This window comes from Salmo salar, chromosome ssa16, assembly GCF_905237065.1.
Source record: "Salmo salar chromosome ssa16, Ssal_v3.1, whole genome shotgun sequence".
Lineage (NCBI taxonomy): Eukaryota > Metazoa > Chordata > Actinopteri > Salmoniformes > Salmonidae > Salmo > Salmo salar.
Window position 1 is genome coordinate 43,806,026 of NC_059457.1, and position 71,877 is coordinate 43,877,902.

Below are 71,877 nucleotides of genomic sequence, written 5' to 3' on the forward strand. Positions count from 1 at the left end.
AGAAAGTAGCAGCAGGCTAAAAAGAGGGGTTGTGGGGGGGGGTCACACAATGCAAATAGTCCGGGTAGCCATTTGATTATCTGTTCAGGAGTCTTATGTCTTGGGGGTAAAAACTGTTGAGAAGCCTTTTTGTCCTAGACTTGGCACTCCGGTACCGCTTGCCATGCGGTAGTAGAGAGAACAGTCTATGACTGGGGTGGCTGGGGTCTTTGACAATTTTTAGGGCCTTCCTCTGACAACGCCTGGTGTAGAGGTCCTGGATGGCAGGCAGCTTAGCCCCAGTGACGTACTGGGCCGTACGCACTACCCTCTGTAGTGCCTTTCGGTCAGAGGCCGAGCAGTTGCCGTACCAGGCAGTGATGCAACCAGTCAGGATGCTCTCGATGTTGCAGCTGTAGAACCTTTTGAGGATCTCAGGACCCATGCCAAATCTTTTTAGTTACCTGAGGGAGAATAGGCTTTGTCGTGCCCTCTTCACGACTGTCTTGGTGTGTTTGGACCATTCTAGTTTGTTGATGTGGACACCAAGGAACTTGAAGCTCTCAACCTGCTCCACTACAGCCCCGTTGATGAAAATGGGGGCGTGCTCGGTCCTCCTTTTCCTGTAGTCCACAATAATCTCCTTAGTCTTGGTTACGTTGAGGGATAGGTTGACCGCCCGGCCAGGTCTGTGACTTCCTCCCTATAGGCTGTCTCGTCGCTGTCGGTGTTCAGGCCTACCACTGTTGTGTCGTCTGCAAACTTAATGATGGTAGTGGAGTCGTGCCTGGCCATGCAGTCGTGGGTGAACAGGGAGTACAGGAGGGGACTGAGCACGCACCCCTGGGGAGCTCCAGTGTTGAGGATCAGCGTGGCAGATGTGTTGCTACCTACCCTCACCACCTGGGGGCGGCCCGTCAGGAAGTCCAGGATCCAGTTGCAGAGGGAGGTGTTTAGTCCCAGGATCCTTAGCTTAGTGATGAGCTTTGAGGGTACTATGGTGTTGAACACTGATCTGTAGTCAATGAATAGCATTCTCACGTAAGTGTTCCTTTTGTCCAGGTGGGAAAGGGCAGTGTGGAGTGCAATAGAGATTGCATCATCTGTGGATCTGTTTGGGCGGTATGCAAATTGGCAGATGTGTTGCTACCTACCCTCACCACCTGGGGGCGGCCCGTCAGGAAGTCCAGGATCCAGTTGCAGAGGGAGGTGTTTAGTCCCAGGATCCTTAGCTTAGTGATGAGCTTTGTTGGTACTATGGTGTTGAACGCTGATCTGTAGTCAATGAATAGCATTCTCACGTAAGTGTTCCTTTTGTCCAGGTGGGAAAGGGCAGTGTGGAGTGCAATAGAGATTGCATCATCTGTGGATCTGTTTGGGCGGTATGCAAATTGGAGTGGGTCTAGGGTTTCTGGGATAATGGTGTTGATGTGAGCCATGTCCAGCCTTTCAAAGCACTTCATGGCTAGAGACGTGAGCGCTACGGGTCGGAAGTCATTTAGGCAGGTTACCTTAGTGTTCTTGGGCTCAGGGGCTATGGTAGTCTGCTTGAAACATGTTGGTATTACAGACTCAGACAGGGAGAGGTTGAAAATGTCAGTAAAAAAACTTGCCAGTTGGTCAGCACATGTTCGGAGTACACGTCCTGGTAATCCGTCTGGACCTGCAGCCTTGTGAATGTTGACCTGTTTAAAGGTCTTACATCGGCTCCGGGGAGCGTGATCACACAGTTGTCCGGAACAACTGATGCTCTCATGCATGTTCCAGTGTTACTTGCCTCGAAGCAAGCATAGAAGTAATTTAGCTTGTCTGGTAGACTACAAATAGAAATACATCAACATAGACCATAACTTAAAACCCGGAAATAATAAATCAAACGCCCTCCTAACTAACACACCACCCTGAACCACATAAAACAAATACCCTCTGCCACGTCCTGACCAAACTAAAATGACAATTAACCCTTATACTGGCCAGGACGTGACAGTACCCCCCCCCCTTAAAGGTGCTAACCCCGGAAGCACCTTAAGAAAAACAACCCCAAACAACAACAAAACAAAAATTCCCCCCTACTAAAGGGAGGGAAGGGAGGGTGGCTGCCGTCAACGACGGCACTGTGCTACACCCCCCCTCCCCAACCCACCTATATCTGGAGGTGGCTCCGGTTCTGGCCGTTCCAGGCAGTCGGGCCACTCTGGCAGACCCGGGGGGCAGTCGGGCCACTCTGGCAGCTCGGGGCAGTCTGGCAGCTCGGGGCAGTCTGGCAGCTCGGGGCAGTCGGGCCACTCCGGCAGCTCGGCGCAGTCTGGCCACTCCGGCAGCTCGGGGCAGTCTGGCCACTCCGGCAACTCGGGGCAGTCGGCCACTCCGGCAGCTCGGGGCAGTCTGGCCACTCCGGCAGTTCCGGGCAGTCTGGCCACTCCGGCAGTTCCGGGCAGTCTGGCCACTCCGGCAGTTCCGGGCAGTCTGGCCACTCCGGCAGTTCCGGGCAGTCTGGCCACTCTGGCGGTTCCGGGCAGTCTGGCCACTCTGGCGGCTCCTGACTAGCGGGCGGCTCTGGCGGCTCCTGACTGGCGGGTGGCTCTGGCGACTCCTGACTGGCGGGCAGCTCTGGTGACGTACGACTGGCGGGCAGCTCTGGTGACTGTTGACTGGCGGGCAGCTCTGGTGACTGTTGACTGGCGGGCAGCTCTGGTGACTGTTGACTGGCGGGCAGCTCTGGTGACTGTTGACTGGCGGGCAGCTCTGGTGACTGTTGACTGGCGGGCAGCTCTGGTGACTGTTGACTGGCGGGCAGCTCTGGTGATTGTTGGCTGGCGGGCAGCTCTGGTGATTGTTGGCTGGCGGGCAGCTCTGGTGACTGTTGACTGGCGGGCAGCTCTGGCGACTTTAGACTGGCGAGGCTGGGTTTACGCACTAGATGCCTGATGCGTGGTGCTGGTACTGGATATGTCAGCTTTGAAACACACACCTTAGGGCTAGTGCGTGGAGCGGGAACAGGACGTACTGGACTGGGCTGACGCACTATAATCCTGGTGCGTGGTGCTGGTACTGGAAATGCCAGGTTGGGAACACGCACCTCTAGGCTAGTGCGTGGAGCTGGAACAGGATATATAGGACCATGGAGGCTTACTGGCGGTCTTGAGCTTAAACCTGGCATCGCCCTTTCTGGCTGAATGCCTACTACCCCCTGGTAAATGCGGGGCGCTGGTATAGCGCGTACTGGCCTAAAAACACTTGGCCTCGCCATAACACCCATTACCCCGAAGCATAAGACCTGTCCATTAACTGGCCTCCGAGAAACAGTCCGGGGATTTGGCCTGGGGCTCCAAACTTGCCCCGCCAAACTACCCATATGCCCCCCCCAAAAAAATTATTGGGGTTGCCTCTCGGGTTTAATCGCCAGTCGTGTTCCTCGGTAGCATTCCCGGTCTTTGCTCCATTTCTCCCGTTTATCCAATCCAAATTCCCTCTGCTCCTTCCTCTGCTGCTTGGTCCTTTGGTGGTGGGAGATTCTGTCACGGCTGTCGTTGGTAATGGAGGACCAAAACGCAGCAGGTATGTGTAAGCTCATCTTGACGTTTATTAACTCAGAATGAACGTACAAAAATAACAAACAAGAGAACGAACGATCAACAGACAGTCTGGCAAGGCACAAGGCTAAACACAGAACAATCTCCCACAAATACACAGACAAACACACCCAACTAATATAGGACTTCCAATCAAAGGCAACACCACACAGCTGCCTTCAATTGGAAGTCCACCCCAATTAACTCAACATAGAAATAGATCAACCAGACTAGACATAGAAATACATCAACATAGACCATAACTTAAAACCCGGAAATAATAAATCAAACGCCCTCCTAACTAACACACCACCCTGAACCACATAAAACAAATACCCTCTGCCACGTCCTGACCAAACTAAAATGACAATTAACCCTTATACTGGCCAGGACGTGACAGGTAGGCTCGTGTCACTAGGCAGCTCTCGGCTATGCTTCACTTTGTAATCTGTAATAGTTTGCAAGCCCTGCCAAGTCCGACGAGCGTAAAATCTCTGAAACAGGACAGTGTTGAGGCACAGATCTGGGGAAGGGTACTAAAAAAAGAACACAATGGCCTCCATCATTCTTCAATGGAAGATGTTTGGCACCACCAAGACTCTTCCTAGAGCTAGCCGCCAGGCCAAACTGAGCAATCGGTGGGGGGAGGTGACCAAGAACCTGATGGTCACTCTGACAGAGCTCCTGAGTTCCTCTTTGGAGATGGGAGAACCATCCAGAAGGACAACCATCTCTGCAGTACTCCACCAATCAGGCCTTTATGGTAGAGTGGCCAGACGGAACACATTACAGCCTGCTCGGGGTTGACCAAAAGGCATCTAAAGGACTCTCAGACCATGAGAAACAAGATTCTCTGGTCTGATGAAACCAAGATTGAACTCTTTGGCCTGAATGCCAAGCGTCACGTCTGGAGGAAACCTGGCACCATCCCTACAGTGAAGCACGGTGGTGGCAGCATCATGCTGTGGGGATGTTGTTCAGTTGCAGGGACTGAGAGACTATTCAGGAACAGTGGCAACCCTTCATTCAGAGCCCCAGTTTTTTATTTTTAATAAATTAGTACAAATGTCTAAACCTGTTTTTGCTTTCTCATTATGGGATATTGTGTGTAGATTGATGAGGGAAAAAAACGATTTAATCAATTTTAGAATAAGGCTGTAACAAAATGTTGAAAAAGTCAAGGGGTCTGAATACTTATTTGTACCCCACACATACAATTATACAGTTGAAGTCTGAAGTTTACATACACCTTAACCAAATACATTTAAACTCAGTTTTTCACAATTCCTGACATTTAATCCTAGCAACAATTCCCTGTCTTAGGTCAGTTAGGGTCACCACTTTATTTTAAGAATGTGAAATGTCAGAATAATAGTAGAGAGAATGATTTATTTCAGCTTTTATTTCTTTCATCACATTCCCAGTGGGTCAGAAGTTTACATACACTCAATTACTATTTGGTAGCATTGACTTTAAATTGTTTAACTTGGGTCAAACGTTTCGGGTAGCCTTCCACAATCTTCCCACAATAAGTTAAGTGAATTTTGGCTTATTCCCCCTGACAGAGCTGGTGTAACTGAGTCAGGTTTGTAGGGCTCCTTGCTCGCACACACTTTTTCAGTTCTGCCCACAAATGTTCTAGGGCTTTGTGATGGCCACTCCAATACCTTGACTTTGTTGTCCTTAGGCCATTTTTCCACAACTTTGGAAGGATGCTTGGGGTCATTTTTCAGGGTTACATGGTAAAAAATAAACCAACATTGAATATCCCTTTGAGCATGGTGAAGTTATTAATTACACTTTGGAAGTTGTATCAATACATCCAGTCATTACAAAGATACAGGCGTCCTTCCTAACTTAGTTGCCGGAGAGGAAGGAAACCGTTCATGGATTTCACCATGAGGCCAATGTTGACTTTATAACAGCAACAGAGTTTAATGGCTGTGATAGGAGAAAACTGAGGATGGATCAACAACATTGTAGTTACGCCACAATACTAACCTAAATGACAGAGTGAAAAGAAGGAAGCCTGTACAGAATAAAAATATTCCAAAACATGCATCCTGTTTGCAATAAGGCAATGAAGTAAAACTGCAAAAAATGTGGCAAAGAAATAACATTATGTCCTGAATACATAGTGTTAAGTTCAAGGAAAATCCAACAAAACAAATCACTGCGTACCACTCTTCATATTTTCAAGCATGGTGGTGGCTGCATCATGTTATGGGTATGCTTGTCATTGGCAAGGAATAGGGAGTTTTTTTAATAAAAGGAATGGAATAGAGCTAAGCACAGGCAAAATCCTAGAGGAAAATCTGGTTCAGTCTGCTTTCCAACAGACACTGGGAGACAAATTCACCTTTCAGCAGGACAATAACCTAAAACACAAGGCCAAATATACACAGACTTACCAAGACGACATTGAATGTTCCTGAGTGGCCTAGTTACAGTTTTAACTTAAATCTACTTGAAAATCTATTGCAAGACTTGAAAATGGCTGTCTAGCAATGATCAACAACCAACTTGACAGAGCATGAAGAATTGTAAAAATAATCTGCAAATATTGCACAATCCAGATGTGCAAATCTCATAGAGACTTACGCAGAAATACTTGCAGCTGTAATCACTGCCAAAGGTGTTTCTAACATGTATTGACTTAGGGGTCTGAATACTTATCTAAATGAGATATTTGTGTTTTAATTTTAAATAAATTAGCAAACATTTCTAAAAACATGTTTTCACTTTGTCATTATGGGATATTGTGTATAGATGGGTGAAATAAAAACATATATATAATCAATTTTGAATTCAGGAATAAGTCAAGGGGTATGAATACTTTCTGAAGGCTTTGGATGTCTCTTAGAGAAAATAATGACTGGAGTGATCTAGTAGAGATAACATTAGGGATAATTGGGTGTCTGGTATTAGGCCTAGGTGGTATATAGATGAGAGAAATTATTATCTACGGTCGATAGTAGCCATCTGATTTTCAGGGTTAAATTGGTATCATGGGCCCTACAGCAGGGTGCAACATTACAGAATGTTCGGTGAGATACTGTATGTACTCGGTAGAACAGATATGAAGCTTTCATGTTGTAGAGTTGGAAATTGGGTCAACTCAATTCATGTTATTTTTATCTGCAGCATTCTGAACGTTGGAATATGAATCTCTTGTATAGAGCTTTTTTCAGGGTTACATGGAAGTTTGGAATCCATCTGGGGACGAGCCTCTCCATACAGTTGTGCCTCAGCCGAGCCTTTCGCCAAATGCAATTCTTGAGGTGGAGTAACTCTGCAAGATCACAGTCGAACCAGGGGCTGAACTTGTTTTTAATTCTCATTTTCTTTATGGGGGCGTATTTGTCAACAATACTACTGAAAATATTTAAAAAATAAGGTCCAAGCGTCTTCAACAGAGGGGATCAAGCTGATTCTATACCATTTTAGAGGCCAGTTCATGAAGGAAGGCTTGCTCATTAAAGTTTTTTAGCAAGCGTCTATGACAAATCAGGACAGGTTGTTTCACTGAGCAGCCATTATGAACACAGGCTGTAAAACAGTGATCACCAGACTGATACCTCTCAGGATTATTTGTGAGGATAGCATCGAGGAGAGTAGCCTTTTCTGAATCTTTGGAGTCATACCTTGTGGGATTGGTAATAATCTGAGAAAGATTTAGGGAGATTGCTTTAGGACTTGGTCAGGTGGTTTAAGCATGTCCCAGTTTAGGTCACCTAGCAGGACAAATTCAGACTTAGTGTAAGGGGCCAGGAGAGAGCTTAAGGCAGGTAGGGTACAGGCCGGTGCTGATGGAGGACAATAGCACCCAGCAACAGTCAACATACAGCTATTTGAAAGTTTAATGCTTAAAACCAGCAAATCAAATTGTTTGGGGACAGACTTGGTGGAGACACCGAGCACTGAAGGTGATCCTTGGTAAAGATTGCCACTACACCACCTTTGGAAGATCTGTCTTGCCGAAAAAGGTTATAACCAGAAAGGTTAACATCCGTATTCAAAACACTCTTCCTTAGCCACGTCTCAGTAATGACCAACACGTCTGGATTGGAGCTGTGAAGCCACACTTTCAATTGATCCATTTTAGGTAATAAGCTTCTAGTGTTAACGTGCAGAAAACCCAGGATTTTATGAGAGCAGTATGGGGTCGTGTGGGCAAGCAGTTTGCTGATGTCAAATTTGTGAACAGAGCGCCCCATGGTGGTGTTGGGGTTAGGTTATGGGCAGGCATAAGCTACGGACAACGAACACAATTGCATTTTATCGATGGAAATTTGAATACACAGAGATACTGGGACGAGATCCTGAGGTCCATTGTTATGCCATTCATTCGCCACGATCACCTCATGTTTCAGCATGATAATGCACGGCCCCATGTCTCAAGGACGGCTGGCACTCACTACATATCTGTCGCCAAACTCACTGGCTCCAGGTAATCTATAAGTCTCTGCTAGGTAAAGCCCCACCTTCTCTCAGCTCACTGGTCACCATAGCAATACCCACCCGTAGCACGCGCTCCAGCAGGTACTGTATATTGCACTGGTCATCCCCAAAGCCAACACTTCTTTTGGCCGCTTTTCCTTCCAGTTCTCTGCTGCCAATGACTGGAACGAATTGAAAAAATCTCTGAAGCTGGGGTCTTATAGGGGTCTCTCTAACTTTAAGGATTAGCTGTCAGAGCAGCTTACCGATCACTGTACCTGTACACAGCCAATCTGTAAATAGCACACCCAACTACCTCATCCCCATATTATTACTTACCCTCTTGCTCTTTTGCACCCCAGTATCTCTACTTGCACATCATCATCTGCACATCTATCACTCCAGTATTAATGCTAAATTGTAATTATTTTAATCTTTATGGCCTATTTATTGCCTACCTACCTACTCTTCTACGTTTGCACTCACTGTACATAGATGTTTCTATTTTTCTTTTGTGTTATTGACTGTATGTTTGTTTATGTGTAACTCTGTGTTGTTGTTTTTGTCGCACTGCTTTGCTTTATCTTGGCCAGGTCGCAGTTGTAAATGAGAACTTATTCTCAACTGGCCTACCTGGTTAAATAAAGGTGAAATAAAATAAAATAAAAAAAAATTATTTGTACACAATTCCTGGAAGCTCAAAATGTCCCAGTTCTTCAATGGCCTGCATATTCAACAAACACCCATTGAGCATGTTTGGGATGCTCTGGATTGATGTGTACGACAGAGTGTTCCAGTTCCCGCCAATAGCCAGCAATTTCTCACCGCCATTGAAGAGGAGTGGGACAACATTCCACAGGCCACAATCAACAGCCTGATCAGCTCTATGCGAAGGAGATCTGTCCTGCTGCATGAGGCAAATGGTGGTCACACCAAATATTGACTGTTTTTCTGATCCACGCCCCTACCTTTTTTTTAAGGTATCTGTGACCAACAGATGCATATCTGTATTCCCAGTCATGTGAAATCCAAAGATTAGGGTCTAATGACTGATTTCCTTATATGAACTGTAGAAATTGTTGCATGTTGTGTTTATATTTTTGTTCAGTGTAGTAAATACACAATTTGTCCAGATCAATGTGTCTTATGTGGCGAGTAAGGAGGCTAGCCTGACCTGGCTGCTTGCTGCACTAATGACCCAGCAGGCCCTGATGCTGTGTGTGTGTGTGTGTGTGTGTGTGTGTGTGTGTGTGTGTGTGTGTGTGTGTGTGTGTGTGTGTGTGTGTGTGTGTGTGTGTGTGTGTGTGTGTGTGTGTGTATGTGTGTGTGTGTGTGTGTGTGACTGCGAGCAGGTTCACTTGGGGGTCCACTGCTACCAACTAAAGACGGAAGGACATCGAACGTGGCCTGACCACGACATCAATCATTGAGAGAAAGAGAGAGAGAGAGAGAGAGAGAGAGAGAGAGAGAGAGAGAGAGAGAGAGAGAGAGAGAGACTGTACTGCATCCCCTTTGTAAATTGCAAAGCCTCTTCATTAAGTGAACCGAGGTCCTCTGGCTCGGAATGATGACACTTAAACACCATCTCCATTCCCCACTGCTCTGTGACGCATTTCCCTGTGTCTGCATTGAGCGTGGGTGTCAGCGCAGATATGAGGCTTTTCACGCTGGCAGGCAGGCAGAGTGATGCAGTGGATGACACCACCAGACATGACATTTGGAAACATTTCTGGGTCCTGCTCACACAGGCAGAGGTACAATGTGCCGCCATTGCTCCTGTGTCTAAACTCATGTAGGAGGGCCAGTGTTATGTGAATGATAGAGTGCTGTGTTATGCTGAGTTTCTGATACATTTCTTAGTCATTTATGAGCGTGAGACTCCATCTGCTCGCTCCTGTTGTGACGCTGATCTTGCCAGGGACAAATTTGCACAGAAGTTACAGGAGAGATCGGTAGGTGTTCTCAAAAGGTATAGCCTACTGTTCATTCTTTGCTGATTGACTATACAGAGATAGTAGTAAAACAAAACTCCCATTTATAATATCTGTATAATAAGGAGCATGGAGCTAAACCATGACTGTGGGGAATGTGTTGCAGGCACAGGCAGTGTATAGTAAAGGATGGAATGCTGGTACACTCTTAGAAAAAATGGTCTCAAAAGGCTTCTTTGGCTTTCCCCATAAGACAACCCTTTTGGGTTCCATGCAGAATGGTTTTGTCTAGAAGGGATACAGCTTTAGTCAAAATTGACTTTTCGTAGCAAGTTTAGAACTTACGCAGCAAGGAGAATTAACGTAGCAGGTTAGGAGAACTAGGTTAAGGTTAGGAAAAGTGTTAGGGTTAGGGTTGATGCCGAATTTGACAAAAGCTGTATCCCATCTAGACATCACCATGTGGAAGCTTCAGTGGCAATTACCTGATTAGTGAGAGAAGCTTTAAAAATGGATGTGCTGCACAGATGTGTGTTTGTGGTCCCAAACAAAGTCCTTTAAGTGTAAAGCTTTTTTTTTATTTAACTAGGCAAGTCAGTTAAGAACAAATTCTTATTTACAATGACGGCCTACTGGGCCTACAGTGGGTTAACTGCCTTGTTCAGGGGTAGAACGATTACTGGCCCAACGCTCTAACCACGCTCTAACCACTAGGCTACCTGCCACCCCCAAAAAAAGCTACAACAGAGTATCCACATAAAGCCCCTTACAATATGAATTGGAGAGAGAGAGAGGTGCTTGGCTTGGTGCCAGTACTCATTTAGCTACTGTGTATATGTGTATATTTAGGTGCAGGAGCTCCACTGTACTTTTTAACTAGCATTCTATAAGAGGAACAGGAACTCAAACAGTAGCACTTTTGAGGTGCCAGTACTCTGCTCAGGTGAGCTCCTGCCCAAGTCAAGCACTGAGAAAGAGAGAAGGGAGAGTGAGAGAGGGCATGCATGAAGGCAGACAGACACTATGTGTCCTTTTAAATTATGCTGGGGGAAGAAACCGTCTTTCTCTCACACCCACTCACATGCTGCAACATACACACATGCACTAAACAAAAGGCTACACACACCCCTCCCCTGCACGTTTCTGCTTTCACGTATTTGTGCAGTAGACGCATCATTGACAGCCCCCAGTTCCTTATGATGAAATACCAGGGTTGGCAATAGACAGGTTATCAATTGTTAATGTTGTCTGTCATCTATCTAGCCAAGGCGAGACGCAAGACCACAATATCCGAGGCAACCTTTTGAACCGGCGTTTCTCGCTAAATCGTCAGCTTTGCCCAAGTCAAAAGCCCCCCGAGGTCGGGGAAATCGTGCGTTTTCACTCCCCACCAAAGCTGCACCCGCGCTACTAAACAATTTCTTCGGGATCGCTCGGTGAGAAACGTGAGCAGAAAGAAGAATGTGAAATGGACTGAGTTGCTGTGAGAAACATTGAAGGTATTTCCACTCGGGGGAACGACGGCAGAGAAGATATTGGATTTTATTAGGAATTTTCCCATTTATCAAATTAAGGTGAGAAAACTCTGTATACTATTCATTCCATGAAACGTGCATTGTCAGTGTTTTTTATAGACGCGATGCAGTCGATTTGACAGTAAATGACTGAGGGAGCTACTGTGCGCAATTCGAGTACAGTAGTAGTTTTATATGAACAGTTTTACAATCACACCTATTCCTTGTGATATCTGTCATCAATCGACTTTTGCTGATTTTCTATTTGTTATTTGCATGTATACATTAGCCTAATAGATATATCCTAGGTGAGTTTTTGACTTTATTATTCTCTTACACGGATGTTATGCTTTACATTTCTTCATGGATTTAAAAAAAAAATTAATATTGTGATATGCATAGCCTAAGCTTTAATTGTTGCTCTCTCTCTTTGAGTGTATGTGAATCAATCATCATCCATGATCATGCTATTTTCAACCATGTGTTGTTATAGACCTAACTAGTGATTCATATATAATGCGATTCCTATATTGATTTGAGGTATCCTAGGCTATTGCCTATATTCATATACCAGGCAGCACGTTTTGTCGTTGTGCCATAAACCGTCCGTTATGTTTTGGATGGCTGACAATTTGCATACATTAAAAGATAAAAATCAATGCCGCAGTTTTATCTCTGGATTTTCTCAATTGATAGCTTGCACCATGACACGCATAGGAGCTAATGTCTGCACACATACATTTGGAACCATTTTTATTGTTGCACCAACTATATGTTAATGTCTTCCTGTGTTTTCCTGCCTGTCTGTCTGTCTGTCTGTCTGTCTGTACCTACTGATCTATGAAGTTAATAATCAATTAGGCAGTATCACTGTAGTACTTAATTAGTGTATTTTGGACCATTGAGCTTGCTTAAACCTCTTTATCAGTCTAATCCTGCCTTTTATTAAACCAAGTGTCAAATTGCAGAGTAACATTGTACCTCAACACACTGGTATGTTGTAGGTGCACTCTTAGAAAAAAGGGTTCCAAACAGGTTCTTCGGCTGTCCCCATAGGATAACTCTTTTTGGTTCCAGGTAGAACCATTTTTTGGTTCCAGGTAGAACCCTTTTGGGTTCCATGTAGAACCATCGGTGGAAAGGTTCTACATGGAACCCAAAAGGGTTCTACCTGGACCCAAAAAGGGTCATTCTAAGGGTTCTCCTTTGGGGACAGCCAAAGAACCCTTTCAGGTTCTAGATAGCACCTTTTTTTCTAAGTGTGTGGTGGAACATCACAGGGGCCAAGCTCCTACCCCACAAGCATTTCGCTACACCCGCAATAACATCTGCTAAACATGTGTATGTGACAAATTAAATTTGATTTGCTTCCAGTTCGAGCTATAAGACTGCTAAATAGTTAGTTAAATAGTTAACCAATAGCTACCCGGAATATCTGCATTGACCCTTTTTGGACTAATCTCATTTGACCCATCACATATGCAGCTGTTAACTATCCCGTTGCCTAGTCACTTTATCCCTACCTATATGTACATATCTACCTCAATTACCTTGTGCCCCTGCACATCGACTCGGTACTGGTAGTCTGTGTATATAGCCAGGTTATTGTTACTCATCGAGAATTTATTCCTTGTGTTATTTTTTTATTTTTTATTCCTCGTGTTATTATTAGTATATCTTTTTTTTTTAAACTATTTTTCTTTCTTTTCTCTCTGAATTGCTGGGAAGAGCCCGTAAATAAGCATTTCACTGTTGGTTTACACCTGTTGTTTACGAAACATGTGACAAATAAAAGTTGATTTGAACTGTCCCCAAAACATATGTTTAACAATACTTTAAAATCAAAACATAATTTACATTCTTCCCTGTCTGCCTAATAAGGTGTTGGAAACCCTGATTTCGGTCTCCAAAAGGCGTCCCCACCATTGTGTAGAAAGTGTTGTTTTTCTCTTGAGCAAGGCCAGCATTGCCCACAGCACTCCACACAGACATTGTGGAGGACATGTGAAAATGACTCGCTTTTTGTCCTAGACTGAGGGACCATCTTGACTCCCACTTGAGTGCAACAATAGACCCAGTGAGGATGGCCATTTTCTAATCCACCCTGTTTAATTAAAAGGCTCCCCATTCAAACCCTCTCGCTGGCTGTCAAGCTGGTTTTCTGACCACAGACCAACACAGACCTCAGCTTGTTTAAGACACCCCCTCCCTTTCCATTCTCCCCAACCCTTTCAACACACTCAACCATTTTTATTGCTGCACTAACTACACTATACAAACAAAAGTACAGCTCTTTCGGAAAGTATTCAGACCCCTTGACTTTTTCCACATTTTGTTACGTTACAACCTTAATATAAACTGGATTAAATAGTTATTTTTCCTCATCAATCTACACAAAATACCCAATAATGACAAAGCAAAAACAGGTTTTTAGAAATGCTTGCTAATTTGTTAAAAATAAAAACTTAAATAATACATTTACATAAGTATTCAGACCCTTTACTCAGTGCTTTGTTGAAGCACCTCTGGCAGCAATTACAGCATCGAGTCTTCTTGGCTATGACGCTACAAGCTTGGCACACATGTATTTGGGGAGTTCCTCCCATTCTTCTCTGCAGATCCTCTCAAGCTCTGTCAGGTTGGATGGGGAGCGTTGCTGCACAGCTATTTTCAGGTCTCTCCAGAGATGTTCGATCAGGGTCAAGTCCGGGCTCTGACTGGGCCACTCAAGTACATTCAGAGACTTGTCCCAAAGCCACTCCTGCGTTGTCTTGGCTGTGTGCTTAGGGTCATGGTCCTGTTGGAAGGTGAACCTTCGCCCCAGTCTGAGCGTTCTGGAGCAGGTTTTCATCAAGGATCGCTCTGTACTTTTCTCTGTTCATCTTTGCCTTGATCCTGACTAGTCTCCCAATCCCAGCAAAACATCCCCACAGCATGATGCTGCCACCACCATGTTTCACCGTAGGGATGGTGCCAGGTTTCATCCAGACGTGACGCATTTAGGCCAAACAGTTCGATCTTGGTTTCGTCAGACCTGAGAATCTTGTTTCTCATGGTCTGAGTCTTTAGGTGCCTTTTGGCAAACTCCAAGCAGTCTGTGATGTGCCTTTTACCCATTAGTGGCTTCCGTCTGGCCACTCTACCATAAAAACCTGATTGGTGGAGTGCTGCAGAAATTGTTGTCGTTCTGGAAGGTTCTTCCATTTCCACAGGGAAACTCTAAAGCTCTGTCAGAGTGACCATCGGGTTCTTGGTCACCTCCCTAACCAAGGCCCTTCTTTCCCCGATTGCTCAGTTTGGCCAGCTCTAGGAAGAGTCTTGGTGGTTCCAAACTTCTTCCATTTAAAAATGATGGAGGCCACTGTGTTCTTGGGGACCTTCAATGCTGCAGAAATTGTTTGGTACCCTTCCCTAAATCTGTGCCTCGACACAATCCTGTCTTGGAGCTCTACAGACAGTTCCTTCAACTTCATGGCTTGGTTTTTGCTCTGACATGCACTGCCAACTGTGGGACCTTATATAGACAGGTGTGTGCCTTTCCAAATCATGTCCAATCAATTGAATTTACCACAGGTGGACTCCAATCAAGTTGTAGAAACATCTCAAGGTATTTCTGTTTTGTATTTTTAATGCATTTGCAAAGATTTATAAACTTCTTTTTGTTTTGTCATCATGGGGTATCTTCTTTACACTCTCTTTGGATAATTCATTCCAATCATTTTAAAGTTAACAGCAGGTATTTTGCATGTAAGTTTAAGTATTTTGATATCTTCACAAATCTAGATGGCTGAGGATTTAAAAAAATGGAATCCATGTTTGAATAAGGCTGTAACGTAACAAAATGTGGAAAAAGTCAAAGGTTCTGAATATTTTCCAAGGGCACTGTATATGGACACCCCTTCAAATGAGTGGATTCAGCTATTTCAGCCACACCCATTGCTGACATGTATAAAAAATTGAGCACACCGCCATGCAATCTCCATAGACAAACATTGGCAGTAGATTGGCCTTACTGAAGAGCTTAGTGATTTAACGTGGCACCATCATAGGATGCCACCTTTCCAACAAGTCAGTTAGTCAAATTTCTGCTCTGCTAGAGCTGCCCATGTCAACTGTAAGTGCTGTTATTGTGACGTGGAAACATCTAGGAGCAACAACAGCTCAGCCGCGAAGTGGTAATCCACACAAGCTCACTGAACGGGACCATCGTGTGCTGAAGTGCGTAGCGCGTAAAAATCATCTGTCCTCGGTTGCAACACTCACTACCGAGTTCCAAACTGCCTCTGGAAGCAACATCAGTACAATAATTATTAGTCGGGAGCTTCATGAAATGGGTTTCCATGGCCGAGTAGCCGCACACAAGCCTAAGATCACCATGTGCACTGCCAAGCTTTGGCTGGAGTGGTGTAAAGCTCACCGCTATTGGACTCCGGAGCAGTGGAAATGTGTTCTCTGGAGTGATGAATCACGATTCACAATCTGGCAGTCCGACGGACAAATCTGGGCTTGGCGGATGCCAGGAGAACACTATCTGCTCTAATGCACAGTGCCAACTTTGAAGTTTGGTGGAGGACGAATAATGGTCTGGGGCTGTTTTTCATGGTTCGAGCTAGGCCCGTTAGTTCCAGTTAAAGGAAATCTTAACGCTACAGCACACAATGACATTCTAGATTATTCAAATCAAATTAAACTTTATTTGTCTCATGTGCCGAATACAACCTTACCCTGGAATGCTTACTTACAAGCCCTTAACCAACAGTGCAGTTCAAGAAAGAGTTAAGAAAATATTTACCAAATAACCTAAAGTAAAAAATTATAAAATGTAACACAATAAAATATCAATAACGAGGCTATATACAGGGGGGTACTGGTACCGAGTCAATGTGCCGGGGTACAGGTTAGTCGAGGTACGAGGTAATTGACTATGCATAGATAATAAACAGTGAGTAGGAGCAGTGTAAAAAACAAATGGGGGGAGTGGTAGAAGCTGTTAAGGAGCCTTTTGGTCCTAGACTTGGTGCTCCGGTACCGCTTGCCGTGCGGTAGCAGAGAGAACAGTCTGTGACTTGGGTGACTGAAGTCTGACAATTTTTTGCTCTGACACCGCCTAGTACATAGGTCCTGGATGGCAGAAAGCTTGGCCCCAGTGATGTACTGGGCTGTACGCACTACCCTCTGTAGCGCCTTGCGGTCAGATGCCGAGCAGTTGCCATAACAGACAGTGATGCAACCGGTCAGGATGCTCTAAGGTGCAGCTGTATAACTTTTTAAGGATCTGGGGACTCATGGCAAATCTTTTCAGTCTCCTGAAGGGGAAAAGTTGTTGTTGTGCCCTCTTCACGACTGCTTTGGTGTGTTTGGACCATGATAGTTTGTTGGTGATGTGGACTCCAAGGAACTCGAAACTCTCGACACTGATGAAGCCGATGAGTGAGGTGGTATACTCTTTAATGCCATTGGATGAATCCCAGAACAAATTCCAGTCTGTGCTAGCAAAACAGTCCTGTAGCATAGCATCCGAATCATCTGACCACTTCCGTATTGAGATGAGTCACTGGTACTTGCTGCTTTTGATTGTAAGCAGGAATCAGGAGGATAGAATTATGGTCAGATTTGCCAAATGGAGGGCGGGCGAGAGCTTTGTATGCATCTCTGTGTGTGGAGTAAAGATGGTCTAGAGTTTTTTTCCTTCTGGTTGCACATGTGACATGCTGGTTGAAATTAGGTAAAACAGATTTAAGTTTACCTGCATTAAAGTCCCCGGCCACTTCTGGATGAGAATTTTCTTGTTTGCTTATGGCCTTATACTGCTGGTTGAGTGCGGTCTTAGTGCCAGAATTGGTTTGAAGTGGTAAATAGACGGCTACGAATAATATAGATGAGGACTCTCTTGGTAGATAGTGTGGTCTACAGCTTATCATAAGGTACTCTACCCCAGGCGAGCAATACCTCAAGACTTCTTTAATATTAGACATTGCGCACCAGCTGTTATTGACAAATAGACACACACCCCCGACCCTTGTCTTACTAGACATAGCTTCTCTGTCCTGCCGATGCATGGAAAATCCTTCCAGTGTAACGCCCTGGCCATAGAGAGGGGTTTTTTGTTCTTTATTTTGGTTAGGCCAGGGTGTTACATTGGGTGGGCGTTCTATGTTCCTTTTTCTATGTTTTGGTATTTCTTTGTTTTGGGCCATGTGTGTGGCTCCCAATCAGGCACAGCTGAAGCTCGTTGCTGCTGATTGGGAGTCACACATAAGGAGCATGTTTTTCCTTTGGGTTTTGTGGGTAATTGTTTCTGTTTGAGTATTTTCCTCACAGGACTGTTTGCTGTCGTTTTTGTTCATTTTGTAGTGTTCTCTTGTTTATTTGAATTAAAACTCTAATGATGAACACATCCTCTGCTGCACCTTGGTTCCCTCTTCAAGACAGTCGTTACAGAATTACCCACCAACAAAGGACCAAGCAGCGGAAGAAGGCTGGCGAGGTAAGGGAGACCGGGAGGCACCCCCAAGAATTTTTTAGGGGGGGGCACAAGGGGAGTTTTGCGGGGCAAGAATGGAGCCCCAGGCCAGCTCCCCGCACTAGCATGGAGGTGCGTGTTCGCAATCTGGTACGCCCAGTACCAGCACCACGCACCAGGAGTCTAGTGTGTCAACCCAGCCTCGCCAGTCAACAGTCGTCATCAGAGCTGCCCGCCAGTCAACAGTCGTCATCAGAGCTGCCCGCCAGTCAACAGTCGTCATCAGAGCTGCCCGCCAGTCAACAGTCGTCATCAGAGCTGCCCGCCAGTCAACAGTCGTCATCAGAGCTGCCCGCCAGTCAACAGTCGTCATCAGAGCTGCCCGCCAGTCAACAGTCGTCAGAGCTGCCCGCCAGTCAACAGTCGTCAGAGCTGCCCGCCAGTCAACAGTCGTCAGAGCTGCCCGCCAGTCAACAGTCGTCAGAGCTGCCCGCCAGTCAACAGTCGTCATCAGAGCTGCCCGCCAGTCAACAGTCGTCATCAGAGCTGCCCGCCAGTCAACAGTCGTCATCAGAGCTGCCCGCCAGTCAACAGTCGTCATCAGAGCTGCCCGCCAGTCAACAGTCGTCATCAGAGCTGCCCGCCAGTCAACAGTCGTCAGAGCTGCCCGCCAGTCAACAGTCGTCAGAGCTGCCCGCCAGTCAACAGTCGTCAGAGCTGCCCGCCAGTCAACAGTCGTCAGAGCTGCCCGCCAGTCAACAGTCGCCAGAGAGGTCAGACTGCGCTGAACTGCCGGAGTGGCCAGACTGCGCTGAACTGCCGGAGTGGCCAGACTGCGCTGAACTGCCGGAGTGGCCAGACTGCCCTGAACTGCCGGAGTGGCCAGACTGCCCTGAACTGCCGGAGTGGCCAGACTGCCCTGAACTGCCGGAGTGGCCAGACTGCCCTGAACTGCCGGAGTGGCCAGACTGCCCTGAACTGCCGGAGTGGCCAGGGACGCCCGCCAGCCCGGTGAGTCCTGTGCCTACGCCTAGGGCCAGGCCTCTGTCATGTCTCCCCAGCCCGGTGAGTCCTGTGCCTGTGCCCAGGGCCAGGCATCCATCATGTCTCCCCAGCCTGGTGAATCCTGGGTCAGTGCCGTCGGAGCCGCCAGGGTTGCCCGCCAGCCGGGCGCAGCCATCGCCGCCCGCCAGCCGGGCGCAGTCAGCGTCGCCCACCAGACCTTCGGCGCGGCCAGGTGCACCACCTAAGAGGGCGACGGGTGGAGCAGAGGCCACGTCCCGCACCTGAGCCGTCGCCGTAAGAAGGCCCACCCGGACCCTCCCCTTCAGAGTCAGGTTTTGCGTCCGGAGTCCGCACCTTTGGGGGGGGGGGGTACTGTAACGCCCTGGCCATAGAGAGGGGTTTTTTGTTCTTTATTTTGGTTAGGCCAGGGTGTTACATTGGGTGGGCGTTCTATGTTCCTTTTTCTATGTTTTGGTATTTCTTTGTTTTGGGCCATGTGTGTGGCTCCCAATCAGGCACAGCTGAAGCTCGTTGCTGCTGATTGGGAGTCACACATAAGGAGCATGTTTTTCCTTTGGGTTTTGTGGGTAATTGTTTCTGTTTGAGTATTTTCCTCACAGGACTGTTTGCTGTCGTTTTTGTTCATTTTGTAGTGTTCTCTTGTTTATTTGAATTAAAACTCTAATGATGAACACATCCTCTGCTGCACCTTGGTTCCCTCTTCAAGACAGTCGTTACATCCAGCTCCATATTATCCGTGTCGTCATTTATCCACGACTCGGTGAAACATAAGATATGTCCCGTTGGTAGGATAATCTTGATCGTAGATCATCCATTTTATTTTCCAATGATTGCACTTTGGCCAATAGAACGGATGGCAGTGGGGGTTTACTCACTCGTCTACGAATTCTCAAAAAGCAGCCCAACCTCTGCCCCCTTTTTCTCAGTCTTTTCTTCGCGCACTTGACGGGGATTTGGGACTGGTCTCGAGAAAGCAGTATATCCTTTGCGTCGGACTCATTAAAGAAAAAATCTTCTTCCAGTTCGAGGTGAGTAATCGCTGTCCTGATATCCAGAAGTTATCTTTGATCATAAGAGATGGTAGCAGCAACATTATGTACAAAATAAGTACAAAAATAAGTTACAAACAACGTGAAAAAACAAACAAAAAAGCACAGTTGGTTAGGAGCACGTAAAACGGCAGCCATCCCCTCCAGCGCCATTCTGAACATTCTGAACAATTCTGTGCTTCCAACATTGTGGAAACAGTTGGCAACAGTTTGGGGAAGGCCCTTTCCTGTTTCAGCATGACAATGAACCCATGCACAAAGCGAGATCCATGCAGAAATGGTTTGTCGAGATCGGTGTGTAAGAACTTGACTGGCCTGCACAGAGCCTTGACCTCAACCCCATCGAACACCTTTGGGATGAATTGGAACACTGACTGCGAGCCAGACCTAATTGTCCAACATCAGTGCCAAACCTCTCTAATGCTCTTGTGGCTGAATGTAAGCAAGTCCCTGCAGCAATGTTCCTACATCCAGTGGAAAGCCTTCCCAGAATTGTGGAAGCTGTTATAGCATCAAAGGTGGGAAAAACTCCATATTAATGCCCATGATTTTGGAATGAAATGTTCGATGAGCAGGTGTCCACATACGTTTGGTCATCTATTTTTATGTCTGTCTGTCTGTACCTAATGATCTATGAAGTTAATAATTTTGTACTGAGATGCAGTGCCTTAGACCTTTGAATCCATGTGTGTGTGTTAACTATTTAACTTTACTAGAATGCTTAAAAGGGCGCAAAAATTTAAAATATCGGTTATCGGTATCATTTTATTTTCGCTAAGAAAATGTCGGATATCGGTATCGGCCAAAAATGTCATATTTGTGCATCACTCGGTGCATCACTAGCTCTTGCTGCTGGTGAGTCTCTGATCCACCTCGATGCAGACGACACCATTCTGTATACTTCTGGCCCTTCTTTGGACACTGTGTTAACAACCCTCCAGATGAGCTTCAAGGCCATACAACTCTCCTTCCGTGGCCTCCAACTGCTCTTAAATACAAGTAAAACTAAATGCATGCTCTTCAACCGATCGCTGCCTGCACCTGCCCGCCCGTCCAGCATCACTACTCTGGACGGTTCTGACTTAGAATATGTGGACAACTACAAATACCTAGGTGTCTGGTTAGACTGTAAGCTCTCCTTCCAGACTCACATCAAACATCTCCAATCCAAAGTTAAATCTAGAATTGGCTTCCTATTTCGCAACAAAGCATCCTTCACTCATGCTGCCAAACATACCCTCGTAAAACTGACCATCCTACCGATCCTCGACTTCGGCGATGTCATTTTCAAAATAGCCTCCAATACCCTACTCAATAAACTGGATGCAGTCTATCACAGTGCCATCCGTTTTGTCACCAAAGCCCCATATACTACCCACCACTGCGACCTGTACGCTCTCGTTGGCTGGCCCTCTCTTCATACTCGTCGCCAAACCCATTGGCTCCAGGTCATCTACAAGACCCTGCTAGGTAAAGTCCCCCCTTGTCTCCGCTCACTGGTCACCATAGCAGCACCCACCTGTAGCACGCGCTCCAGCAGGTATATCTCTCTGGTCACCCCCAAAGCCAATTCCTCCTTTGGCCGTCTCTCCTTCCAGTTCTCTGCTGCCAATGACTGGAACGAACTTCAAAAATCTCTGAAACTGGAAACACTTATCTCCCTCACTAGCTTTAAGCACTAGCTGTCAGAGCAGCTCACAGATCACTGCACCTGTACATAGCCCATCTATAATTTAGCCCAAACAACTCCTTTGCACCCCATTATTTGTATTTCTACTTTGCACTTTCTTCTACTACAAATCTACCATTCCAGTGTTTTACTTGCTATATTGTATTTACTTTGCCACCATGGCCTTTTTTGCCTTTACCTCCCTTATCTCACCTCATTTTCTCACATTGTATATAGACTTATTTTTCTACTGTATTATTGACTGTATGTTTGTTTTACTCCATGTGTAACTCTGTGTTGTTGTATGTGTCGAACTGCTTTGCTTTATCTTGGCCAGGTCACAATTGTAAATGAGAAATTGTTCTCAACTTGCCTACCTGGTTAAATGAAGGTTACACACACACACACACACCACTGACCAAAAAGTTATTTTGTTGTTTTTTACGTATGTCCCCATTACCAGTAAAACATAATCAAAACCTATTTCTTTTGCTTACTTGCTGTGCTGTTTCGTTGTTCATTTGTTCAGTCGTTTCATTTTCAACCAGGATTTTTATGGAACGCCGTTTGGGTCTTTGTGTGTAAAAAAATAACTATTGAGCACTATTTGACGTGTCAAATAAAACTATTTGATGTGTCAAATAAGCTTGTTGACCAATTAGGGCCTGAATATGACACACACATAATAATTTAACGCGTTCATACATTTTTTACTTAGTTATTACACATTGATTACACTATCACTCATATTTCATATGTCACAACGATTCATCGATACGCATGCTATGATGCTGGTAAAGTTGTCTCGCACACCTACAGTGCTGATCATTAAAAAAAGCTAGTTAGCTCATGGATGCAAACAATGTTGTTCCCCAAAAACATAGCAAAACGACACAATCTGTTTCAGTAGCTATAGTTAGCTAGCTAACTATATAGCTAGGTGTCATCATCACCCTAGTTTATATGACAGTTCTTATTTGATTAATGGTGGTCGGACCCATCTATGTGAAGCTAGCCACAATAAGGATTAGGCACAATCGTGGACTTTGGTTAGCCTTCAAAATAAAGGTATGGAATAATTATATTATTTGTATTCATTTGCATCACTGTCAATGACAGTTTTATTTTGAAGGCTATCCGCAAATTCCACTATTGTGCCTAATCCTTATTGTGGCTAGCTTCACAACACATAACTGTCTGGTCGAGCGTCACTAGCCAGATGAAGATAGCTGGCTGCTTATAACGTTAGCTTTAGGCAATAGGGTTAAGTAGCTGGATAGCTATTTATTTTGATGAACTGATGTTCAATTTCAATAGGCGAACAACAAGTGGCAACCTAGCTAATACTTACTCACAAGGATTCCAAAATCATTGCTAAGAATAATGAAAATGACTGCAGTTTCTACTGGTCGTTGTTTTCAGGCTGGTTGTATTGGTGCTAGCTAGGTACCAAGCTAAAGGTAGCTACCCCAGAAATTGCGGTCGAACAAATTATGCTATATTACCAACTCGGTATTGTAAACACATCGTTCGTGGACAGTGTTTGCTTGTTTGCTGACTTTTTTGGACAGCTTTGACAGTGCTACCATATATTGTTTGACACGCAAAGACCCAAACAGCGTTCCATAGTATGTATGATGTGAAGCAAATAGCAGTGCCGCTATTACTGTGTAACTCCGGTAGGGCAACATCGGAAAAATAGCACACTTGGTAGTGTTAACCAGTGCTCGACCAGTCGGTGAAAGCCAACATCACCCACGACAGAGAACGGTTGATTTTCAAGGGCAATTTATACCATTATCTTGGCTTTAATGGATTTCACCTTTGAGTTGTCTCGCTGAAATTTTCTTACTCTTTCAAATGACTGCTTGACTTGTTGACTGCTCGATCCACACAGCAGACATTATGGGCTAGTTTAGGAATGCTGTGTTGCACGTATAGCGCAAATTTTACATAGCGTCATTACGTCATGCACCTTCGTTATATAGGTATGCACGTCAGCTTTGACATCGGTTTTGCACATTGGGCGTTAAACTAGACATTGGCCGATACCGATGTTGGCATTTTTAGCTAATATCGTCCGATTCCGATATATTCACCGATATATCGTGCATCCCTGCTATAGATTACTGTAGTACTTTATTACTGTAAATTCCGGACTATAAGCCGCAACTTTTTTCCCACGCTTTGAACCCCGCGGCTTAAACAATGACGCGGCTAATATATGGATTTTTCCCGCTTTCAATTTTTTTATATCCAAAAAAACACATTCTGTGACGTGCTCAGTTTTTTGGCGGCATGAAGCTTTCATTAGACCAATGAAATTGCCGAACGGGTTAAGGTCAAACAACTTTTTTGTTACTGTTTAGATTAAATCGAGCGCTCTCAAACTTCCCATCATTCTGATTACGGTAGTCATTTTGTCACCCTCATCATGGCAAAGACACGGAGAAATGCATATGATGCAGCTTTCAAGTTGAAGGCGATTGATCTGGCTGTTGGAAAAGGAAATAGAGCTGCTGCACGGGAGCTTGGTCTTAATGAGTCGATGATAAGACGTTGGAAACAGCAGCGTGAGGAATTGACTCAGTGCAAAAAGACAACTAAAGCTTACTGCAAATTTTTTATTTTTTGTTACAAGCCGTGTTTCGTTAAAGCCTATTTATTTTTGTTACAAGCCGTGTTTCGGTAAAGCCTATTTATTTTTGTTACAAACCGTGTTTCGTTAAAGCCTGTGTAAAGTTCATTTGTTTCAATGTACCGGTAGGCACCTGCGGCTTATAGACATGTGCGGCTTATTTATGTTCAAAATAAAACTTTTAAAAAAAATTCAGTAGATGCGGCTTATATTCAGGTGCGCTTAATAGTCCGGAAATTACGGTAGTTTGTTTTGGAATATTGAGTTTGCTTAATCCTCTTTATCAGTTTAATCCTGCCTCTTCAAAGATTCCCTATTCAAACCCTCTCGCTGGCTATCAAGCTGGTTCTCTGACCACAGACACACAGAAGCCTCAGTTTGTTTGAGACACCACTTCCTTTCCATAATTCCCAACCCCTTCAACACACACCCCGACGTCTCTCTGTCTCTCTCTGTATGTGTGTGTGTCTTTCTCTGTCTCTCGCTCTCTCTCTCTCTCCCTCCCTAGATAAACATTGCTTTTCCCCAATGAAAGATAAGCACTCTATTGGCATGTTATCTCCCTCAGTCTAGGGTTGTCTTTATTATTTTAGCAATTGCATTTTCCCAACACAAGCGAAGGACTTGCATTTTTCCTACACAATCAAAGGACTTGCATTTTCCCTATACAAGCAAAGACATTGCATTTTCCCTACACAAGCAAAGGACTTGCATTTTCTATATACAAGTAAATGACTTGCATTTCCCTTACTTAAGCAAATGACTTGCATTTTCCATGCACAAGCGAAGGAGCATCTACATATTTTCAAGGAAGCACTTTCTTTGGGACTACATAACATATTCACTGTCACGACTTCCGCCGAAGTTGATCCCTCTCCTTCTTCGGGCGGCGTTCGGCGGTCGAAGTCACCGACCTAGCCATCGCTGATCCACTTTTAATTTTCTTGTTTTGTCTTGTCTTCCATCACACCTGGTTCCAATTCCATCAGTTACATGTTGTGTATTTAACCCTCTGTTCCCCCTCATGTCCTTGTCGGTAATTGTTTCTTGTAGTGCTTATGCACGGTATGCTGGTATGTACCGGGTTTTGTTTGACCCATTTGTTGTATTGTTCTGTTGACGGTGGTTTATGGATATTAAACGACACCGTTGTAAATCAGTTTTCGCTCTCTTGCGCCTGACTTCTCTGCCGCCAGTACGCATTACACTACATTCATTCACCATCCATAATAGATGTCAACACTGTACATAATGCTACATTCTGTCAATTGCAAGTTTGTATGTCACTGCATACCCGATTCAATCCGTAGATAAGCGTTTGTGAACGTTTGTGCAGTGCTTATTTAAACAATAAGGCACGAGGGGTATACCACGGGTATGACACAAAATAACTTTTTACTGTTCTATTTACGTTGGTACCCAGTTTATAATGGCCTTGGGTGTTTTTGGTATATGGCCAATATACCACAGCTAAAGGCTGTATCCAGGCACTCCGTGTTGCGTCGTGCTAAGAACAGCCCTTAGCCATGGTATATTGGTCATATACCACTGCTTATACCACTGCTTTCAGCCAATCAGCATCCAGGGCTCGAACCACCCGGTTTATTTTAGTGTTATAAATTACTCATAAATGTATTATATAGTCCTTATTCAGTGGCTTAAAATAAAGACCATTGCCCAGGAGCTGTAATTCACCATAAAACCATCATATTTCCATATTCCATTTAGATAAATTGATGGGGTTATATTTTAAAATATTTCGTATTTGGTTTTCCAATTTTGATCCTTAAATATCAAAGTCAGTCAGACCTTTTCAGGCCTCAAAGCGGTCTAATGTCAAGAAGACTATGTCCCACGCCATGTACTGGGGGCCCCCGAGTGGCGCAGCGGTCTAAGGCACTGCATCTCAGTGCTAGAGGCGTCAATAGAGACCCTGGTTTGATTCCAGGCTGTATCACAACCGGCCGTGAGTGGGTGTCCGATAGGGCGGCGAACAATTGGCCCAGCGTCGTTCGGGTTAGTGTTTGGCAGGGGTAGGCCGTCATTGTAAATAAGATTATTTTCTTAACTGACTTGCCTAGTTAAATAAAGGTTACATTGAATAATAATAATTACCTGTAAGCCATATGCTCAAGCAATGAAAATAGATTAGTGTCTAGGTCAGGGGTGCATTTCTGGTCCTTGTAGGCTGCTGATTATCCTGCTGGTTTTGGGCTTTTAACCAGTGACTGATTTATACCTGGAACAAGGTGTGTGCACTCTCCAGCTGACCAGTAACATTAATTGATCAATAAATACCAGACAGAAACGAAAACCAGCAAAACTGCGGAACTTACAGGCTTGAGTTGTGCACCCCAGGAGTTTTGACATGTCATCCATTATCACAGACAGTAACATGTTTTACCATTGCATCAGGACCATCTGTTTTCCATTTTAATTGAATAAATAAATACATACATGAATAAATAAATTAAAACAAATGTTAATATTAAAATAGAAAAGAGATGTCCCTGAGCTCATTCAGTACTATTATTTTATTATAACTTCAACTATGCGTTCTTTCAGGTTTGTCCACAGATGTCACAATGATGACTCCGAGAGACCCCAAGCCCAAGAAGACGCAACCCAAAGATAGCTTGACGTTGTTGCCTTGCTTCTATTTTGTAGAGGTGGGTAGATATATGAACATTATGATAATTGCATATTTTGGGGAAATTTGACATTTAACATGTTACGGTGATAATCTTTGGTTGTATCTGATTGAATGAGTGTATGAATGAATGAACTCGCAAACACCAGATGTTTGTCTTGTGCTTTGCCTTTCTCTTGGGTGGATGATTATGAATCAATATGCTGCAGCTGAAGTGAGAGAAAACAAATCTGGATGACCTGTAGCTGAGGATGAGCTGCTTTCGTATCATTTCAGCTCACGTCTTTTATACAATCTGAGTCTCATTCATAGACATTGAATAAGTAACTATCTATACTGCCCCAAAAAATAAAGGGAACACTTAAACAACACAATGTAACTCCAAGTCAATCACATTTCTGTGAAATCAAACTGTCCACTTAGGAAGCAACACTGATTGACAATAAATTTCACATGCTGTTGTGCAAATGGAATAGACAACAGGTGGAAATTATAGGCAATTAGCAAGACACCCCCAATAAAGGAGTGGTTCTGCAGGTGGTAACCACAGACCCCTTCTCAGTTCCTATGCTTCCTGGCTGATGTTTTGGTCACTTTTGAATGCTGGCGGTGCTTTCACTCTAGTGGTAGCATGATACGGAGTCTACAACCCACACAAGTGGCTCAGGTAGTGCAGCTCATCCAGGATGGCACATCAATGCGAGCTATGGCAAGAAGGTTTGCTGTGTCTGTCAGCGTAGTGTCCAGAGCATGGAGGCGCTACCTGGAGACAGGCCAGTACATCAGGAGACGTGGAGGAGGCCGTAGGAGGGCAACAACCCAGCAGCAGGACCGCTACCTCCGCCTTTGTGCAAGGATGAGCATTGCCAGAGCCCTGCAAAATGACCTCCAGCAGGCCACAAATGTGCATGTGTCTGCTCAAACGGTCAGAAACAGACTCCATGAGGGTGGTATGAGGGCCTGACGTCCACAGGTGGGGGTTGTGCTTACAGCCCAACACCGTGCAGGACGTTTGGCATTTGCCAGAGAACACCAAGATTGGCAAATTCGCCACTGGCGCCCTGTGCTCTTCACAGATGAAAGCAGGTTCACACTGAGCACATGTGACAGACGTGACAGTCTGGAGACGCCGTGGAGAACGTTCTGCTGCCTGCAACATCCTCCAGCATGACCGGTTTGGCGGTGGGTCAGTCATGGTGTGGGGTGGAATTTCTTTGGGGGCCGCACAGCCCTCCATGTGCTCGCCAGAGGTAGCCTGACTGCCATTAGGTACCGAGATGAGATCCTCAGACCCCTTGTGAGACCATATGCTGGTGCGGTTGGCCCTGGGTTCCTCCTAATGCAAGACAATGCTAGACCTCATGTGGCTGGAGTGTGTCAGCAGTTCCTGCAAGAGGAAGGCATTGATGCTATGGACTGGCCCGCCCGTTCCCCAGACCTGAATCCAATTGAGCACATCTGGGACATCATGTCTCGCTCCATCCACCAACGCCACATTGCACCACAGACTGTCCAGGAGTTGGCGGATGCTTTAGTCCAGGTCTGGGAGGAGATCCCTCAGGAGACCATCCGCCACCTCATCAGGAGCATGCCCAGGCGTTGTAGGGAGGTCATACAGGCACGTGGAGGCCACACACACTACTGAGCCTCATTTTGACTTGTTTTAAGGACATTACATCAAAGTTGGATCAGCCTGTAGTGTGGTTTTCCACTTTAATTTTGAGTGTGACTCCAAATCCAGACCTCCATGGGTTGATAAATTGGATTTCCATTGATTATTTTTGTGTGATTTTGTTGTCAGCACATTCAACTATGTAAAGATAAAAGTGTTTAATAAGATTATTTCATTCATTCAGATCTAGGATGTGTTACTTTAGTGTTCCCTTTATTTTTTTGAGCAGTGTATATGCAACCATTGTAGATGCGTCCCAGTAGTCTTCAATAACCTTATTTTCTATCCTTCATTACCTCTGATCTGATAGGACTTCATAGGGAAGGCTGTGGCCACATAGAGACTACCGTAAATTCCGGACTATAAGCCGCAACTTTTTTCCCAGGCTTTGAACCTCGCGGCTTAAACAATGACGCGGCTAATATATGGATTTTTCCCGCTTTCAATTTTTTTTCTCCTAAAAAAACACATTCTGTGACGTGCTCAGTTTTTTGGCGGCATGAAGCTTTCATTAGACCAATGAAATTGCCGAACGGGTTACGGTCAAACAACTTTTTTGTTTACTGTTTAGATTAAATCGAGTGCTCTCAAACTTCCCATCATTCTGATTACGGTAGTCATTTTGTCACCCTCATCATGGCAAAGACACGGAGAAATGCATATGATGCAGCTTTCAAGTTGAAGGCGATTGATCTGGCTGTTGGAAAAGGAAATAGAGCTGCTGCATGGGAGCTTGGTCTTAATGAGTCGATGATAAGACGTTGGAAACAGCAGCGTGAGGAATTGACTCAGTGCAAAAAGACAACTAAAGCTTACTGCAAATGTTTTATTTTTTGTTACAAGCCGTGTTTCGTTAAAGCCTATTTATTTTTGTTACAAGCCGTGTTTCGTTAAAGCCTATTTATTTTTGTTACAAGCCGTGTTTCGTTAAAGCCTGTGTAAAGTTCATTTGTTTCAATGTACCGGTAGGCACCTGCGGCTTATAGACATGTGCGGCTTATTTATGTTCAAAATAATATTTATTTTTAAATTCAGTGGGTGCGGCTTATATTCAGGTGCGCTTAATAGTCCGGAAATTACGGTATGTAAACAGATGAAAACTAATACGCGTTCATGATGGTCCGTGTTTGTTTGTCAAATGTTCAACTCATCTCAACTCTTTTCAGACAAGTTGCATACACAAAGAGCGAGAGGCAGAAGTTCTGTATAGTATATTCACGGTTAGGGTTAATAGTAGTTAATAAAGTGACAATTCTGACAACAACCTTTGACATACACTTCTACTTCCTGTTTCCCAGCTGCCCATTGTGGCTTCTTTTATGGTGTCGCTCTACTTCTTGGAGCTAACGGACCTGCTCCACCCGGCCCAGGTGGGTTTCCGTTGCCATGACCGCACGCTGAGCATGCCCTACGTGGACGGTGGAGACGAGCTCATCCCTCTACTCATGCTGCTCAGCCTGGCCTTCGCTGGGCCGGCCGCCTCGGTGAGGACACCCCTCTAAACACACTTGCACGCGTGCAGGCACACCACACACACACACACACACACACACACACACACACACACACACACACACACACACACACACACACACACACACACACACACACTATGCTGCTCTGCCTGCATGAGAAGCCCTCTAAACATACCCACGTATGGCCTATGTCAGTGTTTCCCTCAAGTACCCCCAACAGCACACATTTTTGTTGTAGCCCTGGACCAAAAAACCTGATTTAACTTGTCAAGGGTTTGATGATTAGTTAACAAGTACAATTTGGTGTCCTTGTCCGGGGCCACAACAACAATATGTACCATTGGGGTTACTGGAGGACTGGAGTTGGGAAACAATGGCCTATGTGATACACTCTATTTATAATGAAGCCATTATACACTCAAACTGCATGTACTCATGCCCTAAAAACTCTGACAGTAGTGTAGAATGTATGAAGGCATTGAAACCAGCGGCAGAAAGCCTAGTGGTTAAGAGCATTGGGTCAGTAACCAAAAGGTTGCTCGTTCGAATCCCTAAGCTGACTAGGTGAAACATCTGTTAATGTGCCCTTTAGCAAGGCACTTAACCCTAATTACTCATGTAAGTTGCTCTAGCGTGTCTGCTAAATGACGGAAATGTAAACCGTTCAAACTACACCGTAATATAGTTGCGAATATGCATATAGGCCTACATTCAAATCAGACCACAGAAGATGAGACAAACATTTCTCAAAACCACAAACCAAATACTGTTTTCTCAAATAGCCCATTCTCTCTAGGGTTGAGCATGATTGTCAAGTAGAAATGCGTCGACTAGTACGTGGTCATTAAATGTTTCTATATCTCTGACTGTGTGTGGTCATCTGGTCAGATAATGATAGGGGAGGGCCTGGTCTACTGCATGCAGTCACACCTTAAGATCCGCCCTGGGGTGGAGGGCAGCATCAACGCCGGCGGGTGCAACTTCAACTCCTTCCTACGGCGAACGGTGCGCTTCGTAGGTATGGTTCCACTCAGTGTCAAATGAATGTGGCCTGTTCCTGGATTTCTCCAGTGTGACAATGACTCACTCTTTCTTTAGTTCCTCCTCTTGTTTTCTCGTCTTCACTGTTTTCCCTCTCTCCCCACGTCACTGCTCTCCCTCTCGCCCCACATCACTGCTCTCCCTTTCTCCCCACATCACTGCTCTCCATCTCTCGCCCCACATCACTGCTCTCCCTTTCTCCCCACGTCACTGCTCTCCCTCTCGCCCCACATCACTGCTCTCCCTTTCTCCCCACGTCACTGCTCTCCCTCTCGCCCCACATCACTGCTCTCCCTTTCTCCCCACATCACTGCTCTCCATCTCTCGCCCCACATCACTGCTCTCCCTTTCTCCCCACGTCACTGCTCTCCCTCTCGCCCCACATCACTGCTCTCCATCTCTCGCCCCACATCACTGCTCTCCCTTTCTCCCCACGTCACTGCTCTCCCTCTCGCCCCACATCACTGCTCTCCCTTTCTCCCCACATCACTGCTCTCCATCTCTCGCCCCACATCACTGCTCTCCCTCTCGCCCCACGTCACTGCTCTCCCTCTCGCCCCACATCACTGCTCTCCATCTCTCGCCCCACATCACTGCTCTCCCTTTCTCCCCACGTCAGTGCTCTCCCTCTCGCCCCACATCACTGCTCTCCCTTTCTCCCCACATCACTGCTCTCCATCTCTCGCCCCACATCACTGCTCTCCCTCTCTCCCCACATCACTGCTCTCCCTTTCTCCCCACATCACTGCTCTCCCTCTCACCCCACATCACTGCTCTCCCTCTCTCCCCACATCACTGCTCTCCCTTTCTCCCCACGTCACTGCTCTCCCTTTCTCCCCACATCACTGCTCTCCCTCTCTCCCCACATCACTGCTCTCCCTCTCTCCCCACATCACTGCTCTCCCTCTCTCCCCACATCACTGCTCTCCCTTTCTCCCCACGTCACTGCTCTCCCTTTCTCCCCACATCACTGCTCTCCCTCTCTCCCCACGTCACTCCTCTCCCTCTCTCCCCACGTCACTGCTCTCCCTCTCTCCCCACGTCACTGCTCTCCCTCTCCCCCCACATCACTGCTCTCCCTCTCTCCCCACATCACTGCTCTCCCTTTCTCCCCATGTCACTGCTCGCTCCCTCCTCTTTCTCTCAATCTCCCCACCTTTCTCTTACCCTGCCACATCCCCACTCTTCTCTCTCTCTCTCTCTCTTTCTATCTCTGTATTTCTCTCTCCCTCTTCCCCCTCCTCCCTTTCTCTCCCTCTCATTCACCCTCCTCTCCTTTTCACTCCCTTACTCTCTCTCCCTTTCTCCCTGTCTCTCTAGGCGTCCATGTGTTTGGGCTGTGTGCCACGGCTCTAGTAACTGATGTGATCCAGTTGGCCACAGGCTATCACTCCCCCTTCTTTCTGACCGTGTGTAAGCCCAACTACACTCAGCCAGGTGTGGCATGTGACAAAAACCCCTACATCACCAAGGACATCTGCTCCAGCCACGACCAGCATGCCATCCTCTCCGCCAGGTAGCTGCGTTACATAACATGACATACACTATAAAGGGGTTGTCTTGAATTTGACAGTAATTTACAGGGAGCTCATTGGAAAGTAAGTTACTGTATTTCATAATGCAGTACACCTACTCTAATCCAAATACAGTATCAAAGCAAGTGGCGTGTAATAACACACAGTACAATACTGTAGAATTGACTGTATTATACTGTAACAAAGTAAATGCTACCACAATCGTAATGAATGAATGGATGAATTAATGAAATTCATTGAGGGGATTGGGGTTTGTATTTCACAGTATTTTGCTGTAATGACATGGGATTGGTGCAAGCAGGTCGGCTGCTAGGTAATGTGTTTGCACATTACAGCATATCAATAAATATGTGGTGTTCCATTAACAAATGCTTCTAAACTGGCAGGGACTACATGGCAAAATCATTGGCAACCATTAAAGCTTTAAGATTGCCATTCCAATCTGTCCCCTATACATTTTACTTTGAAGGGACACAACTACCACATACCGGTTAACTTTGTACAGCATTCTCTCTAACAGGTGCAACAAATATAGCCTCATACAAGACAAGCCTCAAAATATGTTAATGAGCCAGAAGCAACAATACCATGCACCCACTAGTGGTCAAAAAGTTTTTAGCGATCTAAAAATTCAGTACAGCACAGATTATGTGGGATGAAATTACAGTCCCATTCAAAATACAGCAATTATTTCCCTGGCCACAATCACCTGAACCAGGAAGAATTAAGGTTCTGTTCCAATATCCACACCAACATACCAATTTGAATGAAGCAGTTGCTAGATTGGTTATGGGAAGATACTGTACCTCTTGTGTGTCCTCATCTCATGAGGCAAACTAAACACAGCAAGGGAAAAAGAGAAGCTAAAAAAATGAAGGGTGAATATGAATTGAATGGGTTTTCAAGGACATTGTTTACTAAAGCTCAACTACTTGTACATTCAGTTACACTTACAGAGAAAAACATGAACCTTAAAGGAATACTGATGCATTGGTTCAGTGGAGATGAGGACAGAAAATTATTTCAAATTGGAAATAATATTGGAATGCAGCCTTGGACAGGCCATCTTATTTTCTCTGGCTGAGGATGTGTCCCAATACTGTTGAAAAGCCACATTTTCGTGTTTTCTTCCTCTCTGGACCACTGATCTAAACAGACTGGGTAGGTGAAAGCCATAGCAAGTTGTCCTTTCCTCCATGTTGCTTTCAAGTAAATTATCCATTCTTATTCAGTCTTAGGTAGGCTAAGGGATCATAAAGGTGGCGTTAGTAAGGACACCATTTTGGCCAGTCATAGACAGATAAACAGGGAGGTGTGTTTAGACAGATATAGCACACAACACCACAACACTAACCTGCATTGTAGCAATGTGCAGGTGTGATCTTTATTCCTTATGCCACACTGGCGCTGTTCTCTCCCCTTTCAAGTTATGATCAAAGCTGTGTGACATACGGTGTCTGTCTTTCTGCTTTTCTACCATTTTGTCTCAACGCTAACACGTTTTCTGTTTCTTGACAGGAAAACCTTTCCCTCCCAGCATGCAACCCTGTCTGCATTTGCTGCTGTGTACATATCAGTAAGTACACCTCCTGGGACGAATACACAATATGGAAGCTAGTAGTCAGTGGCAACGGTAAAACTTTATTTGGATAGTCCATCTGTAAATGATCTACAGTAACATTTCCTCTAACATTTTCAGTTCAGAGCATGGTTATTGCCTAGACTGTATTGCTAGGGCCAGGTGAAATTTGCTGAGGCAGTGTTTCCCTATAGGGCACCAGGACTCAACTGGAGAAAAAAAATGTCTGTCACTTTAAGTCAACTGAAAACCAAAACTGCGACAGAACATGATAAGCTAGTTTTATTGATTAAATGTGCAGAGAACGCTGTTGAAGTCTTGATAAGAAAATGTCCCCCCAGATTTTGTCTTTGGCTCTTTTTAATGCTTTGTTCAGTGGCAGGTCAAGTACAATAGAATTTCATAAGCCACAAATTAGGACATTGGGCTAATATTGCTTGTGAATATAAATGGTATCGTAGCCAAAGTAGTCACACCAGATTCTCAATGCACAAATCCTTTGGGCAAATCTGTCCCCACTATTTATTTTAAGGAAGAGCTTAGCATACTGTGCCAAACACACTGGGTTTTCCCACATATATATTTGGTAACTCTTAAATAGAAAGGTTTGCTTATAAACCGCTTAAAATATTATCACAGAGCTTAAATTATGTGGATTGAATTAAGTGAAAACGTGTAGAAGCCTGTTCAGTTTATTAATAGTTAACAAGGCATGTCATAATGCAGTTTATAAGCAGAAATCAATGTAACCGTACATCATCTTCATAGATGAATGGAATGTATTTTAGTTTTTCTTTTATAATATCTCACCATTTATTTTCTCAATTTCTCTCTTCTTGCAGATGTACTTCAACTCAACCATCTCAGACAGCACCAAGCTGCTAAAGCCAGTGTTGGTGTTTGCATTTGCCATCGCTGCGGCACTAACCGGCCTGACCCAGATCACCCAGTACCGCAGCCACCCCATCGACGTCTATGTGGGCTTCCTCATAGGGGCCGGCATCGCTGCCTACCTGGTATGACCTGACTTCCATCGAAATCTATCTTGACTTCTATAATATATATAACATTTATATGTTTGATACTGATGATGCATATTAATATTTATTTCTGTAAATGTTCGTTTTTTTAATCTGCAGGGTAGGATTGACAGGTGATTCAAACATTTAGGAATATGGAATTTAAGGATTCTACCAAAGCTGATTTACAAAGGGCTATTCATGCGCGTATACATTTCTGAAAGGTAGATGTGAGGGAAGTCTACCTACTACTTCCTATAGTAGCCGTTCTGTCATTTAATTTGAGGCGAGCACAGGAGAGGAAAGTGTTATTTGCCAGACACTGATGTAGGATTTTAGCCAATCAAACTGTACTGCATACCATCTCTCCCTCCCCCACTTAAAAGGCATACCTGCCGTTTAGCGCTAGGCTCTTTGATATCTCTAGATTGCTGCTGTCATTAAAGTTTCTGACTCCTCCCACTCTCATTAAAGTGTCTGACTCCTCCCACTCTCATGAAAGTTTCTGACTCCTCCCGCTCTCGTTAAAGTTTCTGAATACTCCCGCTCTCATTAAAGTTTCTGAATACTCCCGCTCTCATTAAAGTTTCTGAATACTCCCGCTCTCATTAAAGTTTCTGACTCCTCCCGCTCTCATTAAATTTTCTGACTCTTCTCGCCCTCATTTGCTTTCTGCTGTCATTCCACTATCTGTCCTCAGGGAGGGATGGAGTTCACTTTCATGCCCATCATATCTCTCTCTCTCTCTCTCTCTCTCTCTCTCTCTGCCTCTCTCTGCCTCTCTCTGCCTCTCTCTGCCTCTCTCTGCCTCTGTCTCTCCATTTTAGATACTGTCTTTCCATCCTTCGCCTGAATGGTGATTATTTCAACAGATTCTGGAGGTGTTGTTCCATGACGTTCTGTCTTTCTATGGGGGTGCCTACTCTACATACACATTTGTCTTATCATGCTCTTTCACTCTTATGTCCTTCTTTCTCATAGCTCTTTCTGTCTCGTATCTCTTTCCCTCTCTCATTTCCCCTTTGTGCCTGTGTTCTCTCACTCTTATCAGAGATATAGAGAGCGGTGATTAGAGCTAGCTCATCAGTTCTGTTGAAGAATACCCAGGCAGACGAATGAGATTGAATGATAATGCCTTTCCACAGGACTATTATACTGAGTATCCGTAGAGGAGTTTCAGGTGACCAAGACCTTCTCTTATTTTCCAGGCTTTCCACGCTGTTGGCAACTTCAGGTCCTCCGACGACATCATCATCAAGCCAGTTCCGCCCCCCCAGAAGGAGGACGCCCTACGAGCTCTGACCCAGCGGGGCCACGACTCAGTCTACAACAAAGGTGTAGCTTCAGCGTCGGAGAGCGCCGACGAGATCGCTGCGCCCCCCTCCCTGGACCGGCTGGAAGGCATGGGGCGTCCGCTGCAGCACGAGAAGGCCTCCATGGGCAGCCTGAAGAGGGCCAGCGTGGACGTGGAGCTCCTAGCACCCCGCAGCCCCATGGGTCAGCAGACCATGGTTACCTTCAGCAACACGCTGCCCAGAGCTAGCATGAATGTGAACGGGGGCATGGGCACTAATGGGGCCCCCGACGATTCCATGATGCAGCCCACCCAGCCTGTAAAGAGGAGGCTCAAGGCTGTGCAAGTGCCCATGGACCCCATGCGCTCACAGCAGCTGGTGACAGAGTGGAAGCAGAAGTCCATGGAGATGCGGGGTCTGAGCCTCAGAGATGAGGCCGAGCAGGAGGCCAGTGAGGAGGGCTCCGAAGGGGAAGAGGAAGTGTTCGAGGACGGAGGGCCACAGGCCTCATTATACCCATCTACGGTACAGTCCAACAGTGGAGCTTCCACCGGCCAAATCCCCATCAGTGTGGGGCCTCCGGGGGGTGTGAGGGTGGTGGCAACCCCCAGACCCCCCCACATCCCAGAGACAGGTCCCCCGCCGGTGTCGCCCAAGAGCGCATTGACCCGCACCAAGTGGCTGTCCATCACGGAGAAGAGCAGTGGCGGCGGGTCGCTTCGGGGGGCTCCCAACCAGCCACGCATCATGCAGGTGATCGCAATGTCCAAACAGCAGGGCCTGCTCCAGTCCTCCTCCTCGGGGGACACGCCCAAGTCCTCCGAGACCACCTCCACCTCGTCTTGCACCTCCTCTACGGCCAGCGCCGACTCGCCCCACTACCGTCCGCCATTGGAGGCACCACGCAATTCGGCCATCATCACGGTAGACGCCCACGCCCCCCACCACCCTGTGGTGCACACTGCCACCCTGCCCTCCTCTGGCAAAGGGAATCCCTGGAAGTGGAGAGACGCGTCCGACGGCAGCGACCCTCGTGACGCCTACGAGCTAAACGACCTGAACCGCAGCGCTGCTCGCGGCAGCACTGGCAGTTTCCGGCCGCACCAGACCATCTCGCCCTGCTCCTCCACTGGCAACGGCGACCCCGAAGTGCTCCCCCCTCCGCCCCTCCCTCACACCGAGGTCCTCCATGACGGGCGAAGTCGAGAGTCCACTTTACAACGCAAGACCGCGCTAGTTCAATTTCAAAACAAGACTGGACAGGAGGACTACTATAAAAAACTACAGGGATCCCGGAGGAATAAGGAGTAGTTACTAACTAACTCTCTTACTAACTAACTAAATAACTAACTAACTAAATAACTAACTAATTAGCCTTACAGTCAAACCACAATACAGCACAAAACCTTGACTGACAAGCTGGGGTCTGCTGCTGTGCAGCTCTCAGACTTAGTGTGATGTTATCAAATGAGTTACGCAATACGGTGGTAGCCTACATATTTATGATGTATGCTAGCTGGAGGAATACATCTTCAGTGGATGTGGAACTGGTGAGTGTCATAGCAGGTCTGTGCAAAAGGGGATCATGAGGTATTTAATTTCAGGAGCACAAAGATGCTTTTCAAAGATTAAAATGGGAAGAACACCACCACACAACACAAACCAAAAAACACATTTGAAGGACAACGTATTAAAGTTCCATCTACTGAGCCGAACCAGGAAGTTTTGAAACATTTACAACATCTTCATTGACTCCATCTTCCTTTCAATGTTTCCTGTTACTCAATGGGCTGATTGTCTAGTGTTGGTATGGCATTGACTCTATGTTGTGGACTTCTTGTTGTTAATACTTAATTGCTAATGTGTAGATTCTGAGCATGTATGTCTGTGTGTTTTTGTGTGTTTGGGAAAGTGGGTCAGGTGCTTGTGTGTATGGGTGTGTGTTTGTGTTGAAGAAGCACAGTATGTTTAAAATATATATATATTCTGCTGTATTCAGCAGAATGTGCAGGGGCCAATGATGGTGCCAATTCTCAACAAAGTTCAGACCTTAACTCTTAAACTGAAGAACAACAACAATTTTAACCTGAACTTCTTCTGATGAAGAATACTGACAGGACTGAATGAAAGTAAGTTGTGTAAAGGAGTGCTTTTCAATTTCAACTTCTCCATATGGATCTTACTTTTGAGAGTGCTACTTAAACTGACTTAAGCATAAACCATGTGTATTTTTTACTGGACATGTTATACGAGAACAAAACTACAATAAGGGAAGTCACATCAGGGGAACAGTCAATTTATCAAAGCAATAGCGGCAGTACGAGGCAGAATGTGTAAAATAATATGGGTAATATTGACGGTTTCCTTTTTGCTGATCGTTGAAAGCTTCGAAGTGAACATGCATACAAATCAATACACTCCTGTGGATGGACTACTGCACGTTATGTACATGATTGTCAGGTTGGAAGTACTACTTTGTCAGTAAACAAAAAAAAGACATTAAAAGTTGTCATTAGTAACTGAACTGTGAAGCACTAGTGTGGCAAATGTTGTATATCTGAGACTTGTTTGGTTCTTAATGTCCACCAAAGCCCTCCAACTGACAATCAGAAGTTGTATCATCAATTCCTCACAAAAACTTCAGTACAGTATGCGCTGTATTTGGGCTTCATTCAAAGTGTTCTAGTGCTGCGCACTAAAATACCAACAATGCGCCAGCGAGAATCTGTCACGTCCTGACCATAGAAAGCTGTTATTTTCTATGGTAGAGTAGGTCAGGGCGTGACAGGGTTTTTTTCTAGTTTAGATTTTCTATGTTGTTATGTTCTAGTTTTTGTATTTCTATGTTGTTTTTTGGGGGGATGATCTCCAATTAGAGGCAGCTGGTCATCGTTGTCTCTAATTGGAGATCATACCTAAGTAGTTGTTTTTTCCACCTGGGTTTGTAGGAGATTGTTTTTGAGTTAGTGTATGTTGCACCTCTTCGTCACGGTTTGTTGTTTTTGTTCTTTAGTTTATTTGTATATCTTGCATAGTTTCACAGTTCAATAAAATATGTGGAACGATATACACGCTGTACTTTGGTCCGCTCCTTCCGACGAACGACGTGACAGAATCTCCCACCACCAAAGGACCAAGCAGCGTGCCCAGGAGGAGCAGGGATCCTGGGCTCGGGAGAGAAGAGAGTGGAGGACATCCTGGATCTGGGAGGAGGTAATGGCAGGGAACAAGACCCTGCCATGGAAGCAGGCAGAGATAGCGAGAGAGGAACGGCGACAATACGAGGAACTAGCACGGCAACGACGAAAGCCCGAGAGACAGGGGGGGGGGGGCACACGGGGAGATTGGCGGAGTCAGGGTTGAGACCTGAGCCAACTCCCCGTGCTTACTGTGGGGAGCGTGTGACCAGTCAGGCACCGTGTTATGCGGTGATGCGCACTGTATCTCCAGTGCGCATTCATAGCCCGGTGCGCTCTGTGCCTGCGCCCCGCATTTGCCGTGCTAGAGTGGGCATTCAGCCAGGACGGATTGTGCCGGCTCAGCGCTCCTGGTCTCCAGTACGCCTCCTCGGTTCAGGATATCCTGCGCCAGCTCTACGAACTGTGTCGCCAGTACGCCTTCACAGCCCAGTTCGTCCTGTGCCAGCGCCCCGCACTTGCCGGGCTAAACTGAGCATCCAGCCAGGACGGGTTGTGCCAGCCATATGCTCCAGACCTCAAGTGCACCTCCACGGTCCAGTATATCCTGTCCCGGCTCCTCGCACTCGCCCTGAAGTGTGTGTCACCAGTCTGGGGCCACCTGTCCCGGCTCCACGCACTAGGCCACCAGTGAGTCTCTCCAGTCCAGTGTATCCTGTTCCTGCTCCCCGCACTCACCCTGAGGTGCGTGTTACCAGTCTGGCGCCACCTGTGCCAGCCCCACGCATCAGGCGTCCAGTGCGCATTCCCAGTCCAGAGCTTCCGGCGACGGTTCCCAGTCCGGAGCTTCCGGCGACGGTTCCCAGTCCGGAGCTTCCGGCGACGGTTCCCAGTCCGGAGCTTCCGGCGACGGTTCCCAGTCCGGAACCTCCTGAGACGGCCCGCAGTCCGGAACCTCCTGAGACGGCCCGCAGTCCGGAACCTCTTGAGACGGCCCGCGGTCCGGAACCTCTTGAGACGGCCCGCGGTCCGGAGCCTCCTGAGAGGGCCCGCGGTCCGGAGCCTCCTGAGAGGGCCCGCGGTCCGGAGCCTCCTGAGAGGGCCCGCGGTCCGGAGCCTCCTGAGACGGTCCGCGGTCCGGAACCTCCGGCGGCGGTCCGCGGTCCGGAACCTCCGGCGGCGGTCCGCGGTCCGGAACCTCTGGCAGCGGTCCGCAGTCCAGAACCTCCGGTGATGATCCACGGTCCGGGTCCTTCGGCGACGATCCAGGGTCCGGTGACACAAAAGCGGAGGGATCAGCGGGCGGAGCGGGGGCTACTGGAGGATCCGCGGGATGAGAATCCGCGAGATGAGAAGGTTCTTCGTCCTGCACCAGAGCCGCCACCAACATTAGTCACCCACCCTAACCCTCCCTATTTTTTTGTTTTTTTTGTTATTGTTTTAGGTTGCGTTCGGAGTCCGCACCTTTGGGGGGGGGTACTGTCACGTCCTGACCATAGAAAGCTGTTATTTTCTATGGTAGAGTAGGTCAGGGCATGACAGGGGTTTAGTTTGGATTTTCTGTGTTGTTAAGTTCTAGTTTTTGTATTTCTATGGTTTTTTTGGGGGGGGGGGATGATCTCCAATTAGAGGCAGCTGGTCATTGTTGTCTCTAATTGGAGATCATACTTAAGTAGTTGTTTTTCCCACCTGGGTTTGTGGGAGATTGTTTTTGAGTTAGTGTATGTTGCACCTCTTCGTCACGGTTTGTTGTTTTTGTTCTTTAGTTTATTTGTGTATCTTGCATAGTTTCACAGTTCAATAAAATATGTGGAACGATACACACGCTGCACTTTGGTCTGCTCCTTTCGACAAACAACGTGACAGAATCCTTAGTTCCTACATACATTTTTTTGACCTATAATTTATGATATTTTCCCATTGATTCTTGAAGAATATAACTTGTAAATGTCTCATGAACTTAGTTCAACTGTCATAACCCATCAGAACCCAAAATATAAGCTTGTTTTCTCCAGTGTTTGTATACAACATAAATGTCAATTAACACTGTGTAGCCTCAAAACATTTCATATCATGAATTGTCAGTCATTGCATCCATAGCTCTGTCTATGAATTTAAGAGTGGGTACATTTCTCCAACCCCCGCCCTTAGCTTTTTAGAGAACGGGTGGGGAGCATGCTTTGTTATTGTTTAAATTAAAGATTCTAGCTATAAAGGGAATTTCCCCACTGTTAACGGAGATCATATTCATGGTAAACGCCGAGAGTGTTGACTGTATGGCAGTATAAAGCTCTTCAAAGAGCATCTATTTTTCTCATTCTAAAACTCTCAGCTACCATGATGCACATCAGTGCTCATTATCCTAGTCACTCCAATAGGCTACAATAAGTACATGAAAGAGCAAATAGACCAGTATTTTGTCTAGAATGTAGACACCTTGTTTTGTCTGGGAACAGCACCATGTGCGTTCCCCCATTTGTTTTATTACAGTTGTTTATCCTAAACACACTTACATGTGCAACAGACTAGACAACAGCTGCACGGCAACTGCACCTTGGAAAGATGGTTATTTGCTGGCTTATCATGTGAGTTGTGGTTGGCTAGCTGGGCTATTATACTGGGGGAGGAGAGAGAGAGAGAGAGAGGGGCCCCAGGCACATAACAGATTGCTGTGGATGGTCACTGGGAGTCTAAATGAGCACCAAAACGCCTGAGGGAATACACTGACTATGATTTATTACTGAGGAATATGCTAAACAGGCACACAGGCATGTACGCTCACGCACACACATATGCACACACACATGCAGGCACACTTGCACGTCACACACACACATACTCATGCATTCAAATAAATGTCTCCACTCACAAAGGCACACATACACTGAATATACAAAACATTAAGAACAGCTGCTCTTTCCATGACACAGACTGACCAGGTGAATCCAGGTGAAAGCTATGATCCCTTATTGATGTCACTTGTTAAATCCACTTCAATCAGTGTAGATGAAGGGGAGCAGACAGGTTAAAGAAGGATGTTTAAGCCTTGAGGCATTGATTGTGTGTGTATGTATGCATTCAGAGGGTGAATGGGTAAGACAAAATATTTAAATGCCTTTGAACGGGGTATGTTAATAGCTGCCAGGCAAACCGGTTTGTGTCAAGAACTGCAACGCTGCTGGGTTTTTCACACTCAACAGTTTCCCGTGTGTATCAAGAATGGTCAACCACCCAAAGGACATCCAACCAACTTCACACAACTGTGGGAAGTATTGGAGTTAACACTTTCAACACCTTGTAGAGTCCATGCCCTGACAAATTGAGGCTGTTCTGAGGGCAAATGGGGGTGTAACTCAATGTTAGGAAGATGTTCCTAATGTTTGGGATACTCAGTGTAGCTACATACAGTAGAACTGGAATTTAAACTCCGTGCCCCTTGAGGTGACTGGTTAAACTCCGTGCCCCTTGAGGTGACTGGTTAAACTCCGTGCCCCTTGAGGTGGCTGGTTAAACTCCGTGCCCCTTGAGGTGACTGGTTAAACTCCGTGCCCCTTGATGTGACTGGTTAAACTCCGTGCCCCTTGATGTGACTGGTTAAACTCCGTGCCCCTTGAGGTGACTGGTTAAACTCCGTGCCCCTTGAGGTGACTGGTTAAACTTCGTGCCCCTTGAGGTGGCTGGTTAAACTCCGTGCCCCTTGAGGTGGCTGGTTAAACTCCGTGCCCCTTGAGGTGACTGGTTAAACTCCGTGCCCCTTGAGGTGACTGGTTAAACTCCATACCCCTTGAGGTGACTGGTTAAACTCCATGCACCATGAGGTGACTGGTTAAACTCCATGCCCCTTGAGGTGACTGGTTAAACTCCATGCACCATGAGGTGACTGGTTAAACTCCATGCCCCTTGAGGTGACTGGTTAAACTCCATGCCCCTTGAGGTGACTGGTTAAATTCCATGCCCCTTGAGGTGACTGGTTAAACTCCCTACCCCATGAGGTGACTGGTTAAACTCCATGCCCCTTGAGGTGACTGGTTAAACTCCATGCACCATGAGGTGACTGGTTAAACTACATGCCCCTTGAGGTGACTGGTTAAACTCCATGCCCCTTGAGGTGACTGGTTAAATTCCATGCCCCTTGAGGTGACTGGTTAAACTCCATACCCCATGAGGTGACACCTGAAACCCCACCTCTTCATGGGGTTTCTTCATGGAATACCTGGGATAGGATAAGGTAATCCTTCTAACCCCCCCCCTTAAAAGATTTAGATGCACTATTGTAAAGTGGTTGTTCCACTGGATATTATAGGTGAATGCACCAATTTGTAAGTCGCTCTGGATAAGAGCGTCTGCTAAATGACTAAAATGTAAAAATGTAAAAAATGTTAAACTCCATACCCCATGAGGTGACTGGTTAAACTCCATACCCCATGAAGTGACTGGTTAAACTCCATACCCCATGAGGTGACTGGTTAAACTCCATACCCCATGAGGTGACTGGTTAAACTCCATACCCCATGAGGTGACTGGTTAAACTCCATACCCCATGAGGTGACTGGTTAAGCTTGCCCCATGGGGTGATATGAAAAGACTTTACCAAACATGAACTGCAGAATCCTAGATAGTCTCCAGGGTGTAACATAGTCTGCTATCCACATCTGAACTTGTGTCAATCCACTGGGAGATTTTAAAATCAACCCGCAGAGGCCATTTAATTAACCTTGATAATCATACATGCTCAGTGATTGAGAATGGGAGTTGGCTGTTTTTTGTTGTTGTTGCTTATAGTGAGTTGCCTTGGTAAGGAAATGAATAATATAAGTCTAGATCTGGACAGGAGAGCTGCCCTATCAGATGGCTGCGTCCATGGCCGATGATATCCTTGAAGATGCAAACAGAACCTTGTGTCCCACACCTGAGGCCTCACTATGCAGTTACCAGGGCAACGGTCTAGATGCTTGATGTTGGAGATGGGAGCCCAGTGTTGGAGAAACACACTCCCCTCTCCCTCCTTCCATCCATCTCTCCTCTATCCTTCTCCCTCAGTTTTTCATCACACACACACACGCACACTCACACAGGAGACAGGAGACAGGCCCAATACCAGTCAATTTCAGATAATTCTGCATTAGTATACACCTGGGGTCAGCATCCACTTGGCGACGCCCATCTGATTTGATTTTGTTGCCAGACAGATGGCTACTTGCTGTGGATTTGCAGTGTAAAGTATATTGTGTGTACACTGCATTGTATCCTAAATTCAGGCTTGCGTTTGTATTTTTTTAGAATAGATCAATTCCAGCTTTAAGTGTGAACGTCTTCACTGACAACTCATATCCTGAGAGCTTGAACTTTTCAGATCATCTGATACATAAACACTTATCTCTAATGATTTCATCCAACAATATTTTATGGAAATAGAGGCTTACTATGCCATCTGATTAAAAGCCTGAGTAGACAAACACCCACTATTAAAATACGTAGTTGCAAAAGCGTTGTGTTTACATGATTGTCGAATAGACCTGGTACATTGTAATTTAATCCAAGTCATTAAATGAACAAAGTAGCAGGTAATGATGATTTATTCAATGTAGGAGTCAACAGCTGAAGCCTGAGGATGATGAAAAACGTTTGCAATATCAGACTTGTGAGAAGTTTTGGTCTCAGTATCTCTTTAATTAAACAGCCAGACACAAAAAGGGGCTTGAGTTCAGCCCCTGCCTACATACAGTAGCTAATGGTCCCTTTTTCTCATCTGCTTTGCACTGAACATCAGGTACAGTCTCAATACCCCACCTACACACCCACCCACCCACACACACACGCTTGCATGCATACTCTCTCTCTCTCTCTCACACACACACACACACACACACACACACACACACACACACACACACACACACCTGAATAGATGCTCACAAGATCCACAAGGGCAGAGGCGGCAGTCAGCACCCCATAACATATGTTTATTTCTTTATTTCCTGGAGCACAGCCCGGGATGTTGCTATGGCAACAGGGGCTAGGCAGTGTGCATCTGGAGTGTGAAGCAATTTATCACTTTAATAAGGAGTGTGTGTGTGTGTGTGTGTGTGTGTGTGTGTGTGTGTGTGTGTGTGTGTGTGTGTGTGTGTGTGTGTGTGTGTGTGTGTGTGTGTGTGTGTGTGTGTGTGTGTGAGAGAGAGAGAGAGAGGCCAACAGAGGACTGGTCAAAAGGTGCACATGAGACAGGCATTCAATTCATTTGATTTTTCTGACATTTTTTGAAAGACTGCATTTGAATGAATCTCTTATCATACCTTGTCTGTGCTTCTGAATACACTGAAAGGCCTTTATAAACTAAATCTAAATTCAAGCAGAACATTACACACTTCGAGTGGTTTGCACATCAAACAGGTGACTATTAATGTGAACTGAGCTGAGAGTCAAATATCTGTGACGCGGTACCTTGCAGTAATGTGCTTGGTAAAATGTTAAACAAACAGAGCAGGACAGGACTAGAGGCAGGGAAGGACGCAAGGGAGGGTAGGAGAGAGGGAAGGAAGGAAGGCAGGGTAGGAGGCAGGGAAGCAAGGAAGCAAGGAAGGGTGGTAAGCAGGGTAGTTGGCAGGGTAGGAGGCAGGGAAGGAGGCAGGGAAGGAAACAAGGCAGGGAATGAGGCAGTGAAGGAGTCAGGGAAGGAAGTATGGCAGGGTAGTAGATAGGGTAGGAGACGGCGTAAGAGGCAGGGTAGGAGCGAGGGAAGGAGGCAGGGAAGGAAACAACGCAGGGTATGAGGCAGGGAAGGAGACAGGGAAGGAGGCAGGGGAGAGAGCAGGGTAGGAGGCAGGGCATTTCTTTACCACATATTCTTTACATTTTACATTTTAGTCATTTAGCAGACGCTATTATCCAGAGCGACTTACAGTAGTGAATGCATACATTTCATACAATTTCATACATTTCACCCCCCAAAAAATTCTGGATATTCTAATGGTTTCAATCTTCTCTATATCCCATTGATCATAAGGCAATTAACTGATGTGTGGATAAGAGGAGGTACAGTTTACCCAATGAAAATAACTCTCCTTCCAGATTATATTATTGTTCTTCCCCTTTACCTTTCAGTGTGAAGAAAGTATGAAGCAATGGAATGTGAATAGCTCATTTAAAAACAAACTATTAATAATTGAACATATAGAACAACAAACTAGAGTGTAAGCAAATGTTTTCCAAGTCAATGATAATATGGAGTTGTTTGGAGATTCTGTGTGGTAGTTTATTGTCTATTTTGGTCTTGTCTATTATTTTCTTCATTACCGCTCATTATTTTCTTGTGTGGTAATATCTCAATACCCACCGGAGTACAGTGAGTACAGTTTTGCATTGATTCTCTGTCGTCTTTTGGTTATAACCATCCATTCTCCTTTTCTACCTCCTACTCAGTTCTCATCATGTTTAGCTTCATAGAGCTTTAGTGTGCCTGTCTGCCTGTTGGCATAAGTTAGGCTACTCTATGAGAACAAGACACCTCTCCTATACTGAACAAAAATATAAATGCAACATGCAACAATTTTAACGATTTTACTGAGTTACAGTTCATATGAGGAAATCAGTAAATTGAAATGAATTCATTAGACACTAATCTATGGATTTCACATGACTGGGCTGGGGCGCAGCCATGGGTGAACCTGGGAGGGTATAGGCCCAGCCACTGGGGAGACAGGCCCAGCTAATCAGAATGAGTTTCTCCTCACAAAAGGTCTTAATTACAGACAGAAATTCTCCTCAGTTTCATCAGCAGTCCGGGTCGCTGGTCTCAGACGATCCCGCAGGTGAAGAAGTCGAATGTGGAGGTTGGTCGAATTGGTTGTGAGGCTGGTTGGGGTGCTGCCAAATTCTCTAAAATGTAATTGGAGGCGGCTTATGGTAGAGAAATTAACATTAACAGTGATATAAACATTTCTGAGATCTTTTATTTCAGCTCATGAAACATGGGACCAACACATGTTGCATTTATTTTTTTGTTCAGTATAGATTTGTCACTCAGAAGAATGGATGTCAGCTTCAATCATACACAGCACAAGCCCTTCGGAGACAGAGGGCAGCCCTGACAGGTACCACGCGTTTAGCCCACTCATACCAGCTAGTTTCCCATTGTAAATGCTGTTCATGATCTGTGCTGTGAGAGTGAACCTCCTAAAAGCATTTTGCTGTAGTCCTCCTGGTAAATAAAACTATGGGCCTGTCCAGAAACAACCCCTTTCCCCCTAGGTCTAGACACATGGGTAGATCAGAAATAATTACGCAAGTGACTCCACCTTACCCTTCAATACACTTGGTTGACTTGTTAATATCCTCCCTCCTGAATCCAAGTGCCCTAGAAGGTAGGGGTTAGGGCTTGTTTCAAGTCACAGTTTATGTTTCCTGTTACAACCCAGTGTTCAGCCATGATTAGAAGTGGGTCCCTTCTGACCACTCGGCAAACACTTATCTAGTCCAATCAATATTTAAGCTTTTCTCGGTTACGATTTCCCTAAACTGTGTCTATCCGTACGGTACTATGGTGCTGCTACTATGCGCTGCACAGAAAGCTAGAACAATGACAAGTTTGCCCTCAAAACATTACCAGTGGAATCGGTTAAGCTTTAGTGTCACACATAGTTTGTATAACAACTGACAAGGCAAATACCATTGCACTCACTTGAGTGGCACATCAGCCAACAGAGTCCCTCTGTAATGGCTGTCAAATGGAGAACAGGACAGCAACTGTTTCCGTAGCGTCGGCCATAACTAGGGTTGGCTAATATCATCAATTAGCAAACAGAGCACCTCCCTTCACAGTTGTTAGTGCGGCCTAAATTAACCTTGTGATTGTGATGCTGAGTGCCACAAAGCGCGTCTAATGAGCGGCAAATTGCCTCGATACGATCATTAGGTCACCTCTTTTCCTAAGCTTTTTCCTCTTTTTCGCCTTCCTCAGTAGCAGTTCGTTCACCAACATACCACTCCAAACACCACACTTCAGAAGAGGGGTTATGTATCACCAGTTATATGTACAGCTGTTGCCATGTCTTTCCATTTCAAAACCGGCAACTTAGCTTAGCTAGTTGCTGATGACATGACAGTGGTAGGCCTGATCACTATCGGCGATGAGGCAGCTTACAGGGAGGTTAGAGTCTTGGGAGTGCAGTGCCAGGACAACAACCTCTCCCTCAACGTTAGCAAGACCAAGGAGCTGATCATGGACTACAGGAAACGGGGGCAGATGCACACCCCCATCCACATTGATGGTGTCACAGTGCAGAGGATCAAGAGCTTCAAGTTCCTCTGTGTCCACATTACTGAGGACTTAACATGGTCCTCTTACACCAGCACAGTTGTGAAGACGGCACGGCAGACCCAACAAAGGGTGGTACGGCCGGCTGACATTTACTCCTGAGGTGCTGACCTGTTTCACCCTCTACAACCACTGTGATTATTATTATTTGACCCTGCTGGTCATCTATGAACGTTTGAACATCTTGGCCATGTACAGTTATAATCTCCACCCGGCACAGCCAGAAGAGGACTGGCCACCCCTCAGAGCCTGGTTCCTCTCTAGGTTTCTTCCTAGGTTCCTGCCTTTCTAGGGAGTTTTTCCTAGCCACTGTGCTTCTACGTCTGCATTGCTTGCTGTTTGGGGTTTTAGGCTGGGTTTCTGTATAGCACTTTGTGACATCGGCTGATGTAAAAAGGGCTTCATTAATACATTTGATTGATTGATCACTCCCAGCCCAGCCAGGACGTGCATGCCAGGCTGTGTCTAAAAAAGGCTCCAAAAAATGTCCAAAGACTCCAGCCACCTGAGCATGGACTGTTCTCTGTGCTCCCGTTCAGCAGGCGGTACCGGTGCATCAAGGCTCAGACCAACAGACTCCTTAACCTGTCTAGGCTAGGGGGCAGTATTTTCACGGCCGGATGAAAAACGTACCCAATTTAAACAGGTTACTACTCTGGCTCAGAAACTAGAATATGCATATTATTAGTAGATTTGGATAGAAAACACTCTGACGTTTCTAACACTGTTTGAATTGTGTCTGTGAGTATAACAGAACTCATATGGCAGGCAAAAACCTGAGAAAAAATCCAACCAGGAAGTGGATTGTAGTTTTTCAAGACTGGGCCTATTCAGTATACAGTGACTTAGGGTTCAATTTGCACTTCCTAAGGCTTCCACTAGATGTCAACAGTCTTTAGAACGTGTTTCAGGCTTTTGCAGTCAACAGAGAGCGAACAAGACCTCCTGGAGTCTGATGACCGAGAGAATGACAGGCCACAATTATGCGCGTTCACGTGAGGAGGTAGCTGTGTTCCAAAACGTTTTTCAAGACACTGGAATCGTCTGGTTGGAATATTATTGAAGCTCTAAGTTAAAAAGGCCCTAAAGATTGATGTTTTACAACGTTTGACATGTTTCAACGAACGTAAATATAACTTTTTGTCGTGAAATTTTTGGCGCGCTTCCTACATTTGGAGTAGTTTACTGAACGCGCAAACAGTTATTTGGACATAAATTATGGACTTTATCGAACAAAACAACATTTATTGTGGACCTGGGATTCCTGGAAGTGCCTTCTGATGAAGATCATCAAAGGTAAGTGAATATTTCTAATGCTATTTATGATTTTAGATGACTGCAAAATGGCGGTTATCTGTATTGCCTAGTGTATTTTTCTGAGTGCAGTACTCAGATTATTGCAAAGTGTGCTTTCCACGTGAAGCTTTTTGAAATCTGTCACAGCGGTTGCATAAAGGAGATGTCCATCTATAATTCTTTGAATAACAGTTTAATATTTTATCAACGTTTAGGATGAGTATTTTTGTAAATTGTTGTCCTGATTCACCGGGAGTATTGGAGGAAAAATATTTTCTGAACGTCACGCGCCAATGTAAAATGCTGTTTTTGGATATAAAAATCAACTTTATCGAACAAAACATACATGTAATGTGTAACATAATGTCCTAGGAGTGTCATCTGATGAAGATCGTCAAAGGTTAGTGCTTCATTTCGCTGTGTTTTGGGTTATATAGACACATGTCCTTGCTTGGAAAATGGCTGTCTGATTATTTTTGTCTATGTACTCTCCTGACATAATCTAATGTTTTGCTTTCGCTGTAAAGCCTTTTTGAAATCGGACAATGTGGTTACATCAAGGAGATGTGTATCTTAAAAATGGTGTAAAATAGTCGTATGTTTGAGAAAGTTGAATTATGACATTTTGTTGTTTTTCAATTTGCCCCCCTGATATTTCACTGGCTGTGTCCCGCAGGTGGGACGCTATCGTCCCACCTAGCCCATAGAAGTTAACAGATTCTATCCCTTGGCCATAAGGCTAAATTATTATTGATTAGATGTATTACTACCACTACACTGTTTTTCATTGATTATTAATTGCCATGACCATTAATATCTATCTATTTATCCTGCTTCTGGTCATTATTACTCCTGTTTACATGTATATATCACAATTAGTATATTACCATAAGTATTTATATATTCCTGTACCAGTCACATTTCAGCCCTGTTTACATGTATGTATTACCATTAGTATATTACCAGAAGTATTTATATATTCCTGCTACCAGTCGGTTTTTAGTCCTGTTTACATGTATATATTGCCATAAGTATTTATATATTTGTCACACCCTGATCTGTTTCACGTGTCTTTGGGATTGTCTCCACCCCCTCCAGGTGTTGCCCGTCTTCCCCATTATCCCCTGTGTATTTATACCTGTGTTCTCCGTTTGTCTGTTGCTAGTTCGTCTTGTTTGTCAAGTCAACCAGTGTTTTTGTTCTCTGCGCCTGCTTTTGCCAGTCTTTCTTTTTCTCACCCTCCTGATTTTGACCCTTGCCTGTCCTGACCCTGAGTCCGCCTGCCTGACCACTCTGACTGACCCTGAGCCTGCCTGCCGACCTGTACCTTTGCCCCACCTCTGTATTATTGACCTCTGCCTACACTGACCCTGAGCCTGCCTGCCATCTGGTACCGTTGCCCCACCTCTGGTTTACTGACCCCTGCCTGCCTTGACCTGTATATTGCCTGCCCTTGTTGGATTATTAAACCATTGTTAATTTGACAATGTCTGCATCTGGGTCTTACCTTCATACCTGATAGTACGAACTGGCCATGACTGACCCAGCAGACCCGGGCCAGTTGCGCAATGCCATCTCCTCCCAAGGAGCCTCCATTGGTAGGCACGAGGAATTGCTTCGTGGTTTTACGGAGGCGGTCCAAACGTTGGCTGAGCGCCATTACTGGGCTTTGGACATGCTGCTGGAGCAATTCCGCTGGTTGTCTGGGGGGCAGCCTTCCACGGTGGTAACCCCACCGCCCATCAGTAACTCGGCGGTTAGCAGTGCCGCCCCCCCGGCCACTCCACCTTCTCGGGAGCCTCTTTGACCTCCCCCAGAATACTTTAATGGAGAGCTGAGCACCTGTCTGGCGTTTTTAGCTCAGTGTTTATTTATTTTTATTTATTTATTTATTTCACCTTTACTTAACCAGGTAGGCTAGTTGAGAACAAGTTCTCATTTGCAACTGCGACCTGGCCAAGATAAAGCATAGCAATTCGACACATACAACAACACAGAGTTACACATGGAATAAACAATAAACATAGTCAATAATACAGTAGAACAAAATAAATAAAAAGTCTATATACAGAGAGTGCAAATGAGGTAAGATTTGGGAGTTAAGGCAATAAATAGGCCATGGTGGCTAAGTAATTACAATATAGCAATTAAACACTGGAATGGTAGATGTGCAGAAGATGAATGTGCAAGTAGGGATACTGGGGTGCAAAGGAGCAAGATAAATAAATAAATACAGTATGGGGATGAGGTAGGTAGATAGATGGGCTGTGTACAGATGGGCTACGTACAGGTGCAGTGATCTGTGAGCTGCTCTGACAGCTGGTGCTTAAAGCTAGTGAGGGAGATATGAGTCTCCAGCTTCAGAGATTTTTGCAGTTCGTTCCAGTCATTGGCAGCAGAGAACTGGAAGGAAAGACGACCAAAGGAGGAATTGGCTTTGGGGGTGACCAGTGAGATATACCTGCTGGAGTCCGTGCTACGAGTGGGTGCTGCTATGGTGACCAGTGAGCTGAGATAAGGTGGGGCTTTACCTAGCAGAGACTTGTAGATAACCTGTAGCCAGTGGGTTTGGCGACGAGTATGAAGCGAGGGCCAACCAATGAGAGCGTACAGGTCGCAATGGTGGGTAGTGTATGGGGCTTTGGTGACAAAACGGATGGCACTGTGATAGACTGCATCCAATTTGTTGAGTAGAGTGTTTGAGGCTATTTTATAGATGACATCACCGAAGTCGAGGATCGGTAGGATGGTCAGTTTTACGAGGGTATGTTTGGCAGCATGAGTGAAAGATGCTTTGTTGCGATATAGGAAGCCGATTCTAGATTTAATTTTGGATTGGAGACGCTTAATGTGAGTCTGGAAGGAGAGTACAGTCTAACCAGACACCCAGGTATTTGTAGTTGTCCACGTATTCTAAGTCAGAGCCGTCCAGAGTAGTGATGCTGGACGGGCGAGCAGGTGCGGGCAGTGATCGATTGAATAGCATGCATTTAGTTTTACTTGCGTTTACGAGCAGTTGGAGGCCACAGAAGGAGAGTTGTATGGCATTGAAGCTCGTCTGGAGGTTAGTTAACACAGTGTCCAAAGAGGGGCCAGAAGTATACAGAATGGTGTCATCTGCGTAGAGGTGGATCAGAGAATCACCAGCAGCAAGAGCAACATCATTGATGTATACAGAGAAGAGAGTGTGCCCTCATTATCGAGCTTCAGCTCTCCTTCTTCCCCTTGGATCGCTCCAAGATAGTCTACCTCATCACGCTGATGTCTGGGAGGGCTCTCACCTGGGCTACCGCCATATGGGAACAACAGCCGGCCATGTACATGAGTCTGGAGGGGTTCGTGGGAGAGGTGAAGAAGGCTTTTGATTTCCCGGAAGCTAATCCAGCTCCGGCAGGACGTCCACAGACTATGCGGTGCATTTGAGTGGAACTAGGAAGCACTGTTCGACATGTTCCTGCACGGCTTCTCGGAGGAGGTTATGGACGAGCTTGCTGCTCGGGAGTTACCCACAGATCTTGACTCCCTCATCGCTTTGATCATTCGCATCGATGGGTAATTGCGGGAACAACGGATGGAGAGGAAATTTGATTTCACTCGCACGTCCAACGATTCCACCTCTCCTCCGAGTCATCCCGGAAGTCCCCGATGGTCCCGTTGCCGAGAGCACCCGAGGTCTCCCGACCTTCCTCGAGAGTCACCGAAGACGGCCGAGGCACTGTTTCACGAGCCTATGCAACTAGGCAGAGCTGGGCTGTCGCCAGTGGAACGGAAACACAGAATCAACACAAGGAGCTATCTGTATTGTGGGACTTTTGGTCATTTTGTGTCCTCTTGCCCAGTAAAATACCAGGCTCACCACGGCGCCCCGGGGACATCTGTATTCTCTGTCGGGACCAGAGACCAAGTCTATGGAGATCTACATTGGGGACTCCCTAGCTACAGGATTTATCCGTCCCTCTTCCTCTCCCTCTGGCGCAGGGTTCTTCTTCATGGAGAAAATGGACAAGACCCTGCGCCCATGCATTGACTCCTGGGGACTCAATGACATTACTGTGAAGAACCGTTATCCGTTACCACTCATTTCCTTGACCTTCGAGCCACTCCAGGGGGCCACTGTTTTCTCCAAGCTGGATCTACGAAACGCCTAGCACCTGGTGCGGATACGAGAGAGGGATGAGTGGAAGACCGCCTTCAACATGTCCAGTGACCACTACGAATATCTGGTCATGCCCTTTAGCCTCACCATCTACCTTGCCGTGTTCCAGGCTCTGGTGAATGATGTTCTCCGCAACATGTTGAACAGATTCGTCTACGTTGATGACATCATCGTCTTCGCCGCTCCCTCCAGGAACACATGCTCCATGCCCGACAGGTTCTCCAGCGACATCTGGAGAACCAGTTGTTTGTTAAGGCGGAAAAGTGTGAGTTCCATCGCTCCACCATTCCCTTTCTGGGCTACCTCATCTCTGCTGGGAGTGTCCAGATGGATCCCGAGAAGGTGAGAGCGGTGGCGGATTGGCCTCAGCCTACGTCCAGGGTGCAGCTGCAACGCTTCCTGAGGTTCGCCAACTTTTATCACCACTTTATCCGGGGTTACAGCACCCTGGCCTCGCCCCTGTTTGCACTCACCTCTACAAAGGTTCTGCTTGCGTGGTCCTCTACCACTGACCGGGCATTCCGGGACCTTAAACACCACTTCACCACTGCTCCTACCCTGGTTCATCCTGACACTTCCCGTCAGTTCTTGGTGGAGGTCGATGCTTCGGATGTCGGAGTGGGGGCTGTCCTGTCCCAACATCCCTGCGCCTTCTTCTCCCACCGCCTCAATGCGACGGAGTTGAACTACGATGTGGGGAATCGGGAGCTTCTCGCAGTGAAGATGGCGTTGGAGGAATGGAGGCACTGGTTAGAAGGGGCGGAACATCCGTTCATTGTGTGGACCGACCACAAAAACCTGGAGTATCTCCACACAGCCAAATAGTCTCAACTCCAGGCAAGCGAGATGGGCCCTGCTGTTTAACCGGTTCAACTTTTCTCTCACCTACAGGCTGGGGTCCAAGAACGTCAAGCCGGATGTCCTGTCACCCAGGCTCTCGTAGGACCCTGGCCTTCGTGCAACAACGCTTTTGGTGGCCTACTATGGATGTTACCGTGTTTGTCACCGCCTGCACGGTCTGCGCACAGAACAAGACTCCTTAGCAAGCACCGGCTGGTCTTCTCCAACCACTGCCTGTCCTTCACCGTCCCTGGTCTCATATATCCCTGGATTTCGTCACGGGTCTCCCCCTGTCTGAGGGCAACACTGCCATCCTGACTGTGGTCGACCGGTTTTTCAAAGCCACCCACTTCATTCCTCTCTCCAAACTACCCTCGGCCAAGGAGAAGGCCCAGCTGATGATGCAACACGTCTTCCGAATCCACAGACTCCCGGTGGACACAATAACCCATAATGACAAGCAAAAAACGGTTTTTAGAATTTTTGCTAATTTATTAAAAAAAATGGAAATATCTAATTTACATAAGTAGTCAGACCCTTTACTCAGTACTTTGTTGAAGCACCTTTGGCAGTGATTACAGCCTTGAGTCTTCTTGGGTATGACGCTACAAGCTTGGAGTTTCTCCCATTCTTCTCTGCAGATAATCTCAAGCTCTGTCAGGTTGGATGGGGAGCGTTGCAGCACAGCTATTGTCAGGTCTTTCCAGAGATGTTAGATTGGGCTCAGAGACTTGTCCCGAAACTGTTCCTGCGTTGTCTTGGCTGTGTGCTTAGGGTCGTTGTTCTGTTGGAAGGTGAACCTTTGTCCCAGTCTGAGGTCCTGAGCGCTCTGGAGCAGGTTTTCATCAACGATCTCTCTGTACTTTGTTGCATTCATATTTGCCTCGATGCTGACTAGTCTCCCAGTCCCTGCAGCTGAAAAACATCCCCACAGCATCATGCTGCCACCACAATGCTTCACCGTAGGGATGGTGCCAGGTTTCCTCCAGACGTGATGCTTGGCATTCAGGCAAAAGAGTTCAATCTTGGTTTCATCAGACCAGAGTGGCTTCTGTCCGGCCACTCTACCATAAAGGCCTGATTGGTGGGGTGCTGCAGATATAGTTGTCCTTCTGGAAGGTTCTCCCATCTCCACAGAGGAACTCTAGAGCTCTGTCAGAGTGACCATCGGGTTCTTGTCCGCTTCCCTGACCAAGGCCCTTCTCCCTCGATTGCTCAGTTTGGCCGGGCGGCCAGCTCTGGGAAGAGTCTAGGTGGTTCCAAACTTCTTCTATTTAAGAATGATGGAGGCCACTGTGTTCTTGGGGACCTTCAATGCTGCAGAAATGTTTTGGTACCCTTCCCCAGATCTGTGTCCATCGACACAATCCTGTCTTGAGCTACGTACAATTCCTTCGATCTCATGGCTTGGTTTTTGCTCTGACATGCACTGTCAACTGTGGAATCTTATATAGACAGGGGTGTGCCTTTCCAAATCATGCCCAATCAATTTAATTTACCACAGGTGGACTCCAATCAAGTAGAAACATCTCAAGGATGATCAATAAAAACAGGACGCACCTGAGCTCAATTTGGAGTCTCATAGCAAAGGGTCTGAATACTTATGTAAATAAGGTATTTCTGTTTGAAACATTTTATACATTTGCACAAATTTCTAAAAACCTGTTTTGGCTTTGTCATTATGGGGTATTGTGTGTAGATTGCTGGGAAATTATTGTTTTTAAATCCGTTTTAGAATAAACGTAAAAAATTTGGAAAAAGTCAAGGGGTCTGAATACTTTCCGAAGGCACTGTATATCCATCTGCCTATCACACCTACACTGACACTCTTGCACTCAGTGCTGTAAAGTACTTAATTAAAAATACTTTAAAAAATACTTCCCTGGTCATCCCTAATGCATCTGATCTGGCGGACTCACTAAACACACATGCTTCGTTTGTAAATTACGTCTGAGTGTTGGAGTGTGCCCCTGGCTATCCGTTAATAAAAACTAAAAAATAATAATTGTCCTGTCTGGTTTGCTTAATATAAGGAATATTAAATGATTCATACTTTTGATACTTAAATACATTTTAGCAATTCCATTTACTTTTGACACTTAAGTATTTTTTAAACCAAATACTATTAGACTTTTACTCAAGTAGTATTTTACTGGCTGACTCACTTTTACTTGAGTCATTTTCTGTTGAGGTATCTTTACTTTTACTCAAGTTTGACAATTTAGTACTTTTTCCACCACTGCTTGCGCTCACCCACCACGCAGGCATAGACAATCTCACCACCACGCAGGCACCCACCCACCACTTATGCTGCTGCTGTCACGAGCGGATAGAACTGTTTAGGGTGAGTCAAGCGCAGGAGACTGAGGTCCGTTGGAACAAACTTGATTTAATAAATCCAAAGGCAAAATCCATATACGGCTGGGAGCACAACAGTCAAAAAGACTAAAAGAAGCTCCGCTCAAAAAGGGCAGACGGGGCGCAGCCCGGCAACCCTACTGCCTATACAATAAGTCGTAACCCAAACAATATAACACCACACGTAACAAAGAACAATCCTGCACGAATCCTAACTAAACACAGACAGACTAAATACCCCCCCACTAATGACAAACACAAAACAGGTGCAATCAAAAAACAGACATACCTAACAGACACTGAAACACAGATCGGTGGCAGCTAGTAGGCCAGCGACGACGAACGCCGAGCACCGCCCGACCGAGGAGAGGCGCCACCTTCTGTGGACGTTGTGACAGTACCCCTCCCCTGACGCGCGGGTCCCGCAGCGCGCCGATTCCGGCCTCGGGGACGACCCGGAGGGCGAGGCGCCGGGCAATCCAGGAGGAGGCTGTGGAAATTCCGCAACATGGCTGGATCCAGAATGTCCCTCGCTGGGACCCAGCACCTCTCCTCCGGACCGTACCCCTCCCAGTCCACGATGTACTGCAGGCCCCCCACCCGACGTCGGGAGTCCAAGATGGCCCGGACTGTATACGCCGGGGCCCCTCCGATGTCCAGGGGGGGGGGGGGCCTCCCGCACCCCAGCGTCCTGCAGCGGACAAGCTACCACCGGCCTGAGGAGAGACACATGAAACGAGGGGTTAATACGGTAATATGTAGGAAGTTGTAACCTATAACACACCTCGTTTATCCTCCTCAGGACTTTGAATGGCCCCACAAATCGCGGACCCAGCTTCCGGCAGGGCAGGCGGAGGGGCAGGTTCCGGGTCGAGAGCCAGACTCTATCCTCTGGGTTAAACACAGGGGCCTCACTGCGGTGGCGGTCAGTGCTCTCCTTGTGTCATTCTCCAGCCCTCTTTATACACTCCTGGACAGCATTCCAGGTCTCCCTAGAGCGCTGGACCCCTTCCTCCACCGCAGGAGCCTCTGTCTGGCTCTGTTGCCATGGCACCAGGACCGGCTGATAACCCAACACGACCTGGAAGGGTGACAGGTTAGTAGAGGAGTGGCGCTGAGAGTTCTGGGCCATCTCGGCCCAGGGCACGAACCGCGCCCACTCCCCTGGCCGGTCCTGGCAATACGACCGCAGAAACCTGCCTACATCCTGGTTAATGCGCTCTACCTGCCCATTACTCTCGGGGTGGAAACCCGAGGTCAGGCTGACCGAGACCCCCAGCCTCTCCATAAACGACCTCCATACCCTGGACGTAAACTGGGGACCCCGATCAGATACGATGTCCTCGGGCACCCCGTAGTGCCGGAAGACGTGGGTGAATAGGGCCTCCGCGGTCTGTAGGGCCGTAGGAAGACCGGGCAACGGAAGCAGACGGCAGGACTTTGAGAACCGATCCACAACAACCAGGATCGTCGTGTTCCCCTGAGATGGCGGGAGATCCGTTAGGAAATCCACCGAGAGGTGAGACCAAGGCCGCTGTGGAAAGGGGAGGGGCTGTAATTTCCCTCGAGGCAGGTGCCTAGGAGCCTTGCACTGGGCGCACACCAAACAGGAAGAGACATAGTGTCTTACATCCTCAACCAAGGTGGGCCACCAGTACCTCCCCTTCAGTTCCACCCCAGGGTGACCCAAGGAGGGTAGAGTGTGGGCCCATCGGATCAAGCGATCGCGAACACCCAGCGGAACGAACTTCAGACCCGCGGGACATTGAGGTGGAGTGGGTTCTGACCGACTCGCCCGCTCGATGTCCGCATCCACCTCCCATACCACCGGTGCCACCAGACAGGAAGCAGGGAGTATGGGAGTGGGATCGATGGTCCGCTCCTCGGTGTCGTAGAGACGCGACAGTGCGTCGGCCTTCCGGTTCCGAGAACCCGGAATGTACGAAAGGGTAAACTGAAACCTCATAAAGAACATGGCCCACCTGGCTTGACGAGGATTAAGTCTCCTCGCTGCCCGGATGTACTCCAGGTTATGGTGGTCGGTCCAGATGAGAAAAGGGTGACGTGCCCCCTCAATCAGTGGTCTGTTCAACTGTAGCACTGATCAGTGTTCTGTTCTAATGTTGCTCTGATCAGTGTTATGTTCTACTGTTGCACTGATCAGTGTTCTGTCCTACTGTTGCTCTGCTCAGTTTTCTGTTCTACTGTTGCTCTACTCAGTGTTCTGTTCTACTGTTGCTCTGCTCATTGTTCTGTCCTACTGTTGCTCTGATCAGTGTTCTGTCCTGCTGTTGCTCTGATCAGTTATCTGTTCTACTGTTGCTCTGAACAGTGTTCTGCAATACTGTTGCTCTGCTCAGTGTTCTGCCCTGCTGTTGCGGTGATCAGTGTTCTCTTCTACTGTTGCTCTGATCAGTGTTCTGTCCTACTGTTGCTCTGCTCAGTGTTCTGTCCTACTGTTGCTCTGGTCAGTGTTCTGTAGTACTGTTGCTCTGATCAGTGTTCTGCCCTACTGTTGCTCTGATCAGTGTTCTGTCCTACTGTTGCTCTGATCAGTGTTCTGTTCTACTGTTGCTCTGATCAGTGTTCTGCCCTTCTGTTGCTCTGATCAGTGTTCTGTTCTACTGTAGCTCTGATCATTGTTCTGTTCGACTGTTGCTCTGATCAGTGTTCTGTCCTACTGTTGCTGTGCTCAGTGTTCTGCCCTGCTGTTTCTCTGACCAGTGTTCTGCCCTGCTGTTGCTCTGATCAGTGTTCTGCCCTTCTGTTGCTCTGATCAGTGTTCTGTCCTACTGTTTCTCTGACCAGCGTTCTGCCCTACTGTTGCTCTGATCAGTGTTCTGCCCTTCTGTTGCTCTGATCAGTGTTCTGTACTACTGTTGCTCTGCTCAGTGTTCTGCCCTACTGTTTCTCTGACCAGTGTTCTGCCCTGCTGTTGCTCTGATCAGTGTTCTGCCCTTCTGTTGCTCTGATCAGTGTTCTGTCCTACTGTTTCTCTGACCAGCGTTCTGCCCTACTGTTGCTCTTCTCATTGTTCTGTCCAACTGTTGCTCTGATCAGTGTTCTGCCCTACTGTTGCTCTGATCAGTGTTCTGCCCTACTGTTGCTCTGCTCATTGTTCTGTCCAAGTGTTGCTCTGCTCAGTGTTCTGCCCTACTGTTGCTCTGTTCAGTGTTCTGCCCAAATGTTGCTCTGCTCATTGTTCTGTTCAACAGTTGCTCTGATCAGTGTTCTGTACTACCTTTACTCTGATCAGTGTTCTGTTTGAATGTTGCTCTGATCAGTGTTCTGTCCTACTGTTGCTGTGCTCAGTGTTATGCCCTACTGTTGCTCTGCTCAGTGTTCTGTTCTACTGTTGCTCTGATCAGTGTTCTGCCCTACTGTTGCTCTGCTCAGTGTTCTGTCCAACTGTTGCTCTGATCAGTGTTCTGCCCTACTGTTGCTCTGATCAGTGTTCGGCCCTACTGTTGCTCTGCTCAGTGTTCTGCCCTACTGTTGCTCTGCTCAGTGTTCTGTCCTACTGTTGCTTCAATCAGTGTTATGTCCTACTGTTGCTCTGATCAGTGTTCTGCCCTTCTGTTGCTCTGATCAGTGTTCCGCCCTACAGTTGCTCTGCTAATTGTTCTGTCCAACTGTTGCTCTGATCAGTGTTCTGCCCTACTGTTCCTCTGCTCATTGTTCTGTCCAACTGTTGCTCTGATCAGTGTTCTGCCCTACTGTTGCTCTGATCAGTGTTCTGCCCTACTGTTGCTCTAGTCATTGTTCTGTCCAACTGTTGCTCTGCTCAGTGTTCTGCCCTACTGTTGCTCTGTTCAGTGTTCTGCCCAACTGTAGCTCTGCTCATTGTTCTGTCCTACTGTTGCTCTGATCAGTGTTCTGCCCTACTGTTGCTCTGTTCAGTGTTCTGCCCAACTGTTGCTCTGCTCAGTGTTCTGCTCAGTGTTCTGTCCTACTGTTGCTCTGCTCATTGTTCTGTCCTACTGTTGCTCTGCTCAGTGTTCTGCCCTACTGTTGCTCTGTTCAGTTTCTGCCCAACTGTTGCTCTGCTCAGCGTATGTTGCTCTGATCAGTGTTCTGCCCTACTGTTTCTCTGATCAGTTTTCTGCCCTACTGTTCCTCTGATCACTGTTCTGCCCTACTGTTTCTCTGACCGGTGTTCTGCCCTACTGTTGCTCTGATCGGTGTTCTGCCCTACTGTTGCTCTGATCAGTGTTCTGTCCAACTGTTGGTCTGCTCAGTGTTCTGCCCTACTGTTGCTCTGCTCATTGTTCTGTCCTACTGTTGCTTGGAACAGTGTTCTGTCCTACTGTTGCTCTGATCAGTGTTCCGCCCTTCTGTTGCTCTGATCAGTGTTCTGCCCTACTGTTGCTCTGCTCATTGTTCTGTCCTACTGTTGCTTGGATCAGTGTTCTGTCCTACTGTTGCTCTGATCAGTGTTCTGCCCTTCTGTTGCTCTGATCAGTGTTCTGCCCTTCTGTTGCTCTGATCAGTGTTCTGCCCTACTGTTGCTCTGCTCATTGTTCTGTCCAACTGTTGCTCTGATCAGTGTTCTGTTCTACTGTTGCGCTGATCAGTGTTCTGTTCTACTGTTGCTATGATCAGTGTTCTGTTCTAATGTTGCTCTGATCAGTGTTCTGCAATACTGTTGCTCTGATCAGTGTTCTGCCCAACTGTTCCTCTGATCAGTGTTCTGTTCTAATGTTACTCTGATCAGTGTTCTGTCCTACTGTTGCTCTGATCAGTGTTCTGCCCTACTGTTGCTCTGATCAGTGTTCTGTTCGAATGTTGCTCTGATCAGAGTTCTGTACTACTGTTGCTGTGCTCAGTGGTATGCCCTACTTTTGCTCTGATCAGTGTTCTGCCCTACTGTTGCTCTGTTCAGTGTTCTGCCCAACTGTTGCTCTGCTCATTGTTCTGTTCAACTGTTGCTCTGATCAGTGTTCTGCCCTACCTTTGCTCTGATCAGTGTTCTGCCCTACTGTTGCTCTGCTCAGTGTTCTGCTCAGTGTTCTGTCCTACTGTTGCTGTGCTCAGTGGTATGCCCTACTTTTGCTCTGATCAGTGTTCTGCCCAACTGTTGCTCTGCTCATTGTTCTGTCCAACTGTTGCTCTGCTCAGTGTTCTGCCCTACTGTTGCTCTGTTTAGTGTTCTGCCCAACTGTTGCTCTGCTCAGTGTTCTGCTCAGTGTTCTGTCCTACTGTTGCTCTGCTCAGTGTTCTGCCGTACTGTTGCTCTGATCTGTTTTCTGCCCTACTGTTCCTCTGATCACTGTTCTGCCCTACTGTTTCTCTGACCGGTGTTCTGCCCTACTGTTGCTCTGATCGGTGTTCTGCCCTACTGTTGCTCTGATCAGTGTTCTGTCCAACTGTTGGTCTGCTCAGTGTTCTGCCCTACTGTTGCTCTGCTCATTGTTCTGTCCTACTGTTGCTTGGAACAGTGTTCTGTCCTACTGTTGCTCTGATCAGTGTTCTGCCCTTCTGTTGCTCTGATCAGTGTTCTGCCCTACTGTTGCTCTGCTCATTGTTCTGTCCTACTGTTGCTTGGATCAGTGTTCTGTCCTACTGTTGCTCTGATCAGTGTTCTGCCCTTCTGTTGCTCTGATCAGTGTTCTGCCCTTCTGTTGCTCTGATCAGTGTTCTGCCCTACTGTTCCTCTGCTCATTGTTCTGTCCAACTGTTGCTCTGATCAGTGTTCTGCCCTACTGTTGCTCTGATCAGTGTTCTGCCCTACTGTTGCTCTAGTCATTGTTCTGTCCAACTGTTGCTCTGCTCAGTGTTCTGCCCTACTGTTGCTCTGTTCAGTGTTCTGCCCAACTGTTGCTCTGCTCAGTGTTCTGTCCTACTGTTGCTCTGATCAGTGTTCTGCCCTACTGTTGCTCTGATCAGAGTTCTGTCCTACTGTTGCTGTGCTCAGTGGTATTCCCTACTGTTGCTCTGATCAGTGTTCTGCCCAACTGTTGCTCTGCTCATTGTTCTGTCCAACTGTTGCTCTGCTCAGTGTTCTGCCCTACTGTTGCTCTGTTCAGTGTTCTGCCCAACTGTTGCTCTGCTCAGTGTTCTGCTCAGTGTTCTGTCCTACTGTTGCTCTGCTCATTGTTCTGTCCTACTGTTGCTTGGAACAGTGTTCTGTCCTACTGTTCCTCTGATCACTGTTCTGCCCTACTGTTTCTCTGACCGGTGTTCTGCCCTACTGTTGCTCTGATCGGTGTTCTGCCCTACTGTTGCTCTGATCAGTGTTCTGTCCAACTGTTGGTCTGCTCAGTGTTCTGCCCTACTGTTGCTCTGCTCATTGTTCTGTCCTACTGTTGCTATGAACAGTGTTCTGTCCCTACTGTTGCTCTGATCAGTGTTCCGCCCTTCTGTTGCTCTGATCAGTGTTCTGCCCTACTGTTGCTCTGCTCATTGTTCTGTCCTACTGTTGCTTGGATCAGTGTTCTGTCCTACTGTTGCTCTGATCAGTGTTCTGCCCTTCTGTTGCTCTGATCAGTGTTCTGCCCTTCTGTTGCTCTGATCAGTGTTCTGCCCTACTGTTGCTCTGCTCATTGTTCTGTCCAACTGTTGCTCTGATCAGTGTTCTGTTCTACTGTTGCTCTGATCAGTTATCTGTTCTACTGTTGCTCTGATCAGTGTTCTGCACTACTGTTGCTCTGCTCAGTGTTCTGCAATACTGTTGCTCTGATCAGTGTTCTGCCCAACTGTTCCTCTGATCAGTGTTCTGTTCTAATGTTACTCTGATCAGTGTTCTGTCCTACTGTTGCTCTGATCAGTGTTCTGCCCTACTGTTGCTCCGATCAGTGTTCTGCCCTACTGTTGCTCTGATCAGTGTTCTGTTCTACTGTTGCTCTGCTCAGTGTTCTGTTCTACTGTTGCTCTGAACAGTGTTCTGCCCTTCTGTTGCTCTGATCAGTGTTCCGCCCTACAGTTGCTCTGCTAATTGTTCTGTCCAACTGTTGCTCTGATCAGTGTTCTGCCCTACTGTTCCTCTGCTCATTGTTCTGTCCAACTGTTGCTCTGATCAGTGTTCTGCCCTACTGTTGCTCTGATCAGTGTTCTGCCCTACTGTTGCTCTAGTCATTGTTCTGTCCAACTGTTGCTCTGCTCAGTGTTCTGCCCTACTGTTGCTCTGTTCAGTGTTCTGCCCAACTGTAGCTCTGCTCATTGTTCTGTCCTACTGTTGCTCTGATCAGTGTTCTGCCCTACTGTTGCTCTGATCAGTGTTCTGCCCTACTGTTCCTCTGCTCATTGTTCTGTCCAACTGTTGCTCTGATCAGTGTTCTGCCCTACTGTTGCTCTGATCAGTGTTCTGCCCTACTGTTGCTCTAGTCATTGTTCTGTCCAACTGTTGCTCTGCTCAGTGTTCTGCCCTACTGTTGCTCTGTTCAGTGTTCTGCCCAACTGTAGCTCTGCTCATTGTTCTGTCCTACTGTTGCTCTGATCAGTGTTCTGCCCTACTGTTGCTCTGATCAGAGTTCTGTCCTACTGTTGCTGTGCTCAGTGGTATGCCCTACTTTTGCTCTGATCAGTGTTCTGCCCAACTGTTGCTCTGCTCATTGTTCTGTCCAACTGTTGCTCTGCTCAGTGTTCTGCCCTACTGTTGCTCTGTTCAGTGTTCTGCCCAACTGTTGCTCTGCTCAGTGTTCTGCTCAATGTTCTGTCCTACTGTTGCTCTGCTCAGTGTTCTGCCGTACTGTTGCTCTGATCTGTTTTCTGCCCTACTGTTCCTCTGATCACTGTTCTGCCCTACTGTTTCTCTGACCGGTGTTCTGCCCTACTGTTGCTCTGATCGGTGTTCTGCCCTACTGCTGCTCTGATCAGTGTTCTGTCCAACTGTTGGTCTGCTCAGTGTTCTGCCCTACTGTTGCTCTGCTCATTGTTCTGTCCTACTGTTGCTTGGAACAGTGTTCTGTCCTACTGTTGCTCTGATCAGTGTTCCGCCCTTCTGTTGCTCTGATCAGTGTTCTGCCCTACTGTTGCTCTGCTCATTGTTCTGTCCTACTGTTGCTTGGATCAGTGTTCTGTCCTACTGTTGCTCTGATCAGTGTTCTGCCCTTCTGTTGCTCTGATCAGTGTTCTGCCCTTCTGTTGCTCTGCTCAGTGTTCTGCCCAACTGTTGCTCTGCTCATTGTTCTGCCCTACTGTTGCTCTGATCAGTGTTCTGTCCTACTGTTGCGCTGATCAGTGTTCTGTTCTACTGTTGCTATGATCAGTGTTCTGTTCTAATGTTGCTCTGATCAGTGTTCTGCAATACTGTTGCTCTGATCAGTGTTCTGCCCAACTGTTCCTCTGATCAGTGTTCTGTTCTAATGTTACTCTGATCAGTGTTCTGTCCTACTGTTGCTCTGATCAGTGTTCTGCCCTACTGTTGCTCCGATCAGTGTTCTGCCCTACTGTTGCTCTGATCAGTGTTCTGTTCTACTGTTGCTCTGCTCAGTGTTCTGTTCTACTGTTGCTCTGAACAGTGTTCTGCCCTTCTGTTGCTCTGATCAGTGTTCCGCCCTACAGTTGCTCTGCTAATTGTTCTGTCCAACTGTTGCTCTGATCAGTGTTCTGCCCTACTGTTCCTCTGCTCATTGTTCTGTCCAACTGTTGCTCTGATCAGTGTTCTGCCCTACTGTTGCTCTGATCAGTGTTCTGCCCTACTGTTGCTCTAGTCATTGTTCTGTCCAACTGTTGCTCTGCTCAGTGTTCTGCCCTACTGTTGCTCTGTTCAGTGTTCTGCCCAACTGTAGCTCTGCTCATTGTTCTGTCCTACTGTTGCTCTGATCAGTGTTCTGCCCTACTGTTGCTCTGATCAGTGTTCTGCCCTACTTTTCCTCTGCTCATTGTTCTGTCCAACTGTTGCTCTGATCAGTGTTCTGCCCTACTGTTGCTCTGATCAGTGTTCTGCCCTACTGTTGCTCTAGTCATTGTTCTGTCCAACTGTTGCTCTGCTCAGTGTTCTGCCCTACTGTTGCTCTGTTCAGTGTTCTGCCCAACTGTAGCTCTGCTCATTGTTATGTCCTACTGTTGCTCTGATCAGTGTTCTGCCCTACTGTTGCTCTGATCAGAGTTCTGTCCTACTGTTGCTGTGCTCAGTGGTATGCCCTACTTTTGCTCTGATCAGTGTTCTGCCCAACTGTTGCTCTGCTCATTGTTCTGTCCAACTGTTGCTCTGCTCAGTGTTCTGCCCTACTGTTGCTCTGTTCAGTGTTCTGCCCAACTGTTGCTCTGCTCAGTGTTCTGCTCAGTGTTCTGTCCTACTGTTGCTCTGCTCAGTGTTCTGCCGTACTGTTGCTCTGATCTGTTTTCTGCCCTACTGTTCCTCTGATCACTGTTCTGCCCTACTGTTTCTCTGACCGGTGTTCTGCCCTACTGTTGCTCTGATCGGTGTTCTGCCCTACTGTTGCTCTGATCAGTGTTCTGTCCAACTGTTGGTCTGCTCAGTGTTCTGCCCTACTGTTGCTCTGCTCATTGTTCTGTCCTACTGTTGCTTGGAACAGTGTTCTGTCCTACTGTTGCTCTGATCAGTGTTCCGCCCTTCTGTTGCTCTGATCAGTGTTCTGCCCTACTGTTGCTCTGCTCATTGTTCTGTCCTACTGTTGCTTGGATCAGTGTTCTGTCCTACTGTTGCTCTGATCAGTGTTCTGCCCTTCTGTTGCTCTGATCAGTGTTCTGCCCTACTGTTGCTCTGCTCATTGTTCTGTCCAACTGTTGCTCTGATCAGTGTTCTGCCCTACTGTTGCTCTGATCAGTGTTCTGTCCTAATGTTGCGCTGATCAGTGTTCTGTTCTACTGTTGCTATGATCAGTGTTCTGTCCTACTGTTGCTATGATCAGTGTTCTGTTCTAATGTTGCTCTGATCAGTGTTCTGCAATACTGTTGCTCTGATCAGTGTTCTGCCCAACTGTTCCTCTGATCAGTGTTCTGTTCTAATGTTACTCTGATCAGTGTTCTGTCCTACTGTTGCTCTGATCAGTGTTCTGCCCAACTGTAGCTCTGCTCATTGTTCTGTCCTACTGTTGCTCTGATCAGTGTTCTGCCCTACTGTTGCTCTGATCAGTGTTCTGTTCGAATGTTGCTCTGATCAGAGTTCTGTACTACTGTTGCTCTGATCAGTGTTCTGCCCTACTGTTGCTCTGCTCATTGTTCTGGGCTACTGTTGCTTGGAACAGTGTTCTGTCCTACTGTTTCTCTGATCAGTGTTCTGCCCTTCTGTTGCTCTGATCAGTGTTCTGCCCTACTGTTGCTCTGCTCATTGTTCTGTCCAACTGTTGCTCTGATCAGTGTTCTGCCCTACTGTTGCTCTGATCAGTGTTCTGCCCTACTGTTGCTCTGATCAGTGTTCTGCCCTACTGTTGCACTGCTCAGTGTTCTGCTCAGTGTTCTGTCCTACTGTTGCTCTGCTCAGTGTTCTGTCCTACTGTTGCTCTGGTCAGTGTTCTGCCCTACTGTTGCTCTGATCAGTGTTCTGTCCTACTGTTGCTCTGCTCAGTGTTCTGTCCTAGTGTTGCTCTGATCAGTGTTCTGCCCTACTGTTGCTCTGATCAGTGTTCTGTCCTACTGTTGCTCTGATCAGTGTTCTCTTCTACTGTTGCTCTGATCAGTGTTCCCGCCCTACTGTTGCTCTGATCAGTGTTCTGCCCTACTGTTGCTCTGCTCAGTGTTGTGTCATACTGTTGCTCTGCTCAGTGTTCTGCCCTGATGTTGCGGTGATCAGTGTTCTGTTCTACTGTTGCTTTGATCAGTTTTCTGTCCTATTGTTGCTCTGATCAGTGTTCTGCCCTACTGTTGCTCCGATCAGTGTTCTGCCCTACTGTTGCTCTGATCAGTGTTCTGTTCTACTGTTGCTCTGCTCAGTGTTCTGTTCTACTGTTGCTCTGAACAGTGTTCTGCCCTTCTGTTGCTCTGATCAGTGTTCCGCCCTACAGTTGCTCTGCTAATTGTTCTGTCCAACTGTTGCTCTGATCAGTGTTCTGCCCTACTGTTCCTCTGCTCATTGTTCGGTCCAACTGTTGCTCTGATCAGTGTTCTGCCCTACTGTTGCTCTGATCAGTGTTCTGCCCAACTGTAGCTCTGCTCATTGTTCTGTCCTACTGTTGCTCTGATCAGTGTTCTGCCCTACTGTTGCTCTGATCAGTGTTCTGCCCTACTGTTCCTCTGCTCATTGTTCTGTCCAACTGTTGCTCTGATCAGTGTTCTGTCCTACTGTTGCTCTGATCAGTGTTCTGCCCTACTGTTGCTCTAGTCATTGTTCTGTCCAACTGTTGCTCTGATCAGTGTTCTGTCCTACTGTTGCTCTGCTCAGTGTTCTGCGCAACTGTTGCTCTGTTCAGTGTTCTGCCCAACTGTAGCTCTGCTCATTGTTCTGTCCTACTGTTGCTCTGATCAGTGTTCTGCCCTACTGTTGCTCTGATCAGAGTTCTGTCCTACTGTTGCTGTGCTCAGTGGTATGCCCTACTTTTGCTCTGATCAGTGTTCTGCCCAACTGTTGCTCTGCTCATTGTTCTGTCCAACTGTTGCTCTGCTCAGTGTTCTGCCCTACTGTTGCTCTGTTCAGTGTTCTGCCCAACTGTTGCTCTGCTCAGTGTTCTGCTCAGTGTTCTGTCCTACTGTTGCTCTGCTCAGTGTTCTGCCGTACTGTTGCTCTGATCAGTTTTCTGCCCTACTGTTCCTCTGATCACTGTTCTGCCCTACTGTTTCTCTGACCGGTGTTCTGCCCTACTGTTGCTCTGATCGGTGTTCTGCCCTACTGTTGCTCTGATCAGTGTTCTGTCCAACTGTTGGTCTGCTCAGTGTTCTGCCCTACTGTTGCTCTGCTCATTGTTCTGTCCTACTGTTGCTTGGAACAGTGTTCTGTCCTACTGTTGCTCTGATCAGTGTTCCGCCCTTCTGTTGCTCTGATCAGTGTTCTGCCCTACTGTTGCTCTGCTCATTGTTCTGTCCTACTGTTGCTTGGATCAGTGTTCTGTCCTACTGTTGCTCTGATCAGTGTTCTGCCCTTCTGTTGCTCTGATCAGTGTTCTGCCCTTCTGTTGCTCTGATCAGTGTTCTGCCCTACTGTTCCTCTGCTCATTGTTCTGTCCAACTGTTGCTCTGATCAGTGTTCTGCCCTACTGTTGCTCTGATCAGTGTTCTGCCCTACTGTTGCTCTAGTCATTGTTCTGTCCAACTGTTGCTCTGCTCAGTGTTCTGCCCTACTGTTGCTCTGTTCAGTGTTCTGCCCAACTGTAGCTCTGCTCATTGTTCTGTCCTACTGTTGCTCTGATCAGTGTTCTGCCCTACTGTTGCTCTGATCAGAGTTCTGTCCTACTGTTGCTGTGCTCAGTGGTATTCCCTACTTTTGCTCTGATCAGTGTTCTGCCCAACTGTTGCTCTGCTCATTGTTCTGTCCAACTGTTGCTCTGCTCAGTGTTCTGCCCTACTGTTGCTCTGTTCAGTGTTCTGCCCAACTGTTGCTCTGCTCAGTGTTCTGCTCAGTGTTCTGTCCTACTGTTGCTCTGCTCAGTGTTCTGCCGTACTGTTGCTCTGATCAGTTTTCTGCCCTACTGTTCCTCTGATCACTGTTCTGCCCTACTGTTTCTCTGACCGGTGTTCTGCCCTACTGTTGCTCTGATCGGTGTTCTACCCTACTGTTGCTCTGATCAGTGTTCTGTCCAACTGTTGGTCTGCTCAGTGTTCTGCCCTACTGTTGCTCTGCTCATTGTTCTGTCCTACTGTTGCTTGGAACAGTGTTCTGTCCTACTGTTGCTCTGATCAGTGTTCCGCCCTTCTGTTGCTCTGATCAGTGTTCTGCCCTACTGTTGCTCTGCTCATTGTTCTGTCCTACTGTTGCTTGGATCAGTGTTCTGTCCTACTGTTGCTCTGATCAGTGTTCTGCCCTTCTGTTGCTCTGATCAGTGTTCTGCCCTTCTGTTGCTCTGATCAGTGTTCTGCCCTACTGTTGCTCTGCTCATTGTTCTGTCCAACTGTTGCTCTGATCAGTGTTCTGTTCTACTGTTGCTCTGATCAGTGTTCTGTTCTACTGTTGCTATGATCAGTGTTCTGTTCTAATGTTGCTCTGATCAGTGTTCTGCAATACTGTTGCTCTGATCAGTGTTCTGCCCAACTGTTCCTCTGATCAGTGTTCTGTTCTAATGTTACTCTGATCAGTGTTCTGTCCTACTGTTGCTCTGATCAGTGTTCTGCCCTACTGTTGCTCCGATCAGTGTTCTGCCCTACTGTTGCTCTGATCAGTGTTCTGTTCTACTGTTGCTCTGCTCAGTGTTCTGTTCTACTGTTGCTCTGAACAGTGTTCTGCCCTTCTGTTGCTCTGATCAGTGTTCCGCCCTACAGTTGCTCTGCTAATTGTTCTGTCCAACTGTTGCTCTGATCAGTGTTCTGCCCTACTGTTCCTCTTCTCATTGTTCTGTCCAACTGTTGCTCTGATCAGTGTTCTGCCCTACTGTTGCTCTGATCAGTGTTCTGCCCTACTGTTGCTCTAGTCATTGTTCTGTCCAACTGTTGCTCTGCTCAGTGTTCTGCCCTACTGTTGCTCTGTTCAGTGTTCTGCCCAACTGTAGCTCTGCTCATTGTTCTGTCCTACTGTTGCTCTGATCAGTGTTCTGCCCTACTGTTGCTCTGATCAGTGTTCTGCCCTACTTTTCCTCTGCTCATTGTTCTGTCCAACTGTTGCTCTGATCAGTGTTCTGCCCTACTGTTGCTCTAGTCATTGTTCTGTCCAACTGTTGCTCTGCTCAGTGTTCTGCCCTACTGTTGCTCTGTTCAGTGTTCTGCCCAACTGTAGCTCTGCTCATTGTTCTGTCCTACTCATGCTCTGATCAGTGTTCTGCCCTACTGTTGCTCTGATCAGTGTTCTGTCCTACTGTTGCTGTGCTCAGTGGTATGCCCTACTTTTGCTCTGATCAGTGTTCTGCCCAACTGTTGCTCTGCTCATTGTTCTGTCCAACTGTTGCTCTGCTCAGTGTTCTGCCCTACTGTTGCTCTGTTCAGTGTTCTGCCCAACTGTACTCTGCTCAGTGTTCTGCTCAGTGTTCTGTCCTACTGTTGCTCTGCTCAGTGTTCTGCCGTACTGTTGCTCTGATCTGTTTTCTGCCCTACTGTTCCTCTGATCACTGTTCTGCCCTACTGTTTCTCTGACCGGTGTTCTGCCCTACTGTTGCTCTGATCGGTGTTCTGCCCTACTGTTGCTCTGCTCATTGTTCTGTCCTACTGTTGCTTGGATCAGTGTTCTGTCCTACTGTTGCTCTGATCA

General features: G+C 46.6%; 1 protein-coding gene and 1 long non-coding RNA gene across 2 annotated transcripts; one reads left to right on the forward strand and one right to left on the reverse strand.

Moving 5' to 3' along the window:
* Positions 1-10,936: 10,936 nt before the first annotated feature.
* LOC106573923 (phospholipid phosphatase-related protein type 3) lies at positions 10,937-39,078 on the forward strand. The gene is made up of 8 exons (XM_014149385.2): positions 10,937-11,496; positions 26,847-26,950; positions 29,902-30,087; positions 30,967-31,096; positions 32,440-32,635; positions 34,173-34,230; positions 35,076-35,249; positions 36,461-39,078. The coding sequence occupies exons 2-8, from the start codon at positions 26,867-26,869 to the stop codon at positions 37,856-37,858; spliced, it is 2,226 nt and encodes a 741-aa protein (XP_014004860.1). The 5' UTR covers positions 10,937-11,496; positions 26,847-26,866; the 3' UTR covers positions 37,859-39,078.
* LOC123727836 (uncharacterized) lies at positions 33,549-34,231 on the reverse strand. Its single transcript, XR_006759764.1, has 2 exons — positions 34,009-34,231; positions 33,549-33,897 (listed from the first exon to the last, which is right to left on the reverse strand). It is a non-coding gene; the product is annotated as an uncharacterized lncRNA (long non-coding RNA).
* Positions 39,079-71,877: the final 32,799 nt, after the last annotated feature.

Bases quoted from the DNA above. Each gene is read 5' to 3' on its own strand.
- LOC106573923 (XM_014149385.2), top strand. From the start codon at position 26,867: ATGATGACTCCGAGAGACCCCAAGCCCAAGAAGACGCAACCCAAAGAT. The intron at 26,951-29,901 runs GTGGGTAGATAT...CCTGTTTCCCAG, and splicing joins CTTGCTTCTATTTTGTAGAG to CTGCCCATTGTGGCTTCTTT. The intron at 31,097-32,439 runs GTATGGTTCCAC...CTGTCTCTCTAG, and splicing joins GCGAACGGTGCGCTTCGTAG to GCGTCCATGTGTTTGGGCTG.